The sequence below is a fragment of the Nicotiana tabacum genome, chromosome 16 (genome assembly GCF_000715075.1).
Source record: "Nicotiana tabacum cultivar K326 chromosome 16, ASM71507v2, whole genome shotgun sequence".
NCBI classification, from domain to species: Eukaryota; Viridiplantae; Streptophyta; class Magnoliopsida; order Solanales; family Solanaceae; genus Nicotiana; species Nicotiana tabacum.
Window position 1 is genome coordinate 115,906,124 of NC_134095.1, and position 72,089 is coordinate 115,978,212.

A 72,089-nucleotide genomic window follows, 5' to 3' on the forward strand; every position below is an offset into this window, starting at 1 on the left:
CGGTAATAGCTCTGAAGAGGAGGTACTTTGATAGGAGTCGGCGATGCACTATGAGTTGGTTGTCCGGAAGGAGGTACATAAGGACCACGACCCCCTGAAGCTCCATGAAATGCCTGAAGTGCTAAGTGAAATGGCTTGGGATGATGGACCCTACCAAAATAATCTGTGCCTCCAGACGAGGCACCACTAAACCTACCCGAATGACGAGGCCTCTTGTCAAACCCCTGACCACTCCTCTAAGATAGAACTGCCTCAACTCCCCGGGCCACATTGGCCACATCCTGGAATGAATTCTCGCTCCCTATCTCCTTATCCATCTGCAATCTGATAGGCTGAGCGAGTCCCTCAATAAACCTCCTCACCCTATCTCTCTCGTTGGGAAGTACAAGAAGAGCATAACGGGCCAAGTCAATAAATCTTGTCTCATACTGAGTGACGGACATAGAACCCTACTGAAAGCGCTCAAACTGCCTCTGATAGTCCTCTCTCCGAGTGATAGGGAGAAACTTCTCCAGAAATAGATGAGAAAATTGATCCTAAGTCAAAGCAGGCGACCCAGCTGGTCTAGCCAAACAGAAATCCCTCCACCATTTCTTGGCGGAACCTGAAAAGCAAAAAGTATCAAAGTCGACCTCATTGGTCTCTACTATCCCCATGTTCCGAAGAACCTCATGGCAACTGTCCAAATAGTCTTGGGGATCCTCTGAAGATGTACCGCCATAGGTAGTAGTAAAGAGCTTGGTGAACCTGTTCAACCTCTATAAAGCATCAGAAAACATAGCTGACATATCACGTGTCTAAGCCACAACACTCGACTGAACTATCCCAACTAGCTGAGCTGTTGGAGTTTGAAACTGGGGAGCCATCTGCTCCGGAGTGCGAGTAGCAGGAGTTTGGGCTCCTCCTCCAGCCTGAGAGACAGCTGGTGCTACAGGAAGTATGTCTGCCTGAGTGACACTCTCCATAAGGCTCACTAGACGGACCAGAGCATCCTGGAGTATTGGGGTAGCTATGAACCCCTATGGGACCTAAGCTGGTCCCGCTGGAACGGTCTGGGCCAGAACCTCATCATCAAACTCAACCTGAGCTCCGCTGTTGGTGCTGCTGCTCTAGGTTGTGCTCTTCCCCTGCCTCGTCCTCTAGCACGGCCTCGACCTCATCCTCTGCCCCTCATAGGAGCTGTCGCTGGGGGATCGGGCTGATGGTCAGCTGATAAAGCGGTACGCGTTCTCACCAATTGCGAAAGAACAGAGTAGAGTGTTCAATTAACATTGATGGATCAAACCGCACGATAGAGATGAATAGAAGTGAAACTGTTCCTAACTCTGTAGCCTCTAGGGACAAACACAAACGTCTCTGTACCAATCCCTCAGACTCTACCAAGTTTGTCCGTGAATTGTAAGACCTAAGCAACCTAGAGCTCTGATACTAACTTGTCACAACCCGAATTTTCCACCGTCGGGACCGTGATGGAACCTAACATTGTACCCACTAGGCAAACCAACGTTTCAGGATATTCTTCCTTTTTCTTTTATCTTTCAAATGTTTATTACTTAACAATATAAAAATAGTGGATATAATTGCAGAAGAAAGCAGTTTAAAGGTTTAACTTTATATAATAACAAAAACCAAAGTAACATCCACCCATAATTGGTGTCACAACTCACGAAATTTCTAAGAGTACTACAAATAAAGGTCTGAACAAAAAGTTTACATCTGCCTGAAGTAGATAGAACAGAAAATAAAATGAGATAGAAGGGGACGCCAGGGCCTGCAGACGCCTGCAGGACTACCTTGGGTCTCCGGTGCGCAGTGATAGCAACCAACCTCACGATCAGCCACTAGCTCCAAAATCCGCATTGAAAGTGCAGAATGCAATATCAGTACAACCGACCCTATGTACTGGTAAGTGCCGAGCCTAACCTCGACAAAGTAGTGATGAGAATACAGCGGGTCATACAAAATATACAACATGTAACAGTCTATACTAAACAAAAGGAAATACAAAGTGTATTAAAGCAATAACTGGCAGTAAGTAAATCCGAAACCCAATTGTTCCACTAAATTTCAGCTATAACCAATCCTTAAGGGTGTTCCAGCATCACAATATCAGACCTCAATAGATAATGAACACATAACAACAACTGATTCTACGCGCATCCCCATCCCATCATATACACAACAACAGAATCAATATTCACTTTTATTCCTTCTTGTTGCGGCATGCAACCCGATCCCACTTGTCCACCCTTATTACTCCTCAACACATATCACCCTTATTCCTCCTATTGCGGCATGCAACCCGATCCCACCTGTCCACGGTGTACCACGAGGTATCCATAAACCAATAATGACCAACATAATAATAAAATGAAACCAGGAAACAATTGAATACTTTAATAAGGAGAGCAATAGTTCATATGAAGCAATTAGACATGGAAGCATTTATGAGCAAGTAACAATTAAGGCATGGAAGCATTTATGAGCAAATAGCAATTAAGGCATGGGAACAGTTTAAGTAGGTGGCAATTAAGACAAGGAATGATATAATAGGAAAAGGGGAAGGGAACGAATTAAAAATGGAAATTTGGTGGCGCATAGGTACTCGCCACCACACCTATACACCACACACATGAGATTTCACATAGCACATAAGTCGGGGATTCCTATTCCCTCAAGTCAAGGTTAAACCAAACATTTACCTCAAGCCAACGGGTAATTCAACACTCAACTACCGCTTTACCTCTCGATTCCACCATTAATTCACTCGTATCTAGCCATAATTAATTCTATAACATCAATAAGTGCTAAATAAACCAATTCTAATGCATGAATATGAATTCCCAAATGTTTTCCCCAAAAAGTCAAAATCGACCCCAGGCTCACTTGGTCAAAACTCGAAGTTTGAACCAAAACCCGAGTAGTCATTCGTCCACGAGACCAAATATGCAATTAGTTTTGAAATCTGACCTCAAATTGAGGTCCAAATTCCCAAATTTTGAAAATCCTAATTTCTACCCAAAAACACCCAATTTCCCATGAAAAAACCCTAGATTTTGAGATGAAATCATGTAAAAAGAAGAAGTAGATAGAAAGAAATGAGTTATAAGTTGTTTAGCTACGATTTGGGGAAGAAATTTTCTTTGGAAAATCGCCTATGGGAACTTAGGGTTTGAAAATTTGAAAGAATGAGTTGAAATCCCATCAAAATCCCACTTAACATGTCACAGATGTCGCAATTGCGAAGCTCGCAAATGTGAAACAGGCTTCGCATTTGCAAACCTATTGCATTGTCTGCTCCCCTCGCAATTGCGAGCAATTTGTCGCAATTGCGATAACTGGCCCTCCGTCATGACTTCGCAGTTGCGAAGGGGGGGATCGCAAATGCGATCAAGTGCTGGCCTGACTTCTTCGCAATTGCGATGAAGTCCTCGCAAATTCCAGGCCTCGTAGGCTCGTAATTGTGATACATGACCTCGCAATTGAGAGATCAGAGCCTGCAATAAAAACACCAGCTGCAACAGAAATCTTCTAAGTCCAAACTCACTCTATGGCCTATCCAAAACTCACCAGAGCCCTCGGGGCTCCAAACCAAACATGCACGCAAGTCTATAAAAATCATACGGACTTGTTCGTGCGATTAAATCATCAAAATAGCATCAACAACTACGAATTTAACCTCAAATTCATGAGATTCTTTAAGAACATTAAAATTTCTATTTTCTCAACTAAGGGTCCGATTATCAAATCAACTCCGATTCTTACCAAATTTCACAAGTTTGACTTAAATATTATATTGAGCATATACCGGGATCTAGAACCAAAATACGGACCTGATACCAGCAAAATTTTACATCATTTCATATCAAAAAATCTTTATATTTTCAGGCAAACAATTTTCTTTAAAAATTCTTTTCTTGGGCTAAGGACCTCAAAATTCGATTCCAGACATACGCCCAAGTCCCATATTTTACTGCGGATCCTACGGGACCATCAAGTCATGGGTCCAGGTCCGTTTACCAAAATGTTGACCGAAGTCAACTTTAATCCATTTTAAAGGCCAAATTATTTTCTCAAATTATTCACACAAAAGCTTTCCGGTATCGCGCCCGGACTCCGCATGCAAATCGAGGAGAGATAAAAGGAGGTTTTCAAGGCCTCAAAACACAGATTGGATTCTAAAAAAATGACCTTTTGGGTCATCGCACCATGGGCCTCGGGTGAGTTTCGGATGTTTAACGGAAGTTGAATTGAACTTAGGCATTTTCTGATGTTGCTAAACCTGTCATAACCGCATCTGCATATATGGGACCACAGGTGCAGTGCCACAGAAGTGGCATGGTGATCGCAGAAGTGGGAATTAGCTAAGGCTCCAAGAACCGCAGGTGTGGCTGGGTGATCGTAAATGCGGAACCGGAGATGCAGCCAAGTGACCGCAGATGCGGACCCAGTCCGGTTAAGTGAATTTCGCACCTACGATGCCTTTTTTGCAGGTGCGGGACTGCAGGTGCGTCCCAATGACCGCAGATGCAGAAATTGCTTGGCAGAAAAAGAGAAAATCGAGGATTTGAGTTCATAAGTTGGAAAATCAAATTGGAGCTCGGGAGAGGGCGATTTCTAGAGAGATTTTGAAGGAGGAAGATTGGGTAATGAATCCTAACTCTAATTTGGTTCTCATACATTAATCTATTGTTAGTTTTATCATTTAATTCGGGATTTGGATGAAAAATTGGAGAAAATTTCTTAGGCCTAATTTTGGGATTTTGATCGAGGTTTTGAGATCGGATTTGAGTGAATTTGGTATGGTTAGACTCATGAGTGATTGAGTGTTCATAATTTGTGATTTTTACCCGATTCCGAGATGTGGTCCTGGAGAGGATTTTTGAGCATTTTTCTATTTTCTTATCTTAGGTTCGATTGCTTTAGCTAAATTCGTTGTTCGTAGTTATATTTACATTATGAAATTGATTTGATTATATTTGGGCCACTCGGAGTTGGATACTCGTGGCAAGAGCGTGATTTCAAATTGAGTTTGAGCTAGTTCGAGGTAAGTGGCTTGCCTAACCTTGTGGGGGGAACTACCCTTAGGATTTTGGTTTTTATTGTTATATGAGTTCCATGTACGTGAGGTGACGAGTGCGTACACATGCTAATTATTGAAAAACCCCGTTTTCATTAAGCAAATATTTGCGCTTCCTTTTTGTTGAACACTATTTGCATTTAAAGCTTACTGTTTAGCTTAGGAAACCATGCTTATGCAACTTAACTGTGCTATCTGCTTAAACTGTCTATTTAAATTCTGTGCAGCATGCTTAGAATAGAAATCTCTACTTTTCTTGGTATGAACTTGAATAGAACTGTAGTCTCTTTCTTGAGACTGTTGTATGTTTACTTTGGGACTACGGATCGGCATTCCGATAGATCCCCCTGCACATTTATATTTGGGACTACGGGACAGCACCCGGTAGATTCCCCTGTACTGGATATTTACTTTGGGACTACGGATTGGTATTCTGGTAGATCCCCCTACACATTTACGTTTGGGATTACGGGACGATATCCCGGTGGATCCCCTTATTGCTATCTATGTGTGTGGAGTTATATTCTTTCTGTGCTTTTATTCTTTATCGACTGTTAGTACTTCAATCATACTGCTTCATTTCATAATGCTTACCTTGTTATATATTTATAACCACTAGGGCCCTGACCTTCCTCGTCACTACTCGACCGAGGTTAGGCTTGGCACTTATTGGGCACCACTGTAGTGTACTTATGCCCTTTCCTGCACATGTTTTTTGTGTGCAAATCCAGGTTCTGCTGCTCAACTATTTTACTAGTAAGGCAGTCTATATCAGAGACTTCAAGGTATATCTGCCATGTCCGCAGATCCAGGAGTCCCTCTCTATTCTTCCCTTTAGCTTTAGACTTCCTGTATTTACTTTTGATTAGACATTCTAGAGTTAGAACACTTTGTAGTTTCTATAGCTTGTGATTTCATGAGATTACGAGTTTTGGGAGTGACTTTTGTTCAGTTGAGAGAGTGAGGTTTTATATGCCAAGCTTCAATTTGAACTTCTATATTATATTACTCGTATTTTGCTAGTTTCGTATTTTATTTTTCCTTTTTCCGCAAATTGTTAGGCTTACCTAGTCGTAGAGACTAGGTGCCATCACGACAGTTCACGGAGGGAGAACTTGGGTCGTGAAAAGTTGGTATTAAAGCTGTAGGTTCATAGGAGTCATGAATCACAAGTTGGTTTATTAGAGTCTCGCGGATCGGTACGGAGACGTCTGTACCTATCTACGAGAGGCTATGTAAATGTTAGGAAAATTTCACTTCATTTGATTCCTTGTCGTGTGAAATTATTGACTTCAAAATTCTAAACTTTTGTCTTCTATTCTCTCAAGATGGTGAGGACACGTGCTACCGAAGATGACCCGGCACTCGAGCGAGCTGCCACAAAGGAGCCACCAGTAGCTCCAGTCGGAATGCAGACACCTGAGATGCCTACTACTACTACTCCAGCACTTCAAGAGACCTTAGCACAATTCCTGAGCATGTTTGGTATATTGGTTTAGGCGGGGTTTATTCTGGTTGACCAACTACTTCACAGATCGGGAGAGGGACCCAAACTCCCACCGCCCCCACTCCAGAGAAGAGAGTTCACATTGGTCAGGTTCCAGGTGTCATGGCGACATGACCTGTGGTCCCATTCTAGCAGGTGGTAAGGATCGCTCGTCGAGTAGAGGACAGGTGGGTCCAGGAAAGAGAGGACAGATGAGGTCAGGAGAGAGTATAAGGAGGTAAGGAGACCTCGTAGACTGGAGAGATCCACTGGTACTTATTTTGGAGGCAGGGTACGACATGGTAGAGGTTATGTGGGTTAGCTAGTTCAGTTTGCGTTTCAGGCTTCACAAAGTGTTTCAGGTGTTCGGGGGTCTCAAAGTACTCATACCGCACAGTTCCCATAGCCACGTCAGTAGCGAGGTTGTTTTGAGTGTGGCGACACATCCCATATGGTGAGGGATTTCCCTAGACTAGGGAGGGGTGCACATCCACAGCCTTCTCAGCCACAATGTGCTCCACCATGTCCTCAGGTTATGTTATCTTGGGCATGGATTGGTTGTCGCCCCATTATGCTATTCTTGATTGTCACACCAAAACCGTGATGATGGCTATGCCAGGTGTACCGCGAGTAGAGTGGAGGGGTATTTTAGATCACACTCCCAGTAGAGTTATTTTATTTCCTTAAGGCTCAGCCTATGGTTGAGAAGGGGTGTGACGCGTATCTAGCTTATGTGAGAGATGTTAGTATTGATACCCCTACAGTTGATTCAGTCCTAGTAGTACGGTATTTTCCTGATGTGTTTCCGGCTGATCTTCCGGGCATGCCGCCTGATAAATATATTGATTTCGGCATTGATTTGTCGTTAGGTCTATTCCTCCATATCGTATGGCCCCTCCTAAGTTGAAGGAGCTGAAGGATTAGTTACATAAATTGCTTGATAAGGGTTTATTCGGCCCAGTGTATCACCTTGGGGTACTCATGTCTTGTTTGTGAAGAACAATTATGGTTATATGCATATGCGCATTGATTATCGCTAGTTGAACAAAGTTATAGTGAAGAACCGATATCCTTTGCCTTGTATTGATGATTTGGTTGACCTGTTATAGGGTGCAGAAGTGTTTTCTAAGATTGACTTGCGTTCAGATAAGATTCGGGATATCTCGAAGACTGCTTTTAGGACTTGGTATGGTCGTTATGAGTTCCTTGTTATGTCATTTAGTCTAACCAACACACCAGCAACCTTCATGCATTTGATGCACCATGTGTTCCGGCCGTATCTTGACTCGTTCGGCATTGTCCTTATTGATGATATTTTGGTATACTCCCGCAGTCGGGAAGATCATGAGCAGCAATTGAGGACATTGCTTCAAACTTTGAGAGAAAGGAAATTATATGCAAAGTTCTCGAAATGTGAGTTTGGCTGGATTCAGTGGCATTCTTGGGTCACGTGGTATCGAGTGAAGGGATAAAGGTGGATACGAAGAAAGTGGAGCAGTGTAGAGTTGTCCCAGACCATCCTCAGCTAGAGAGATCCGTAGTTTTCTTGGCTTGGCGGGTTATTACCGTCGATTTGTTGAGGTATTTTCATCTATGGCAGCACCTATGAGCTTACCCAGAAGGGTGCTCCGTTCCAGTGGACAGAAGAGTGTAAGGAGAGCTTCCAGAAGCTCAAGGCAGCTTTGATTACAGCCCTAGTATTGATATTTCCTACAAGTTCGGGATCTTATATAATCTATTGTGACGCCTCAAGGATTGGCCTTGGAGCGGTGTTGATACAAGACGGTAGGGTAATTGCCTACCCATCCAGACAGTTGAAGGTACATGAGAAGAATTATCCTGTCCATGATCTCAAGTTAGCTACTATTGTTCACGCCTTAAAGATCTGGCATCATTATTTGTATGGTGTTCTTTGTGAGATCTATACTGATCACCGGAGTTTGCAGCATCTATTCAAGCAGAAGGATCTTAATTTGCGCCAGAGGAGGTGGTTAGAGCTACTAAAGGACTATGATATCACTATCTTGTATCACCCGGGCAAGGCCAATATGGTAGCCGATGCTTTGAGTCACCGGGCAGAGAGTTTGGGGAGTTTGGCCTATTTACCAGCAGCAGAAAGGCCCATGGCAATGGATGTTCAGGCCTTAGCCAACCAATTTGTGAGATTGGATCTTTCGTAGTCTAGTCGAGTTCTAGCTTGTGTGATTTCTCGGTCTTCCTTGTTGGATCGTATCAGAGAGCGTCAATTTGATGATCCTCATTTGCTTGTCTGCAAGGACAAGGTTCTGCATGGTGATGCCAGAGATGTGACTATTGGATGACGGGGTATTGAGGATGTAGGGTTAGGTATGTATACCCAATGTTGATGGGCTTCGGGAGTTGATTTTAGAGGAGGCCCATAGTTCGCAGTATTCCATCCATCCGGGTGCCGCGAAGATGTACCAGGATTTGAGACAGCACTATTAGTGGAGGTGGATGAAGAAAGATATAGTTGGGTTTTTATCTCGGAGCCTCAACTGTCAGCAAGTGAGGTATAAGCACCAGAGACCAGCTGGTTTGCTTCACCAGATAGAGATTCCGGAGTGGAAGTGGGAGCGGATCACCATGGACTTCATAGTTGGACTCCCACAAACTTTGAGGAAGTTCGATTCCATTTGAGTGATTGTGGATCGGCAGACCAAGTCCGCGCACTTCATTCCTATTTGTACTACCTATTCCTCAGAGCGGTTGGCGGAGATTTATATCCGAGAGATTGTTCATCTGTACGGTATTCCAGTTTCCATCATTTCAGATAGAGGTACTTAGTTCACATCACGGTTCTGAAGAGTTGTACTGCATGAGGTGGGTACTCGGGTGGAGTTGAGCAAAGCATTTCACCCCCAGACGGACGGACAATCCAAGCGCACTATTCAGATTCTTGAGAATATGATCTGTGCGTGTATGACTGAGTTTGGAGGTTCTTGGGGTCAGTTCTTGCCATTGGCGGAGTTTGCCTACAACAACAATTATTAGTCCAGCATTCAGACAGTACCATATGAGGCCTTGTATGGTAGGCGATGTAGACCCCCGGTGGGTTGGTTCGAGCCAGGCGAGGCTAGATTGTTGGGCACAGACTTGGTTCAAGACGCCTTGGAGAAGGTTAAGGTTATTCAGAATAGACTCCGTACAGCCCAGTTGAGACAGAACATTTATGCGGGCCAAAAAGTTAGTGATGTTTCCTTTATGGTTGGAGAGCGGGTCTTTCTTCGGGTTTCGCCTATGAAGGGTATTATGAGATTTGGAAAGGAGGAGAAATTGAGTTCGAGGTTTATTGGTCCTTTTGAGGTATTGAGATGTGTTGGGAAGGTTGCTTATGAGCTTGCCTTACCTCCCAGCTTGGCAGGAATTCATACGGTATTTTATATTTCGATGCTCCGGAAGTATCACTGTGATCTGTCACACGTGTTGGATTTCAGTTCAGTCCAGTTAGACAAGGATCTATCTTATGTTAAGGACCCAGTGGCGATATTGGACAGACAGGTTCTAAAGTTGAGGTCAAAGAACATTGCGTCAGTGAAGGTTTAGTGGCGGGGTCAGCCGATCAAGGAGGCAACTTGGAAAACCGAGCAGGATATAAGCAGTCGTTACCTTCATCTTGTCACCACTGCAGGTATGTCTCCATGCTCATTCGAGGACGAACAAAAGTTTTAAGAGGGGGAGGATGTAACGACCCGTCGGGTCATTTTAAGAATTGCCCTGATCCCCTATTAATTACCTTTCCCGTGTTGGTTTCTGTTATTGTAAGTTGCCGAGAGAATCTGTTTTCAGTTTCGGAGTGTTTTGGGACACTTAGTCCCTAAATGAGAGTTTACGCTTTAGAATTTGAACTGTAGTCAGAGCAGTGTGAAGATGGCCTCGGAATGGAATTTCGTCGGTTTCGTTAGCTTCATTGGGTAATTTCGGGCTTAGGGGTGTGTTTGGATTGTGTTTTAGAGGTCCGTAGCTTATTTAGGCTTGAAATGCCAAAAGTTAAATTTTTGAAGTTTCCGGATCGATAGTGATATTTTGATATCGGGGATGGAATCCGATTCCGAAAGTTGGAATAGCTCTGTAGTGTTGAACGTGACTTGTGTGCAAAATTTGGGGTCATTCAGACTTGGTTTGGTTGGTTTTGGCATCGGTTGTAGAATTCTTGAAATTTCAAGTTCGTTAGGGTTGGATTGGAGGATGATTCGTGGTTTTAGTTTTGATTGATGTGATTTGAGAGTTGGACTGACTTCGTATGATGTTTTAGGATTGGTTGGCATGTTTGGTTGAGGTCCTGGGGGCCTTGGGTGAATTTTGGATGCTTAACAGAAGTTGAATTGGACTTAGGCATTTTCTGATGTTGCTGACCTGTCATAATTGCACCTGCGTATATGGGACCGCAGAAGTAGCTTGGTGATCGCAGAAGCGGAAATAAGCCAAGGCTCCAAGAACCACAAGTGTGGCTAGGTCACCACAGATGCAGACCCAGCTTGGTTAAGTGAATTTTGCACCTGCAATGCCTTTTCCGCAGGTGCTGGACCGTAGGTGCATCCCAATGACCGCAGATACGGAAATCGCTGGGCAGAAAAAGGGAAAATCGAGGGTTTGAGTTCATAAGTTGGAAAATCGAATTGGAGCTCGGTAGAGGGAGATTTCTAGAGAGATGTCGAAAGAGGAATATTAGGTAATGAATCCTAACTCTAATTTGGTTATAATACATTAATCTATTGTTAGTTTTATCATTTAATTCCGGGATTTGGATGAAAAATTGGGGAAAAGTTGAGAAAAGTTCTTAGACCTAATTTTGGAATTTTGATCGAGGTTTTGATATCGAATTTGAGTTAATTTGGTATGGTTAGACTCGTGAGTGATTGGGTGTTCATAATTTGTGATTTTTACCCGATTCTGAGACGTGGGCCGGGAGAGGATTTTTAGGCATTTTTCTATTTCCTTATCTTAGCTTCTATTCCTTTAGCTAAATTCGTTGTTCGTAGTTATATTTACATTATGAAATTGATTTGATTAGATTTGGGCCACTTGGAGTTGGATACTCGTTACAAAAGCGTGATTTCGGATTGAGTTTGAGATGGTTCGAGGTAAGTGGCTTGCCTAACCTTGTGTGGGGGAACTCCCCTTAGGATTTTGGTTTTTGTTGTTATATGAGTGTCGTGTACGTGAGGTGACGAGTGCGTACACGTGCTAATTTTTGAAAAACCCTATTTTCATTAAGTAAATATCTGCGCTTCCTTTTTGTTGAACACTATTTGCATTTAAAGCCTACTGTTTAGCTTAAGAAAGCATGCTTAAGTGACTTAATTGTGCTATCTGCTTAAACTGTCTATTTGAATTCTGTGCAGCATGCTTAGAATAGAAATCTCTGCTTTTCTTGGTATGAACTTGAATAGAACTGTAGATTCTTTCCTGAGACTATTCTGTGTTTACTTTGGGACTATGGATCGGTATTCCAGTAGATCCCCCTACACATTTATATTTAGGACTACGGGACAACACCCGGTAGATCCCCCTGCACATTTATATTTGGGACTACGGGACAACACCCGGTAGATTCCCATGAACTGGATATTTACTTTGGGATTACGGATCGATATTCCGGTAGATCCCCTACACATTTACGTTTGGGACTACAGGACGATATCCCGGTAGATCCCCCTGTTGCTATCTCTATGTACTAAGTTATATTCTTTTTGTGCTTTTATTCTTTATCAACTGTTAGTACTTTAATCATACTTCTTCATTTCATAATGCTTACCTTGTTATATATTTATAACCAATAGGGCCATGACCTTCATCGTCACTACTCGGCTGAGGTTAGGCTTGTCACTTACTAGGTACCGCTGTGGTGTACTCATGCCCTTTCCTGCACGTGTTTTTTGTGTGCAGATCTAGGTTCTGCTACTCAGCAGTTTTACTAGTGAGGCAGTCTATATCAGAGACTTCGAGGTATATCTACCGCGTCCGCAGATCTAGGAGTCCCTCTCTATTCTCCCCTTTAGCTTTAAACTTCCTGTATTTACTTTTGATTAGATATTATGGAGTTAGAACACTTTGTAGTTTCTGTAGCTTGTGATTTCATAAGATTATGGGTTTTGGGAGTGCCTTGTGTTCAGTTGAGAGAGTGAGGTTGTATATGCCAAGCGGAAAATTTAACTTCTCTATTATATTACTCGTATTTTTCTAGTTTCGTATTCTATCTTTCTTTTTTCTGCAAATTGTTAGGCTTACCTAGTCGTAGGAACTAGGTGTCATCACGACAGTTCACGGAGGGAGAACTTGGGTAGTGATATATTTGTTTCCCGTAGTTAAGATTAGAGTCGTTGTAGGCTCAGGCAATTTAGAACTCAAAAGCTTTTTTTTTATGACCAAATCGAATTGGGATTGGGATTGAAAATGTAATAATACAATATATTAGATAACGTAATAGCAAAAGTAACAAAAATAATTAAAAATTCAAAAAGTTTTAATATTAGAAATGGAAGAAAAAGACTATCAAAACTTGAGATTTGTTATGAAACAATAAAAGAAGAAGAAGAGTATTGCAGAGAAAAGTAGGGAGAGAGAACTCTTATTGATTTTGGTATGAATTACACCGGAATAAAACCCTCTATTTATCCAGAGGGTGACTTAGACACCAAGTAATGAACCCTAGAATCTCTCTAAATATAGAAATTCACCATAAATATAATTCTATTTATAACACTCCCCCTTGAATGTCTATTCAACAGATAATGTGCCTCGTTAAAACCTTAACTAAATAAAACCCAGTGGGAAAAATATTCTAGAGAAGGAAAAAGAGTACACATATCTAATAATATGCCTTTTGGTTGCCTCGTTAAAAACCTTGCAAGGAAAACCCATTGGGACAAAACCTTGTAAGGAAAAAAGAGTACAACGCACATTAACTCCCCCTGATGAGAGCATCAATTCACATCTTTAAGCCTTCACATACCAATCTTGTGCACTAGCTTCTTGAAGGTTGACGTCAACAGAGATTTAGTGAATAAAATAGCCATATAAGTCCAATGAATATGTTGCACCTTGAAAATCGTCGCTATCACATTATCATGCTTATAGCTTATATGCGTAAATAGTACTTAGGATATGGTACTTCAGGACCAAGAATTGTATATGCTTTAAGAGATTTAAATTCTTCAAGAATTGTCATATAAGTATAGTCATATAAGTCTTATAATAGACTTTAATTAGATGCATATCAAGTTTTCATGTCATGCTAGATAGATAAGATATCGAAAATTGATTGCACATTCCATTGACTTTATACTTTCAACTGTTTGAACTACATGTCCAAAACTACATGTATTTCATATGAAACCAATTCTATTCGAATTGTTTCTTCAGACTTAAGATCCTCATACATATTTAGTGCTATCATAAATGTCGTCGACGAACATTTTATATCGGCTCCAACCTCCTTATTTTTCATAAAGACATAACATAGAGATCTCTTCATTCATATTTTCAGGTACCTGAATCTCTCATGAGATTTTATGAAGTGTTATGTCATGTGATCTTCTAGATCACTTGCCTCCTTATTATGATCACTTTGATCATTTGCTCATCTTCTTTATCAAGAAGTTCTATTTGAAACCGATTTGTCTATACGCTTTAAGCGTACCATAGACTTTGTCCTTCTAGGACTTAATATGAGCATTTCCAATAAGAATATAGTTACTTTCTTTGGGTCAGCAAATGCAACTAGCATACTTTGCAATATATTGCAGATGAATTATCTTTATATGAACTTCAAGTTCATATTATCGTATTTGAGGATCTAGATATACAAATGATAATTCATTCCACGTAACTTTTTCTCAATTGTTTATCATGTCTCTCCCTCATGTTAGAAAAACTAACTTGCTTCCTCAACTTTGAAAGACCATCTTTGTGTTTCATGGTGTTAATCAAAATATACACCGCACATCAATAATAATAAGATAGAATTATTTAGTTCCTGACCCTGAACCACTTGTGAGGGGAGAATGTAATATACTTTCGTATATAACCTATATCAAACTGATATAGATAACGTTGTTCTCATAAGCAATTATTTAGCTATTAAGCGGACGCACTCAATAAATCATTTTGCTCAACCAACTGTGATGTAAACCAACTTATCAAGATGAACTATCTTGAATAAAAAAAATCTGGAATATGCTCTAAATTAAATTATTGAGCAGTTACCTCGCAAACACCAGGTTGCAGGTTAATAATAATCACACATGTAACCATCTCATAGATGCATCTTGCGTGGTATATATGGCAGGTGAATGAGCTCATATTCACCTTTGATATTTCCAGCATTCATGGGATTCAATCCCAATTTTAATTGGTATATTAATTAATGAGAACAGTCAACATAAGAGAATTCATAAAGAACTTTCTAGTTCTTTAATATTTACCCATGTGAATTCTCTATTATTTTTACACATCATACTTAAATTGATATGGTTAAACCAATTATGCCAATTGAATAAATTATCAATATTGATAAACTCCAGGTTTACACCATGACGTGTGCAATTATCAATAAACTCCAAGTTCATTATGATATGGGTTTTTATATCAATAAACATCCATTTTAGTGTGGTATTCTTTTATTTGTATAGTACAAACTAGAGAATAAAGCGGGTAATTTTTCACATACATATTACCCCGCTACAAGTTGTAGTAATAGAAGATATCAAATCTTTCCTTTATTTATAGTCTCAATATAACCAACCGCTTTCGCGTATAATTTGGAAACTGAATAAGCTTCTTTGAGACTTACTACAACATAATACCTTATTGGTAATCAATTGTGTTTCTCCAAAATAGTATAATTGGCTCTTGCAGAGTTCCCAATTAATTTTGTAGTACCACATATTCATCAACATCCATATGGTGAATATCTCTTTTAAGAAGAAAGTTATACCATTATATTTATGGTCAAAATTATATGAAAGATTTGTTTCTTGCATTATCGTTGTCTTTAAATAATCACATTGCCAAAATATTTTGGCGTGATCGTGACTATTTATGCCATAATAATGACATTATTTTCTTATTTCCTCTCAAACCTCCTTCTAGAGGTGAGTGTGATATATACCACTAGCACACTCATATTCTTCCAAGAATGAATATATATTCATAAATCACATGTTGTCACATTCACATCATGAATGGACTATAATCATATATATGTGCTTTACAAAATCTCATGTCAAATCGATGACAAATATTACTTTCACATAGTGAAGGATTATTTTGAGAATCCTTATTGTTCTCATTGTCACAATAATGACGATTATAATTTCGTCTATTGCCACATCCATATTCATTGATACATTCATAGCAATAATTTTGTCTTCTTTCAGACTTATTACATACTACTATCACATTCTCTTAAGGGAATGAGAATGGAGCAAATTCAATTGGACGGGTTTTTAATTCTTTGCCCACAATCATACATGAATTTGATCATGGCAAGGCATAGAAATTTTACCATTTTGGGTGGTTATAATTTCTTTCAAACTCCATTAGAGTTACAATCACAATTTATCGTCTTTGCTTGTATTTAAAATCAAATTATAGAATGTCAAGAATTTGAAAGAGAAAAGTAAAATACTTACCTTAAATCCAAAATTTAATTATAAAGGAAGTTCATGGAACAATTGATAATCATTATGCTCAATCCCAAAGCTTCTACTCAATTGATTAGAATCTTGTGCTGATAACGTGTTATGAAACAATAAAAGAAAAAGAAGAGTATTACAGAGAAACGTAGGGAGAGAGAACTCTTATTGATTTTGGGATGAATTATAATGGAAGAAAACCCTCTATTTATAGGGAGAGGGACTTAGCCACAAAGTAATGAACCCTAGAATCTCTCTAAATATAGACATTCACCATAAATATAATTCTATTTATAACAAGATTAGAAATTTCTTATAATTATGATGAGAACTCTCAAACTATAGATAGGACCACGAAATTGAAGTTTTACTAGATTAAAAAAATATTTGATAACAAATTAAAAAATATAAAATAAATATCTCATGTAGGTAATTTTACTATTGAAAATCAAAAATCAAATTTTTATCTTGAATCTAAAGAGAAAGAAGTTTAATTACACGTAATATAAAAATAATTATAAGAAAACTCAAAGATTTGAAATAAATAATTAAAGAACTATGTATTAATATTTTATACTAATTCAAAATTACATTTAAAATTAAAAGTGATATTATTATAGGTATAACATTACCGTAAAACTAATTAGAATTTATAATAAAAGTTTTAGGAACTTACATTATCACCTTTAATTTTAAGTTACATAAATTTTCACATAATTTTAAATGCTTACTTGGTCTCAATTTATTTGTTTCCGTAGTTAAGGTTAGATCCATACAAACTCCTTCAGTTTGTGTGGATCATGTGTTATGCCTTCTTCTATTTGACACAAAAGTTTGTAAATCAAATGGCCAAGCAAAAATAGAAGACACCTAATGTTGAACTCTTCAGAGATCATAGGAGACACAATGACTCTACTTCCATTATCATGTCTGAAATAGTTTAAATTTTGATACTTTAAATTCTTGATGCTCCCTTCTTCTTCTTTTTCTTCTTATACGACTACAAAAGCTTAATTTTTTTTGAGATTGTGGTATTACTTCAGGGTTTTAATATTAAATTTTTTATCTTAAGATTTATTTATTTTTTACTACAATAACTAAGTTTTTTTCGGATTTGAGAGTGCTTCACTATTTGAAATAGTTAAAAGTTTTGAAGTTAGATATTCTTGATGCTCCTTTCTTCTTATGTGACTACAAATTAAAGCAAAGGTTTTTGGTTAGTTTTGAGTGTTTCAGAATCGTAGAAATAATTAAAAGTCTTGAACTTTAGAATCTTGATACTTGAAAGTAGGGTGTACAAATTGAACTGGAAAATCGCACCTGTCACGACCCCAAACCAGACCCGGTCATGATGGCACCTTTAGTGAAGACAAGGCCAGCCAATACAATTCCCAAAATTCATTTTTAAAAATTTTAATAAGTCAATCTAAGTCATTGATAAGAATAAATCCCAAAATTTAACGAAATAGAACAAGTGCGGAAATAAATACAGCCCGACATCGGGGTGTCTCAAGTCACGAGCATCTACTAAGGTCTAAATACGTGGAAAGTCTGCAAAATGCACTAAATACAGTCTAATGAAATCAGGATGGAGAAAAGCAATGCTGCGAACGCCGGGCAGCTACCTTGCTAAACTCCGATGACTCTGCCTCTGAGCAACCATCACCCGCTACCGGGTTCAGAAATACCTGAATCTGCACACAAGATGCAGGGAGTAATGTGAGTACTCTGACTCAGTGAGTAATAATAATAAATGAAGACTGAGCGATAAGAAATTACGTAAAGGCACGTCAATAGGCTATAAAGAAGCAGTAAAAGTTAGTAAAAAAAATAATGAAACAGTGGAAATATGTAAAGTCACTTTAGTTCAGTTTAAGCTTCTTTAGAAATGCCTTTTTTAACAGTTAAGCAATTAAATACAAAGTAGCTAGAACAGATAAACACATAAGAATCCGCCCCTCGGGCACAATGTTAATAGAATCCGCCCCTCGGGCAATATCATGGAACAATCACCAGCCCCTCAGGCTATATCTCATATCACCATGGGTACCCGCGCTCACTGGAGTGTGCAGACTCCTGGAGGGGCCCCTTACGGCCCAAGCACAATATCAAGCCATCTCGTGGCATCATCACTTGGCTCTCGGACTCATATCAACAAGTCACCTCATGGCATACAAAATCTCAGGCCCTCGGCCTCATAATCATAATTAGTGTATCATTGATGCGGCATGCAGCCCGACCCAAAAGTATCCTCACAACACAGGCCCTCGGCCTTACTCAGTCAAAATCTCATAAGCAACTCGGGCAACAGTAAAACATGATGCTCAGCCCAAAATATTATTTGAAATATCATTTAATATGTTAAAAAGAGTAAACATGGTTGAGTTATGAAAACAATAGAACATAGCATGACTGAGTACAATTTTAAAGTCAAAATAGTGAGGAAATATCAGTAAAATCCCATAAGGGTTCAAATAGTTGGCACTAGGCCCAAATATGGCATTCAGCCCAAAACATGATGATAGTAAACAGTTTTCAATCAAATACGCGGTAAAACAATCATTCGGGATGGACTAAATCACAATCCCCAACAGTGCACGGCCACACACTCGTCATCTAGCGTATGTGTAACATCAATATAGCACAACGATGTGCAATTCGGGGTTTCATACCCTCAGGACAACATTTACAATCATTACTCACCTTGATCCAGCCCAAACTCTAGCCCGCGATGCCTTTGCCTCACGAATCGACCTCCGGATTCTCCAAATCTAGCCACGATCAATACATAACTATAAAGATATGCTAAGGGAACAAAGCCACTCCAAAATATTCAATTTACATTAAAAATCTCGAAATTGCTCAAACCCGGCTCTCGGGCCCACGTCTCGGAATCCGATAAAAATTACATTAATAGAATACTAATCCTATCACAAGTCTACCCATATCAAATTCATCAAAATCCGACCTCAATTGCCCATTCAAATCCCCAAAAGAATCTCAAACTTTTCTTCCATTTTTCCCCAATTTCCACTCTAATTTCTCAAATTAAATGATGAAATTCAAGACTAAATCATGGAATTAAACCAAATATGAGGGAAGAATACTTACCACAATAGCTCCATTGAAACTTTCCTCAAATTTCACCTTCTCCCGAGCTCTCCAATGGCTTTTATGATATTGGACTTAAACCCTCAATTTTAAAATATAAATTGTCCGCCCAGACATTCCTTCATCGCGAACGCGGCATATCCCTCGCGTTCGCGAAGCACACTGCTTCACTGACCGGAATTTCTTCTATGTGATCGCGAGAAACCTCTCACGAACGCGATGCACAACATACTCAACACTTCGCGATCGCGACCCCTACTACGCGAACGCGTAGAACAAATGCATTGGGGACCACCTAGTTATCCTTCTTCCTCTATGCGAACACGACCTGAGCCTCGCGAATGCGATGACCATAGACCTCACACCTTCACGATCGCGGAACTATCTTCACAAACGTGAAGGCCAACTCCATAGCCTCGCACCTTAACCCTTCGCGAACGCGGGACATACATCGCGAACGCGAAGGTCAGAAACCTGCTACACCAACAGCAGTAATTCTGCAATTTTTCACAACATGAAATGGTTTGATTGACCACCCGAAACTTACCCTAGACCCTCGGGACCTCAACGAAACATGCCAACATATCCCATAACATTATTCAAACTTTTCCCAACCTTCGGAACGCTCAAAACAACATCAAAACATCAAAATCACATCGGCTTCAAGCCTAAAAATCCCAAGAACTTCCAAATTCTGCATTTGATCAAAAAGCCTACAAAACCTCGTCCGAATGACCTGTAATTTTTCACACATGTCACAAATGACGCAATGGACCTACTCCTACTTCCGGAATTCCATTCCAACCCTTATATCAAAATCTCTCATGTCGGCCGGAAAACGCCAAAATCTCAATTTCGTCAATTCAAGCCTAAACCTTCCGCGGATCTCCAAAACACATTCTGACCAAGCTCCTAAGTCCCAAATCATCTAACGGAGCGAAACAAATCATAAAAATTCCATTCCGATGTCATCTATTAACAAGTCAAATCTTGGTCAAACCTTTCAAATTTCAAGCTTCAAACTGAGAAATGTTCTTCCAAATTCACTCTGATTACCCTGAAAACCAAAACTGACGATTTACATAAGTCATAATACATCACACGGGGCTAGTCATTCCTGAGAACTGGCAAGCAAAGTGCAAAAGCTCAAAACGACCGGTCGGGTCATTACATCCTCCCCCACTTAAACATACGTTCGTCCTCGAACGTGCCTAGAGTTGTTCCAAAAGCCAACCAAATGCTGAATAACCTTACCATGCACCTACCCGGGGGTGATCCCACGTCACCCTATCTCATATAGGTCTGATAACACAATGTAATTGAAATTTCACAATCCAACCTAGCCCATAAACCTTAGAACCACATTTCCACTTCCGAAATCATCCACAAGATTAGAATCTCACATCTATACTCTGAATAAGCTCGAACAAGCTGTAATAACTCATACCTGCAGCCTCGGGTGCAATTACATGATATAACACATAACTCTAACACTTAGCTGAATACAACAACCGAATACAGATAGAAAACCTCTTATCAACTAAAGTCTCATTCTAACACTTTCATATACTACCAATTATAAATGAAACACGCAGTAACCATGCCATTTCTCAAATCAACCATTCACGAAGCCACTTCACCTTTGGCAAAGACCATAGCAAATTTCTGAGACGAACCTCGATATTATCATTCCGACATGCTGAAATCGAATAAGTTTGTATTCATTAAAGATCCCAACGATCTCATCTAACCCAACACAACCACTCTGGCGACATGACACCTCAATACATACTAAAGCCACAACTTGCGCAACCCGCACACCAATAAGCAATAATCTGAACATACTCAAATCATGAAAATGACTTAAATGAAAGAGTTGTACCACCAGCTCACCAGTACCATCACACACAATGCTGAGAACCCGTCACACATCATAGAAACAGAAAAAATGAATCTAACCCAAAGGGTCATACCTCCACATAACCTCGCTTCAATGCGCGACCCTATCCAAAAACTGGTCCACATGAAACACCTTAGGTCACTATACTCAAAATCGACAATCACGCGCAATTTGCTGTCCAGAACCAAAGCAAATCATCATAATCATGGTGAAGCAATTGACATAACATCATACCAACCCGAATGGTTATAACCGATACGCCATCCACCGAGCAATACCCAGTACTCTTCCTGCTCGACTTCCACTATGAAACCCAAACGGAACCGCACCATGTGTGCCTATAACCAACAATTCATAATGCCTAGCAACACAGAAAAGTAACCCACAGATCAACTCAGAACACTAATAGCTCGATAACAACCGAATCAACACGTCTCTCACCCATAGAAACTCAAAGTCAACAAAGCTGTCTTGATGCAGAACACACATCCATATAGGTCTACTAATGAACCCCTTATCAAGGAGTTCTTGAAGATTCTCTTTTAACTCCTCTAACTCCGCCGGTGCCACACGGTGAGGTGCCCATCACCAAATCAATACTGAAATCAACAACCATGTATAGCAACATGCCTGGCAGAAGGAAACACATCCGAAAAAGTCCCTCATGTCTTACAGTTTTTGTAATGTAGAATAGATCTTGTTATGCCGAGTCTGCCCGCTAGGGGTCTTACAGTGTCGGGTTTTCCAGGGTATGGTGATTGGCGATGACTGACAGTCTCCGAGTCATCGAAATTGTTTAAGCATAAAGAACACTTTTCGTGAGCTCGGAGTTGCCTTGTAGAGGCTTTATGAGCCCAGAGTAACGACCTTGTAGTCGCACGAATGTTGAATTGCTGGTGCTAACTCTCCGAGTACCTAGGGACGTGTTTGGTGGAGAGGCCCCTGTCGGGGATACACTTAAGATTTCCTTGCTTGGAGAATAAGATGTTGAAAAGATATCCTTTTATTGCTTGGTGTAGACATACATCGTTTCATCATCGTGAGTTCAGCCCGCACGAGCGCGTCTTCTCGGACTGTTTGATACGGTACATAGTTCCCGACTGGGGTTTAGTCTACTGTTTCCCGGTCCTCCCGAGGGGACGCTGCCCTTAGAAGCAGATCATTGCTTTGTCGTTGGATTGTAGAAGAAGGCCTGCGACCTTATCGGATCCTCCTCTGGGGGTACGTTCCTCCGCTAATAATCTTACTGACAAGGCCCTCTTTGGGGTGGAAGCCCGACTGAGGAGAAAGAGCGCGGCCCCTCCATTTTTAAGGCCTAGGGGTCTTCGGGTAGAGTTAGAACCTCCGAATATCCTAGCCAGCTGTCTGCATAAAGGTTAGCGAAAAAATAACAAGGGAGTAAAGCAGTTCTTCCTCACTGCGAGATGTATAGGAGACATTTTGAGATTTGGTATGTTCCTATTCTTTTGGGGCACCGAAGATGCGGTTTTCTTACCCTTTCTCACCGAAGATGCGGTTTTCTTACCCTTTGATCCTCCCGAGGGTGGAGGCATTGATGCCCGCGACGCATCATATGGTGAAGAATTTCCTCTTGTCGTGTATTACTCTTTGTCAACATATTTTAGTTCTGCCCTTTGCAAGGGATTTAATTCTTTTGGCAAGACGGGGTCGATGCTGTCCTCGGGTAGTGTGCTGGCAGTCGTCTGAATAAGGCGCCCATGCTTTGCACCTCCTCCGGTGGTACCGAGCTCGACCTCCCGGCTCGAGCCCAGACGGGCTATATCAAGAGAATGGTCTTTTTGGCGATTTGTCGTCTTTGTGGCGATTTGTCATTTTTGTGGCGATTTGTCGTCTTTGTGGTGATTTGTCATTTGGAATCTACCAAGGATTCGGGATGCGAGAGCGATTCGGTTTGTTAGTTCGGTCCACCCCACTGACTTTGGTCCGACATCGTTGTTGTGCGTGACTGAACCATCTGAATTCATGAACACATATTTTATTTAAGATAAATCAAATGAGGGAGAGGGTTACCAATGCGTTAGTATGACGCCGGGGTGGAGTCTCGATTCCCCTTTTCCCTTTTTGTAAGGGTATCCTCCAAAATATTTCCCTGGGCCCGTTTTTCTCTAACGGTGAACATTTTCACTTCCCATGTTATGAGTCCTCGGAGGGTGTCGCCGCTCCTTCACTATCTGGTAATACGGCGTGGCTTGTTCATTTCATCCTTCCCGGTTGCCTCCCTTCCTTGGGGTTGGACCCGAACCTGACCGCTCGATGGTATTTGGTGGTGATTTTCATTGAGTAACATAGTTGTCATATTGCCGAGATGGAGGTCATTTTTGACCCCGTGGCCACGCGCGCCCTGCAGTTCCCGCATTAGGTTATGGTTCTTTTGAAAGGGTTTTGGTCAAATAGGCCTGAGTCACTGGACGTCCCTATTTTTGCTTATGGAGATCATGATATTTGGTATAGCAATGTTGAAACCGTACTCTACTAGGCGGGGTTCCTCTGCTGGTTGTGTCTCGTCAGATCCGGTTCCAGGGAAAGTTCCTTGAGGATGTCGCCCTCGAAATATTTCCCTACCGTTGTGAGGTAGGTTGCATCTTGTGGCATTCCTCCAATCCGCGGCACATGGATGGTATCTCTATATGTCCGGCATTAATTTCTTCGCTGGGGCCTGCTTGGGTATATCGGGCCCGTAGAGGCTCCTGAACGGTCGTCCATGGCCCTGATTCTAGGTAGGAATGTAGCTTGATTTTGGTCTTTGGTTAGTTGTCTGAATGTGTGCAATAGTAAAAAAAATACAAATTTTTGACTTGTCCCGACGACGGATATCACTTGACGAGTTTCTTGAGGGTCTAAGTCGATAAAAAAAATTCTCTTTTGTTGGTAGTGTATCAATTACCCTTTGGTTTTTCTTTGGACCGTGGTTCTTTTCCAAGGGTTTTGTTTGAACCGAGTATAGTTAGTTTTTAAATTTTAGTTAGGTACTTGTGGGTTATAGGTTGATATGGAAGGAGGATCTTTTAACGTCGTTATGCCTTGAATACAGTGGTACTTTAGTGTGACGCTTAGGCTCAATTGTTGATTCTTATTAGAGTGCCTTAAATTGTATGTTCTTCATTTCGCTTAAGTACCCTGACTAGAGTGTTTAGATGCTCCAATCTGGAGTGAGTCATGTGCCATGTGTGTGGGAGGATTGTTGTATTCTGTGTACTGCATTTGATACCTAGAACTTGCCCCGTGTACTTGCAAAGCGAAATAGTAATTTTGTTCAGTCGTGGAAATGATATAGACGTTTCTTTGTTGAGCCATATATGTATATTTTACCCGTCTAATTGTTATATATCGTAGTTAACCCCTTTGAGCCTGTAATCCTGTTTTTTTGGCAATCACATTACAAGCCTTACTCATTTGTTTGAATTAACCATCTATTTTAACCTTTTAATCTCTCATGAGCATTTGAATTGTTATGAACCTTGTAAAAGTTAAAGTATGGGGTGGTTGGTTTGGCTTTTGAGTGGAACTAATGAGATAAAGAGAAAGGTGCATTGGTTTGAATAAGTAAGAGCCACTTGAAAAAAGAAAGAATAGAAAAGAAAGGAAAGAATAGTTGCATTGTTGAGGGAAAAATATATAGATAAGTGGTGGTTCTTGATGTAAGTGTGCTTAAAGAAGTATGGGGCAATACACATTGATGAAAAGGTGGAGTTTGGTTTGACCTAAGTAGGGTATTAAAGTGCTTAGGGATGTGTAGTCACTCTTATATCTAAATGTATCCTACCTACCCCGCAGCCTACATTACAACCAAATAAAGTCCTACTTGATCCTAGACTGAATGAGCTTGATTAGTAGAGTAGTACACTACGGGCAAGACTATGGTACATTTTTTGTGGCATATGAATGTTCTTTCTGAGAGTGAGTGAATTCTTTCTATCTTGATTTCCTAATTGTTCTTACTTTTATTGTGTGGAGAACTACTCTCGTTTGTTATGTGAGGGCACTTGATTCATGAAGGAAAGGTGAGTCTTAACCTCCGCGTTAGAGTAAGTGAGTAAGTTAGGAATATTGTGTGGCATGTGAGAGTCAACTCTTGAAGCAAAGATGTTACACTACTGGGCTCAATCTTTGTGAAATGTTCTTGGTGTGACGAGTTAGGGAAGTCGGCCAGTGAAGTTAAGCCTCTGTAGAGTGTGGTTGATTTCTCGGGGAAGAGCAATGGTTTAAGTGTGGGTGTTGATAGTAGGCGAGAATTATGTAGTTTAGCGACCATTGATGCTCTAAATTAGCTGCACTCTATTGATAATTAAATGTTAAATGATAACAAATTGCTCTAATCAAGAACTTTATGCTTTGTAGGAGCAATCCCGGGCTTTGAGGACATTAAGGAGTATTTTGGAGTTAATATGGAGCAATGAAGGCCAATTAGAGGTGAGCGCAGAAAAGAAGAAGGAAAAAAATGAAAGACAGAACTAAACTCCAGGTGCACGGGCCATCCGCGGCCACGCATAGGCCGCGCTCGTCAAGCAAAAAGAGAGTCAATATGCACGGTTCATCCGCGGTCTATCTGCGGCCGCGCACGGCTCTCCGAAGATTTTATTTCATGGGCAAATTTGTAATTCCAGAGGTGACCTCCTTGACCTATAAGAAACCCAGCTCGCCCAAAAAGATGGTATGATTTTGAAGGTAAGAGCATCCAAGAAGCAAGGCAGAAGATTCGGCATAGAGTTTTTACCTTTCTTCCTCTTGTTTCTATCATTGATGATGAATTCTATTGTTATGATTGTGAAAACGATTATGCATATCTAAACTCCTAATCTAGGGTTTTGATGGAACCTCTAGGAGGATGAATTTCTTGTTATATTAATATAGATTTGTCATAGTATTTTCTCTATTTGTTCAACTATATTGTGATTGTTGTTGATTGAAGGACCCTCAATCGACTATCCCTATTTAGTATGTATTACTCAAGAGAGAGTGCATATTTAGGTAGTTGTTGAACAACACAACTCCTAACGTATATGAAGGATCAATACGAAGGGTTTAAAAGTGGGATTAGGGATAACGAAATCTTGGGTGCGATCTAAGTGAGCTGTAATTAAGGATAGCTAGCATAGTTCGGGAAAATATGTCTAGTATATTGTTGTAATTACGTGGGAGAGAGTTACGATGGTCAGAGTGCTCATGATCGATAGAGAAGACTTAGGCAAATTTATAGCAAACATAGCGGAATGGATTCCGACAAGAGGGGAAATCAGAACCTTTGATCATTCCAATTCTTGTTTACAACCCCTTCATAGTTAACTCTTAATTATTGCATTGTTATTACGTAATATTTAGTTAGTAAACATCCAATCTATTACTTAAATATCTACAAAGATTGAATACGTGAATTTGTGTACGTCCAATAGTTGTGATTGATAGGTTAATTCCCTGTGGGATTCAACTCCGGACTTGTTAACCGGAATATATTTGCTGCGACCGCTTTGCCCTTTTTATAAGGCATAGTTGGGCGTGATCAAATTTTGGCATCGTTGCCGAGGAATTAACGGTGTTATTAATTACAGTTAAAAAGAAGTGCAAAAATTCTTACTTAAGTTAATTTTCTTCAATTTAAACTTATCATTAAAATTCTAACGTTTGTAGTCTTGGTTGTTACAGGTGCATGCCTAGAAACTCCTCAAGAACTGATGAATTGTTTGAAGCATTATTAGATCCTAAGAAAGTTATCAAGGCATTGAATTGTGCAAACAAGAAAGGTAAACCACAACAAAACTCACTAGAACAAAGCGAACCGGACATGGAAGACGACTATCTAAACAACAGAAACAACGTAAATGACCCAAACAATCAGGGTGTGGTACCTCTTGTGCCAGAAGCAGCACTGTATGATTGGTCGCAACCCACTGCTGACAACTTAGCAACTGCAATTGTAGTCCCTCAGATACAAGTAAAATAATTCCAAATCACAAATAACATGCTATACTTGTTGCAGAACAAGGGACTATTCTCTGGGTCATACGTTGAAGATCCTCAACAGCATCTAAAGAATTTCCTGTCAATCTGTGCCACACAGAGGCAACATAACGTGACACCGGAAGCAATACAACTGTTGTTTTTTCCCATTCTCAGTGACGGGAGCGGCTCAGACTTGGTTTAATTCACTCCCCATAAACTCCATCACTACTTGGGAGGAATTAGTCAAGCAATTTGTGAACAAATTTTACCCACCCAACAAGACTGCTCAACAAATTGATGAGATATTGAGCTTCAGACAGAAACCAACAGAGACATTACAAGAAACGTGAGAGAGGTTCAAGGGTATGCTGGTTACATGTCCATATCATGGTATTTCAGAGCAAATATTGGGGTAGAGGTTTTACATAGGTTTAGCAGATAGCTTTAAAGCTAATGTTGATGCTTCAGCAGGTGGAGCATTTTTTAGCAAAATATTCAGAGAAAGCAAGATCCTACTGGACAAGATGGAACAGAACTCAGGAAGGATGACAAAAAATGCTCCAATCACTCATGTGGTTCACTCAGTGGCTTTAGACCCGACTAACTCCATAGCTGAAAATATGGCCACTCTACTGACACAAATGAGCATCCTCACCAAAAAGGTTGATGAATCAGGCTAGATGTAGTAGGTACACATAGTTGATGCAACTAATGGAGGTTTATGTACATCATGCATTAATCAACCATATGTCTACTGGTGGGGTGCTAAAGGTGATAACCAACAATATTAGGAGAACATGATTTATGTGGCCAACTATGGGGGACAGAGACCAGGTGGTCAGAATTAGGGTCAGGAGTCAACAATATAGACCAGCTTAGCATCAGTACAACAACAACAATAACCTTGGGGCTATGCGACCACAGGGTCAAGTGGTGCCTTACCAAAGGCAACAGGGTTACAACCAGCAAAATCAATAACAGGCTTATTAACAACCTCAACAGCAACAAACTGTGAGACACGAAGATGGGTTTGCTAAACTTGAGGGAATGATGCAACAAGTGATTGGGTCCACTGGAAAACTAACAGATAGAGTAGACTCACACGAATCAGCGATAAAGAATATTGAGATTCAATTAGGACAGATTTCTATGGCCCTAAATAATCGTCCCCACTGGATGTTACCTGCAGACACCCAAATTAATCCAAAAGAGCAGGGTCTGAAGCAGCTGATGGCAGTGAGTCTCCGAAATGGTAGATACTTAGATCTGGAGCAAGAAATTGCTTACAAAAGTAGACAGACTGAGACATTGGTGACAGTACCCATTGAGATAGATGATTCAACAGGGTTAAAAGGTGACGGCACAACATGCGCAAGAGAACACCAACAAAGAAGAAGAGGTTATGAAAGAGACTGAGGTTGCACTGGAACCAACAGTGGAAGCAGTACCTGAACAAGAAAAAAATCAAATCACAGGGAAGAAATAACCTCCAGCACCATTCCCACAGAGATTGGCCAAGTATCAGAAAGATGAGCAGTACAAGAAATTCTCAGAGATGTTGAAGCAAATTCAGGTAAACATTCCATTAATTGATGCTTTAAAGGAAATGCCTGGTTATGCAAAGATGATGAAGGACTTGATGTCCTGCAAGTTTGACTTTCAAGACTTGACCACGGTTACACTGACTCAGACCTGCAGTGTTGTTGTGACGAGACCCATAGCTGAGAAGCTGTCTGACCCTAGGAGTTTCACAATCCCTTGCACAATAGGCAACTATGCATTTGCTAAGGCACTGTGTGATCTGGGAGCAAGCATAAATCTTATGCCCCTGGCTATCTACAAAAAGCTAGGCATTAGAAGAGCTAGACCCACGTCTATGTTACGACACATGGTTGACCGGACAGTAAAAAGGCCCTCTGGGATTCTAGATGATGTATTGGTACAGGTTGGGAAGTTTGTGTTCCCAGCAGATTTTGTCATCCTTGACTGTCGGATTGACAAGGAAATTCTCATAATTTTGGGAAGACCATTCTTTCCCACTAGGAGATCTTTGATTGATTGTGAAACTGGAGAGCTCAAATGAGGTTAAATGATGAAGAGATAACATTCAACGTGCAGAAATCTATGCGGAGACCAAGTGAATTTGCTAATTGCTCTCTAATAGATGTCGTGGATGTAATTTTGGAGGAAGAAGATGAGACATTGAACACTAAAGACCCTCTAGTAGCCTGTCTTATGAACTTGGATGAATCCAATGGAGAAGACTTGGTAGAGTGGGTACTTTCTCTTAAAGAACAAGGTTTTTGGAGAAGGGAGCTCGAATTTGAGCCTTTGCACTTAGAGGAAAGAAAAATGCCTCCAGCTAAGCCATCAATAAAAGAGCCACCAAAGTTGGAACTAAAACCACTGTCATCTCATCTCAGGTATGCATTCTTAGGACCTAACTCAACTTTACCTGTTATTTTCTCATCTAGTTTGCTAGATGTGCAGGCAGAACAGCTTTTGTAAGTACTAACTGAGTGCAAGACTGCAATTGGATGGACCATAGCAGACATTAAGGGGATCATCCTGGCCTTCTGCATGCATAAGATTTTACCGGAAGATGGGGCACAAACCTTCCAGAGAACATCAAAGAAGTCTAAACCCCAATATGAAAGAAATGGTGAAGAAAGAAGTGATTAAGTGGTTAGATGCGGGAATCATATTCCCCATCTCTGACAGCAACTGGGTTAGCCTAGTGCAGTGTGTACCCAAAAAGGGGAGGTATGATGGTAGTGAAAAATGAGAAGAACGAATTGATCTCTACACAAACAGTCACATGTTGGCGAATATGTATGAATTACAAGAAGTTGAACTTGGCTACAATGGAAGGACCATTTCCCATTGCCATTCATTGATCAGATGCTAGATAGATTGGCAAGGAGGTCTCACCTTTGCTTTCTGGATGGGTACTCGGGGTATAATCAGATTTCTATTGCCCCGAAGGATAGAGAGAAAATGTCGTTCACCTGCCCTTATGGTATCTATGCCTTTCGGAGAATTCCGTTTAGCCTATGCAACGCAGTGCCATTTGGCCTATGCAACGTACCCGCCACATTCCAAAGGTGCATGATGGCCATCTTCACAGATATGGTAGAGGAAATAATGGAGGTTTTCATGGATGACTTCTCAGTGGTAGGGAACTCATTCGATTATTGCCTTGTGAACTTGAAAAGAGTTTTGAAAAGGTGCATCGAGACTAATCTGGTACTCAAATTGGAAAAGTGCCATTTCATGGTACATGAAGGTATAGTCTTGGGCTCCTAGTGTCAAGTAAAGGTATTGAGGTGGATCGTGCAAAGGTTGATGTGATATAAAAGCTTCCACCACCCACTTCCGTGAAAGCAATCAAAAGTTTCCTTGGGCACGCCGGTATCTATAAGAGATTTATAAGAGATTTTTCCAAAATTGCTAACCCCTTGTGTAAATTGCTTGAAAAAGATCATCCTTTTGTGTTTTTTGATGACTGCAGGGTAGCTTTTGAGGAATTAAAGAAGAGATTGGTAACATCACCTATCATAGTTGTCCCCAACTGAGAGCAACCATTTGAGCTGATGTGTGATGCGAGTGACCATGTTGTGGGAGCAGTTCTTGGGCAGCGAAAAGATAAAATCATACATCCAATATACTACGCAAGTAGAATGTTGAGTAGAGCCCAGCTAAATTACACTGTGACCGAGAAGGAGATGCTGGCAGTAATGTTCACATTTGACAAATTCAGGTTATACCTGATAGACTCGAAGGTAATTGTTTACACTGACCATGCTGCTCTAAGGTACTTAATCGAGAAGAAGGAGTTAAAACCGCGCCTAATTCGATGGGTGCTACTGTTGCAAGAATTTGATTTGGAGATCCGTGACCGAAAGGGAACGGAGAACCAGGTAGCTGATCATTTGTCTAGGCTGGAAGGAGCTGAAAAGAAGGTTGAGGTAGAAGAGATTCTGGAAACTTTCCTAGATGAACAACTACTAGCCACGAGTCTCGAGGAAGCGCCATAGTATGCAGACATTGCAAACTACCTGGCGAGTGGTGTTATTCCTTATGACCTTTCCTCTATTCAAAAGAAAAAGTTCTTTCGTGATTGTCACATGTATTATTGGGATAAGACTTCTTTCGTGATTGTCACATGTATTATTGGGATAAGACTTATCTGTTCAGGATTTGTATTGATAACATAATCCAGAGATGTATCCCCGAGATAGACTAGTCTTCTATTTTGCAGGCATGTCACACGTCACCATAAGGTGGGCACTTCAAGGGAGTGAGGACAGCTGCGAAAGTCTTGGAGTCGGGCTTCTACTAGCCAACATTGTTCAAAGATGCACATTTATGGATAAAGGGCTATGATGAATGCCAACGAACCGGGAATATTTCCCGCAGACATGAGATGCCCATGAACCCAATTCAGGAGGTAGAAGTGTTTGATGTATGGGGCATCGATTTCATAGGGCCTTTCGTCATCTCATATGATAAAAAATACATACTCACCGCGGTAGACTACATGTCCAAATGGGTGGAAGCTGCAACACTCCCTGCAAATGATGCAAAGGAGGTAATTGGTTTTTTGAGAAAGAACAAATTCACCCGATTTGGCACTCCAAGGGAAATAATCAGTGACGGAGGCACCCACTTTTGTAATCGAGACTTCGCAAAGTTGTTAGAGAAGTATGATGTACACCACAAGGTGGCCACTCCATATCATCCACAAACAAGCGGGCAAGTGGAAGTCTCGAACAGAGAAATAAAGAGTGTGTTGACTAAGACTGTGAATGCTACTAGAATAGATCGGGCGAGAAAGTTAGATAATGCACTTTGGGCTTATCAAACAACTTTCAAAACTCTATCGGCATGTCTCCATACAAGTTGGTGTTTGGGAAAGCATGTCATTTATCTATGGAGTTGGAGCATAGAGCTTGGTGGGCGTTGAATGAGACATTGAAGCTATGGGAACAAGTAGAGTAACGGAGTTGCACGAGCTTGATGAGTTCCGGTATCACGCTTTTGAGAGCACAAGATTATACAAGGAGAAAATGAAGATGATACATGATAGAAATATTATTGAGCAGAGTTTTAAACTCGGAGATACGGTATTGCTATACTGAGGTTATTTCCGGGCAAATTAAAATCACGATGGTCATGTCCTTTTTCGTGTGGTTGAAATTCACCCCACAGGTGTCGTAGAGATTGTTGCGGATAATGACTCTCGCACATTTAGAGTCAATGGACACAGATTAAAACATTATGTGGGCATGGATGAAATGAAGGTATTGTCAGTGATTCATTTGATTGAGCCTCCGATGTTGAGCGCACCTTAAATGCGTTTACCTGCGTTGTGTCGCGACGTAATCAGGCACTTCATTGGAGGAAACCCATTGAACTGTTGTATTCGTCGTGCCACGACATTAACTAAGGTGTGTTGGGAGGCAACCCAATTAGTAGTTGATTTTAGTGCAGTTAAGATTTTTCTTTTATTTTTAGGTACTAATAAGTTGCAGGTGAGTTTGGGCGTGTGATAAGTACACCAGGCGCTGAAGGGATCAACCCGGAGATAGGTAAAAGTGGTGAGAGAGGAAAAATTCCGGAGGTCAGGTCCGCGGCCCCGCTCAGACCACGCATAATGCATCTCACACTACCTCGCGTACATTGCAACGTCCGTAGCCACTGATCGACCGCGCTTGGATCACGTATATTGGGTTTCACATTGCCTCATATGCTTGGCTGTGCTTGGACCGCGGACCGACCGTGCACTGAGTGCCGTCTGCAAGCTTAGTTAGCATTAATTTTTATTTTATTTATTCTTTCTCTTTTATTCTTAATATTCTAATTACTAATATCCCCCCCCCCCCCACACACACACACACACGCCTGATATCCCCTACCCTTTTTTTCTCTCTCTTAACTCATATAACTGATCCCCCACCCCAAACCATCCCTTACAAATCAAAACACATAATCTTTTTCTCTCTTCCAAAAGAACCCCAACCCTTCAACCCCCACAGCATTGATTCCCCCTCCCTCACTCTACCCTCTTCTCTCTTCTAACATCTTCCCCTCACATAACATACTTACAACTCCACCAGGTAAGGGCACTTGTTTACATTCTTGTTGGGTTATTTGAGTTCTTAGTTATATAGTAATTTTATTCTTATTTTGTAGTAGATTTCTTCTAGTATTGTTCTCTAGTTACCCTGGTAGGTATGTCGAGGCTGTAGTAGATGTGTCTCTTGACATGTGCGGTTGACATTGGGTTATTTGTGGTTGAGTTGGGATTATCAAATTGTTATTTGGGGGTTCCGGTGAATTGTACACATCAAGTGTTTGTTTAAATGCCATGGTGAGTCATGACTATAATGTGTGACCAATTGTGTGGATCAAGTCTGAGTAACCGCCTTTGGTTTACATCTCTTGTGTTTTGCTGCTAATGATCTTTATTTCAGGTAGTATGACGCCCTCCAAGAAATGCCGAACCACCGGTGCTTCCTGCAGTGGCCAAGCTGGATCCTACATGCCACGAGCTTCAACTCCTTCTCGTAAGTATGATAGTACCAAGTTCGTCTCCAGCGGGGCTCAGGACCGTTTTGGTTACAAGGCATCCAAGAAGCCCATACCGGAGAGGGGTATTGATATAGGGTCTCTCCAATATGATTGTCCCAACATGTACAATGAATTGGTCCAGTGCGGGATGGATATTTTCTTTGAAGAACCGGATGAAGCTAATTTGATGGTTGTGCGGGAGCTTTACACGAACCTTCCAGAACATGTGAACGATGTTTGCACGGTGCAAAAGAAAAATATAGACGCATCAGTTAAGGCTATTTGGAGAGCTTACCAGCTGCCCATATTCGGGCAAGACCTTGGGGCGGAGGACTATTATGAAGCCCATGGCAGACGATTCACCACGCGGGAATTGTTCTTTGAAACAATATGTGTGCCCAACGAGGAAGTTGTGTGGATTATACCTGGGAAGAAGTTTCATTCGGCGGCACTCACCTTTGAAGGGAAGTGTTGGTTGTATGTCATCAATAGTCACCTGCTCCCTTATTCCAACACCACTAAAGTGAATGGTCCCAGAGCTGCATTGATCTGGTGCTTCATGAATGGCCATGATTTTGACATGGCCAAGATTATTCATGAAGAGATGTTCATCTGTTGTCCAGTGCGGCGGTATGGGTTCTTATTCCCTTCTCTAGTCACTAGATTATGTCGGGTAGCACGAGTGCCGGAGAACTTGAGCGTAGATGGAAAAGTCAAGAATGAAACAAAGTTTCGGGCGGATAAAGTGACCATTGGGAAGGACCCTGAGGTACCTGGAGATGCAAATAGTGATGATTCCGATGCAGCAGATGAGGGTGATGAAAGGTAGGAGGAAGTTGAGGGAGCGTCTCCCACACATGAGCAAGTTGCAGAGGCAGAGGGAACATCTGTGGTCAGACGGGACACACAGATGACAGCCTTAGAGCATGAAATGGCAGGGTTGCACACTTCTGTCACAAACTTGGGGGCTCGGGTGGATGCACTAGTCGCCCAAAATGCTAAATCGAACAAGAAGATCATGGCTTGGCTGCGTGCGCTAGGGAGAGCCTGCCATCTCGACCTCGGTACTATCGCCGATATGGACTGATGTACTAGGGAAGTTTCCTTTACCTCGCATTATTTTATTTTTTATGACATGAGGACATGACATCTTTTTAAGTGTGGGGTGCCGGATACTTCGTTTGTATGTTGTATATATAGGAATGTAGCTTGATTTTGGTCTTCGATTAGTTGTCTGAATGTGTGCAATAGTAAAATAAAAAAATAAAAATAAAAAATTCAAATTTTCGACTTGTCGCGACGACGGATATCACTCGACGGGTTTCTTGAGGGTCTAAGTCGATAAAAAAATTCTCTTTTGTAGGTAGTGTATCAATTACCCCTTGGTTTTTTTTTGGATCGCGGTTCTTTTTCAAGGGTTTTGTTTGAACCGGATGTAATTAGTTTTTAATTTTTAGTTAGGTACTTGTGGGTTATGGGATGATATGGAAGGAGGATCTCTTAACGTCGTTATGCCTTGAATACAGTGGGTACTTTAGTGTGACGCTTAGGCTCAAATTGTTGATTCTTGTTAGAGTGCCTTAAATTGTATGTTCTTAATTTGCTTAAGTACCCCCGACTAGAGTGTTTTGATGATCCAATCTGGAGTGAGTCATGTGCCATGTGTGTGGGAGGATTGTTGTATTCTGTGCACTGCATTTGATGCCTAGAACTTGTCCCATGTGTTTGCAAAGCGAAATAATAGTTTTGTTCAGTCGTGGAAATGATATAGGCATTTCTTTGTTGAGCCAGATATGTATATTTTACCCGCCTAATTGTTATATATCGTAGTTAACCCCTTTAAGCCTGTAATCATATTTCTTTGGCAACCACATTACAAGTCTTACCCATTTATTTGAATTAACCATCTATTTGAACCTTTTAACCTCTCATGAGCATTTGAATTGTTATGAACCTTGTAAAAGTTAAATGTGGGGTGGTTGGTTTGGCTTTTGAGTGGAACTAATGAGATAAGGAGAAATGTGCACTGATTTGAAAAAGTAAGAGACACTTGAAAAAAAAAAGTGAAAAGAAAGGAAAGAATAGTTGCATTGTTGAGAAATATATATAGTGGTTCTTGATGTAAGTGTGCTTAAAGAAGTATGGGGCAATACACATTGATGAAAAGGTGGACTTTGGTTTGACATAAGTAGGGTCTTAAATGTTAAAATGTATGGATTAAAGTGCTTAGGGAGGTGTAGTCACTTTTATATCTAAATGTATCCTACCCGTCCCCCAGCCTACATTACAACCAAATGAAGTCCTACTTGATCCTAGACTGAATGAGCTCGATTAGTGGAGTAATACACTACGGGCAAGCCTATGGTGCATTTTATGTGGCATATGAATGTTCTTTCTACGAGTGAGTGAATTCTTTCTATCTTGAGTTCCTAATTTTTCTTAACTTTTATTGTGTGTGGAACTACTCTGGTTTGTTATGTGAGGGCACTTGATTCATGAAGGAAAGGTGAGTCTTAACCTCTACGTAAGAGTAAGTGAGTAAGTTAGGAATATTGTGTGGCATGTGAGAGGCAACTCTTGAGGCGAAGATGTTACACTACTGGGCTCAATCTTTGTGAAATGTTCTTTGTGTGACGAGTTAGGGAAGTCGGCCAGTGAAGTTAAGCCTCTGTAAAGTGTGGTTGATTGCTCGGGGACGAGTAATAGCTTAAGTGTGGAGTGTTGATAGTAGGCGAGAATTATGTAGTTTAACGACCATTGACGCTTTAAATTAGCTGCACTTTGTTGATAATTAAATGTTAAATGATAACAAATTGCTCTAATCAAGAACTTTATGCTTTGTAGGAGCAATCCCGGGCTATGAGGAATTAAGGAGTATTTTGGAGTTAATATGGAGCAATGAAGGGCAATTGGAGGTGAGCACGCAAAAGAAGAAGGAAAAAATGAAAGGCAGAACTAAACTTCAGGTGCGCGGGCCATCCGCGGCCGCGCATAGGCCGCGCTCGTCAAGCAAAAAGAGAGTCAATATGCACGGTTCATCCGCGGCTGCGCACGGCTCTCCGAAGATTTTATTTCAGGGGCAAATTTGTAATTCCAGAGGCGACCCTCCTTGAATTATAAGAAGCCCAGCTCGCCCAAAAAGAGGGTATCGAGGTTTTTGAAGGGATTTTGAAGGCAAGAACAGGCAAGAAGAAAGGCGGAAGATTCGGCATAGAGTTTTTACCTTTCTTCCTCTTGTTTCTATAATTGATGATGAATTCTATTATTATGATTGTGAAAACGATTATACATAGCTAAACTCCTAATCTAGGGTTTTGATGGAACCTTTTGGAGTATGAATTTCTTGCTATGTTAATATTGATTTGCCATAGTATTTTCTCTATTTGTTCAACTATATTGTGATTGTTGCTGATTGAAGGGCCCTCAATCGACTGTGTCTATCTAGTATGTATTACTCGGGAGAGAGTGCATATTTAGGTAGTTGTTGAACAACACCACTCGTAACGTATATGAGGGATCAATACGAAGGGTGTAAAGGTGGGATTAGGGATAACGAAACATTGGGTGCGATCTAGCTATAATTAAGGCTAGCTAGCGTAGTTCGGGAGAACATGTCTAATATATTGTTGTAATTACTCGGGAGAGAGTTACGATAGTCAGAGTGCTCATGATCGATAGAGAACACTTAGGCAAATTTATAGCAAACATAGCGGAAAGGATTCCGACAAGAGGGAAATCAAAACATTAGATCATTCCAATTCTTGTTTACAACCCCTCCATAGTTAGCTCTTAATTATTGCATTGTTATTACGTAATATTTAGTTAGTAAACATCCAATCTATTACTTAAATATCTTCGAAGATTGAATACGTGAATTTGTGTACGTCCAATAGCTGTGATTTATAAGTTAATTCCCTGTGGGATTCGACTCCGGACTTGTTAACCGGAATATATTTACACCGACCGTTTTGTCCTTTCTATAAGGCATAATTGAGCGTGATCAGTAAGTATGATTAATGGCTAGAGGTTCGTAAGTTGGAACTTTTTTGGGACATTTCTGTAAGATTCTTATAATACTTCCTAGTCTCCCACATTGAATAGAATTCTTAAATTTTGCCCGTACCCACGCAATTTAAGTCAGAAACAAAATTAAAAAAATTATGTAATCCTGAGCACAGAACACCTAATTATAGGCTACTCATCTGCCTTACACCATAAAATGCAATCAAAACCAATCTATCTACACAGATGATCATACTCCTGCAATACTTTTCAACCAGATAGAATCGCCTCTGTCAGAATCTTACTGGCTGCTTGTCTCAAGCACAAAGATAATATACACTCTTGGAATGCAAAAAATTGCTCCTTTACAATTTGTATGTAAAGGCAACAAACAATTGTTACTAGTACATAATACACCATCCTTCCATAAATGGTTTCTTCTTTGTCCCAAAAATCATCAGAAACAAGCACTACACTTTCTTAGGAATAACAGAACATCCTCCAAGTATGAAAAGATTGTACAATAGCAATCTGGTGGTTGACAGCATAATAGAAGGACAATCGGTTTCTTGGTGATTTCAGATGCAACTCAATTCTGGAGAACAAGATGTGTACCATCTCTGTGACTGAAAAATATTAGTAGTCAAACTATCAAAACCACTTACGACTTGAAAGCTCTCAGTTGGGATTTTTCTTCCAACAAGAGAAGGAGACCTTGGCAGATGATCTGAGAAGTGAAGTCACATGTGAGAGTCGCTTGCTTAGCCAGGCATTAAGGGCACGTTTGATTACATGTACAAGCAAAAATAATCATGGTATAACAATCGGTATAATTTTATACAACGTTGAGTGTGCAGTATAATCCTGCATTACTAGTTAATCTCCGTATAACTTTACATGACGTTTGATTTCAAGTCAAGTATTAAACTCCGCCTAAATTATGTGGATTTTAATATCAGTAACCAAACATTGGATAACTAATATGGGTATAAATTATATGGGAATCTATGTATTATTTTATCTGCGATAGAAGGTGAGATAAGAATTATGTGTATTAGCAATACGTGGATTAGACCATATAAAGACAAGAATGCCCTTACAATAACAATACATGCACAATTTATTCATAACAATCTCGGTACTATTTATTCCCATATAATAATCCCTGTATTATTTATTCTACATAACAATCCCCGTATTATTTATTCTCCGTGTGACAATCCATGCATTTCAATCCCTCTATAACTAAACAATCAACCAAATGATTCTTAAGAGTGCCTCAACTTATGCAGAGGAAGAGATTAGTTTACCAGTACATCCCTGAATAGGGAGCTGAGGATTCTAACCCTAGTGACCAATCCTTAAACCTGCCTCCTCAGCATGTTACTACAGAGTTTACCCTGCTCAGTCTCTTTAAAAAAATGTGGAATGCTCACCACTTCCAAGTCAATGCAATGTTTTCTAAATCTAGTATACCAACTGCACCACTATTTACTGCAAAACCTTGTGCTACAGTGGTGTCATGGTATGCAGAAAATTGTACAGATCCTAAAATTCCTCTTTTAGAGGAATATGGCTAGCCAAACATCGCGCCAAAATCCTCTTTTTCTTCCTGAATAACTAATATTTTTCTTTAATCATGTCACTCCAGAGAGCTCCATTCTCATGACTAAACTCTAGAGCATTTGAATAAGAAACTTAGCATAGTCATAGTTCTCTCACCTAGTTTATCCTCCTCGTCTGCAATCACTTTTTCAACAAAGTTTTTTGCTGCGCTTTTTGACATAACTCTGACTAGGCAATACTAGAAGAGAATAATCCTCCTTTTTTTATTTTTCTTGATCAGTTAGAAAGAATAATCCGGCTTTCTCATACTCCTCATCAACCACTGCGACTTTTGAAGCTCATCAATTTATCATGAAAAATGCAAAATAAGGAGATTTCAACCCTTGAACCTCATTATGAAACACATTATTGTAGATGCACCATATCTCTCCATTTGCTCAATTATAATTTCCGAGGAGAGATACGAAGCATCCTTTGACGTGCATTTTCTGAATAGTTAGCTCGCGTAAGAGCAAGCCATTTAGGTGCATGTCTTACCCGATATGCACATAAGCAAAAGAAGCATTTAAAGTCAATGTAATGCACTTTAATTTGCCTCCATTCTAATTGAACTACTAAAGCAAGATAAATTCATCGTGGATCTTCTAAAACTGAAAAAATATTATGCCTATTCAAGGTAAAGATACCAATTTTAGGTGTACTATTATGGATGTCTTTTCAGGGAACATCCTATAAAATGAGTACTATCATGGAGCAATAACTGAAGCTAGGCCACCTGGATATACTATTCAAACTAACTTAACTTTTCATTAAGGAAATGATAGTTTTTACAGTACATACACAAATTGGAGAAGCTACAAGAAAGCTCTAAATCACTATCCAGCTTCGACGGAACTTATTACATATAGAGATGCATAATCCATATCGATTACACATCTTCACATGATTTCCTAACTACTATGAGACCACATACATGCCTGCGTAAAATTAAAACAAAATTTCTACAAACTATAAAGTAAATGCTGCATCTTGAAAAACCCACTGACCTTAGGCAATTTCAACCTTGAACAACACAAACAACATGAGGAACCTTCTCATTGTCAAAGGGCAAGTAGACATACTCACTAGCAAACTCCTCCGCAATATCCAACGGTAACTCCCCGTGCAATGCCTTGCAATACATATACAACACCACGCTCGCAGCAAGGCTCTGAAGCATTAGCAGAGTTGCAAAACCTGAGCTCACCACCATCTGCAGTATCACCCCGAAGCTCGTCCACCCTCCGCTCGCAGCCCCTACAGTCACCAAAAAACTAGAACACCCACCCACTAACAATCCAATCAGAACCCCGAAAAACAACAACACTGATAGCGCAACCCGTCTCATCCCCTTCACCAAATACGCGCTTCTCCTTAACGGTTCGTAACCCCATTTCGATTCCACCACTACAATCACATAAGCCAATGACCAGTTAACCTGCAACCATATAAAAACTAATACAAGCGCTACCCCTAATAAAACAACCAAACCCGTAAAGTAATTCGACTCATAATTCACTTCAAACCCTAGAAATTGCACGCAGTGGACCACGATCGCCCCGAATAGGGCGAATAATAGAACGATGACAGCGTGGATTACACGCGAAACGATAAGGGTAGCAACTAAGGGCAAGAAGGAGTAAAGAACGGACTGCATAGAGGAAACAAGCTTGACGGGTCTACCGTAAAATCCATGGAACGTGCTGTATGTGATCGTAGCAACAGCAAAGATTGCCAGAAGAACAGCGAATAGGGTGTAAGCAAAGAGAACGAGGAAGAGCTGGGGGTCGGGTCGGGTTAGGTTTCGGGTCGGATCAAACGGGTTAGGGAGGGTTAAGAAGGAGGAGGAGAGGTGAGCTTGCGGGTGGAAGATGATGGAATTGGACTGAGAGAGGGCGGTTTGGAGGGTAGGGTAAACGATGAGGGAGAAAGAGAGAGGTAAGAGGAAGGAAACAGAAAGGGCTAAGAAATGGCGGGAGTGAGCATTGATTATGCGCTTTGATTGGGAAAGTACTCCCCACAGGTTAAGGGTATGTGGATAAGCGGACATTGAATAAGAATGGTGATGATTGATGATCGAGAGATGAATCCAGAAGGAAACCAGACGGAGGATAAGAGAGTGTTTTGGGATGGTTTCTAAATTGGGAGAGAAATGCAATTTGGGGTCTTTTCTTTTTTCCGCTTTCTCTTTAGCTTTGCTGCTTTGCAGATAATTATTAGGGAGAGAAGAGGGAGACAAGTGGCATTCTTAATACATAGATTTGATTGAAATTTAAAAATAAAAATAAAAAAGAGAGAATTTTTAAAATTGTGTTGAATAATAATTTTTAAAATAAAATTGTATCTAGACAAAAAAAATTCATCCGCAAAATTTGAATAACTTTTGGTCAAAATTTTATGAATAAATAATATTTTTAATTTTTTTAGCAAAAAGTAAATAAAAAAAATTATATAAAAAAGGGAGCTTAGTGATGATAGGCTATAATTACGTATTTTAATCGCTTATTACACTCAAATTTACTGCACTTTAATTGAGTTTGAGCTTTAATCGCTAGTGTCTTGCACTAATTGTGTGTTGTATGCCTTGTAGGGGTGATTCCGAGCTATGTAGATATTATGGAATGAATTCAAGTGATTTGGAGCTTTGAAGTCGGAGTAAAAGCCCAAGGAATTAAGCCGGGATTGTATTCGGGAATCAACGGATAATAGAGCAACAAAACGAAGAATCGAGTAGGCATATTGTGCACTATTTAGTAAAATGCATATAACTTTTAGCTCAGAACTCCATTTGGGCTCCAAAATATGTAATTGGAAAGCTAACTCAAAGGGCTACAACTTTCATGTTTTACGTTTTTCCAAATTCCAAACATAACAGGGTAAAAAACTCGATCGAAACCGCGACCGCGGACCTGATGCGGACTAAGGCAGTGGGAAAGTACCGCGCCCGAACCGCGGCCGCGAACGTCCAGGCCTGGAAACTTGTCCTTTTTCGCGTAGAAGAAGGTATAATTGTTTTTTCCCCACCCTACTTGGTATATATACATGGAAAAACGGTATTTTGAGGGGAGGAGACCAATTTTTGACACAAATTCGACCTAAGGAGGCAGAGACACAATAGGAGCAAGGCGGGGAATTCTTCTACGAGTTTTTCCTTCCTCTTCCTATTTTTCATCGTTGGTTATGACTTTTAGTATTGTAGTTTTACATACTATTATGAATAGCTAATTTGTTATCTAGGGTTTTGATGGAACCTTGTGTAGGATAAATTCTTGTTATGTTTTTATATAATTGAGCCGTAGTATTTTCTCTATTTGTTCAACTATATTATTCTTGTGGTTGATTGAAGGGCCCTCAATTAGCTGTGCCTATTTAGTATGTATTATTCGGGAGAGAGTGCATATTTAGGTAGTTGTTGAACAACATTACTCCCGATGTATGTGAGGAATCAATAACCAAGGGTTTAAAGGTGGGATTGGGGATAACGAAACCTTGGGTGCGATCTAAGTGAGCTGTAATTAAAGTCAACTAGCGTAAATTGGGAGAGTATGTCTAGTAAATTGTCGTAATTACTCGGAAGAGAATTACAACACGCAGAGCGTTCATGATCGATAGAGAATACTTAGACGAAATTATAGAAGACATAGCGGGAAGGATTTCGACAATTGAAAAAATCATAACTCTAGACCTCCTCAATCTTTTCTCCAACTTGTAGTATCTTTAGTGTTAATTTATTATTTTAATTAGTTAGTTAGTTAGTTAAACACAAGAATCTTAATATCTATAAGTTAGGAATTGTTCAAGCTTGTATTCTTGGTGATAGTGAACAACTGTAGCTAAGCCTTAGTTATCTGTGGGATTCGACTCCGGACTTGTAAACCGGATTATATTTGCAGCGACCGCTTAGACTTTTTTGTAAGGCATAGTTGGGCGTGATCACTTAGTGTCACGTCCTTAGTATTTAACTAAGTACACGTGCGACACTTGAAAACCCGCTGACGATCTTGCACAACTTGCTCACGTTCTTGCTATGCTAAGTCAGCTTTACCATACTTAAGATCGCTAAGGGAATGTTAGAACACAAGAGGATTTCCAAATGAAGCTTTTTTATTCTAGAGAACTTGATTGTTTTTTTGGTAATTTTACAAATAAATGGCCCCTTTATATACTAGTCTCATGGGGGCTAGTGTGTAAATATTAATTATTACACAAAGCCCTTATTATTTATAAGTCCCTTCTCTAGAATTTTCTACATAGCTAGAGTCTTCTAAGGACTTTTCTAGCAATTTTATAGGGTTCTAAAGTCTTCCATGAGAATTCTCCATATTTATCTAGAACCTTCCCACATGTGCTAGTCTATTTGATATGTAATTTTTCCATATCGCAAAAATATATGCCAAATGACGCCTACGTGGCATGATGATATGGCGAGCCCTGACACTCTCTCCCACCCAATTTTGTGCCACCCTCGACATAAAGCATCAACACGTACGAGCGCACCTCGCCCTGGCGTCGCCGAAGTTATTTGTCCATTAGCCACGAATGTCCTATGAAGCGGTTTGTCTTCCCATGTCACGAGGTACTAGTCAAATTTCTTCTTGCCCTGTTTGTACTTTGGACGACTAGCAACGATGGCCTCGATCCTCCACTCATCGTATGCCTCTCCTTGCTCTTGGCCTGAATCTCCCCATGACTCGACCAAGTCTAGCATCTTCTCAAGCATCGGGTCTATGCTTCCACTCTCTTGGCTTCCCTCCGTGGTCCCAGCCTTATTGGCAAACTTGACCCATTTTGCTTGGTGCATCATCTAAGTTTGATAGTGTGCCATCACTTTATAACTCGCCATCCACTTTAACTATGTCCGCCAAACTTTTGTTGCCACCATGCGCTATTTGTATGGCGCCAAGATAGGCTCTGGAATCCCCTACGTTCGGCTTGGATTCCAAGCACATCCCTCCAATGCAGGCGGTTTCTCCTGTGTCACCCTTATGTGCCTGAGCAAAGTTTTCGATCATTGCTGCAAGCTTTCCAAACTCTGGGCATTCACTTGACCGATGTGATTCTTTACAGAAGTAGCGCCCTCTCTTAGGCACGTGCTTGCTACCATTTTTCGGTCCCTTGTCGTTTCTCTTGGACCCCTGTCCGTCATGGGATGGCCCCTTGCCACTGCCCTTGTATACCTTGGCTATGCATTTCCCATTGTTCTTGTCATGATCTCCCCCACCTCTCTCGGTGTTGCCTTCTTTGGACTTGGCAGGATCCATCTTGAAGTCAACGAGCGACTTGGCTACTGCTATGGCTTCTTCCACGTTGGCTACTTGATGTCTTCTTAACTCCGTCTTTGCCCAAATTTGCAACACATCCATGAAGTAGAAGAGAGAATCTTCCTTGGACAACGACGAGATTTGTAGCATTAAGGTAGTGAACTCACACTCATTATCCCGAATTGTGGTCGTATGTCGGAGCTCCCTTAGCTTCCGCCTAGCCTCTTACACCACATTCATCGGGTAGAATTGCTTCTTCAACTCCTTCTTGAAGTGCTCCCATGTCTCAATCTTGCATAGTCCCTTCTCCATGTCAGCATACTTTCGACGCCACTATAACGCGGCAACCTCGGTCAAATACATTGAGGTGTTGTGCACCTTAACAATTTCGCATCCTCCTTGACTACCTCAAAGTACTTGTCCATCCTCCAAAATAAGTTTGCCACCCCGCGTGTGTCCCGTATCCCGCATACTACTTTCTCTTAGGGACCTTCACATTGGTTCCTTTTGCAAGTACCATGCCGTTGGTAATTCCGACCATGGTTCCCTACAAAGCTTTCTTCTAGCAATATCTCTTTTATTCGTTCTTACATTCCTTTAGTCATAACCTTTGCTCTAATATCATGTTATCACGTCCTTAGTATTTAACTAAGTACACGTGCGTCACTTGACAACTCGCTCACGATCTTGCACAACTTGCTCACGTTCTTGCTATGCCAAGTCAATCTTATCACGCTCAAGATCGCTAAGGGGATGTTAGAACACAAGAGAATTGCCAAATGAAGCTTTTTTATTCTAGAGAACTTGATTGTTTTTTTTGGTGATTTTACAAATGAATGGCCCCTTCATATACTAGTTTCGTTGGGGCTTGTATGTAAATATTAATTATTACACAATTCCCTTATTATTTATAAGTAAGTCCCTTCTCTAGAATTTTCTATACAGCTATAGCCTTCTAAGGACTTTCCTAGCAATTTTATACGGTTCTAAGGTCTTCCACGAGTTCTCCATGTTTCTCAAGAACCTTCTCATATGTGCTAGTCTATTTCATATATGATCTTTCCATATGACAAAAATATATGTCAATGACACCTACTGTCATGAACCAATTCCCGAACCTAGTCGTGATGGCGCCTCTCATGAAGACAAGGTCAACCATTCAACCAATTCATCTTTTTAAGACAATTAATTAACACAATTATAGTATAAACATGGTTTAATAATATCCAATAGCGGAAAGTATAGATAATATACGGAAATCCAACCCAACTCAGCCTTAACCGAGGTGTCACAAGTCATGAGCTACTACAGAGTTTACTAAAATTCTACAAAGTATGGAATTAGGAACAAAGTCTGAAGATATCATAAATAACAGAAGATAAGGGAGAAAACGGGTCTGCGAACGCCATGCAGCTACCTCGATAACTCCGATGAAAACTGAACAGCAGAAAACTCGCTCTATGCCTCAGGAATACATGTACCTGCACACATGGTGCAGGGAGTAATGTGAGTACTCCGACCCAGTGATTAATAAATATAAATAATGACCTGAAGGTAAGAAAACACGTTAAGGCACACAACATTCTATACAGAAGCAGTGAAATCATTTAAAATAACAATTCAGTGAAATATCATGTGAAATTTCTTTTAAACCAGTAAAACAGGTAATTTGGCAGTAAAATGACAATTAGAAATCTGCCCCTCGGGCTCAGTATCAAAATAATAATTAGAAATCTGCCCCTCGGGCTCAGTATCAAAATAATAAGTAGAAATCTGCCCCTCGGGCTCAGTATCAAAATAATAAGTAGAAATCTGCCCCTCGGACTCAGTATCAAAATAATAAGTAGAAATCTACCCCTCGGGCTCAGTATCTCAGAATAGTATCAGCCCCTCAGGCTCAAAACAGTATGAAACAACCAGTCAATGAAATAAGAGCACATAATTATTATGGCAGATAATGCAGGATAAGGAATAAATGCATGAGTGCAATGCAATGCATATGACGGTACCCTCTGGTACCCACTATGGCGTGCAGCCCGAGCCATCCATATTTATTTATCGTCGACAGCGCTCACTGGGGGTGTGTACAGACTCCGGAAGGGCTCCTACAGCCCAAGCACAATATCAAGCCATCTCGTGGCATCAAATCTAGGCCCTCGGCCTCATATCAATATCAGTATAATCACCAAGGCTCTCTGCCTCAATATCAATATAATCAACCAGGCTCTCGGCCTCAATATCAATGTAATCAACCAGGCTCTCGGCCTCAATATCAATGTAACACTGTTGCGGCGCGCAGCCCGATCCATGCTCAGTCCAGAAATCATCATAAGCCCCTTGGGCATTCGTAAAATAATAGTTCTCAACCCGAAATATCATTTAGAAATATTATTTAAGTTTTCAAATCTTAGAAAGATGGCTGAGTTTGCAAAACAGTATTTAAAACCTTGGACTGAGATCAAATGATATGCAAAATATGCAAAAACAGTGATATCAATCCCTGAAGGATTCAAATAATTGGCAAGAAGCCCAAATGTAACAATCAAATCAAAGTAAGGATGATTCTCAATTTAGTTCAAGTAGAAAACACGGTAAAAACATCTCTCGGGGCGGACCAAGTCACAATCCCCAATGGTGCTCTACCCCACGCCCATTATCCGGCATGCAAGTCACCTCAATATAGCGTTACGATGTGAAATTCCAGGGTTTCAAACCCTCAGGACATCATTTACATCAATTACTCACCTCAAGACGGCCAAGAGTCTAGCTCGCTATGCCCTTGCCTCTCGAATTGGCCTCTTCATGCGTCGAATCTATCCAAAATCAAAACGAATATGTCACATTATGTTGTAGGAACAATACCCAATCGAAAATAACTGAAAAACATCAAAATCCCGAAATTTGGCAAAACCCGAGCCCCAGGCCCACTTCTCGAAATTCAGAAAATTAACATCAACGGATTCCTTATCTCGCCACGAGTCTATACATACCAAGAACTCCCAAATCTGAGTTCAAATGACCCATCAAATCCTAATTGTTTGGTTTCAAAATTCAAGCCCTAGTTCTTGATTTGTAGGCTTATATTTCATGAATCTCTAGGTGGAATTCACAATAAAAACGAGTTCTAAGTCCAAGAAACTTACCTCAAGTCATTCCCCCTTGAATCCCTCTTTAATCTCCACCAAGAAGCTATCAAAATGATCAACCATGGAGGAAAAATGACCCAAAATCGCGGATGAAGTGTTTTATAAACTCACTGCCCAGAGTTTTTCGGAAGTACTGTTCACGCTGCTAAAAAAATATAGCAGCAGCCAAAGAAATTGCAGCACTTTTCTTTTCACTAAAATGGCTCTAACTCCATCATACGAACTCGGAATTCGATGATTCTTGTTCCTATGAGTCACAAATAATGATACGAACATAGTCCTTCAATCGAAACTCAATTAGGAGCTCGTTTGCTCAGTATGATATCCATTTCGCTCGTTAAACAATTAACTCATGTTTCGCGTCAAAAACCCAATCGCGACTTGATGAAATTAGACCAAACTTTCCAGATCACTCCTATAATTCATTATTTAAATTCTGGAAATCTCGAAATAAAATTTCGATCTCTAGAACTAAAAATGGACCTTTGGATCATTACATGCTTATGCTCAACCGGCAAAAATCTTCCAAAAATTCTTCCAAAACTTATCCGAGCCTCATGGGACCCCGACCAAACATGCCAACATAATTCATAACATTATTCAAACCTCTTCCAATCATCAAAACACCTCAAACAACATCAAATTACCCAAAACTCATCGAATTCAAGCCTAATTTTCTAAAAACTTCCGAAATACACTTTCGATCAAAAACCCGACCAAACCACGTCCGAATGACCTGAAATTTTGCACACATATCCCAAATCACCTAACGAAGCTACAGCAACTCTCGTAATTCCATTCCGACTCTCGGATCAAAATCTCACCTATCAACTAGAATTCGCCAAAATACTAACTTCGCCAATTCAAGCCTAATTCTACACCGAACCTCCAAAATTACTTCTGGTCACACTCCTAAGTCACAAATCATCCCTCGAAGCTAACCGAATCATCGGGATTCAATCCGAGCCCTCTAACACATTGTCACACCTCCTTTTTCGCCCCCGCGAGAGGTGAATGAGTTTTTTCCAATTAAAGGACAATCGAAAAGGGATTTGTTTATTTATTCAGAGTCGCCACTTGGGAGATTTAGGGTATCCCAAGTCACCAATTTTAATCCCGAATCGAGGAAAAGAATGACTCTGTATTACAGTCCGCGAACCAGAAATCCGGATAAGGAATTCTGTTAACCCGGGAGAAGGTGTTAGGCATTCCCGAGTTCCGTGGTTCTAGCACGGTCGCTCAACTGTCATATTCGGCTTGTTTATCTGATTTTATACAATTATGAGCTCATGTGCAAATTTTAACTCTTTACCGCTTTTATTATTATATTTTAAAAGAATGTGAACATCGTTTAAAAACATGTCTTTGGATTGCGTCACATGAAATGCACCCGCACTCTGGAACATATTTTTATTCAATGTTTTAGGATTTGAATTTGGGTCGCATGAAATGCACACCCGAATTTAAAAAGGTAAGATTATTAAAATGCGTGTCTAAAGCGATTAGCGTATTATTATTATTTCTGGGTAAGGCCGTGAAATTTTGCTAAACTGACCATCCCGAAGTCAAAGCAATTTTAAAACAAATATTTATCGAGGGCCCGACAATTTTGTATTTTTTATTCGGCGAGGCTCATATCATTCTTTTTTTTTAAGGACAATCCTAAAATGCCTACATTTTTTCTATTAAATTTGTCTCTACAAAATGAAAGAGAAAAGGTCTTAATTTATTTACATACTTGAGTTAATATAGTTGGGTTTCGAATATGATTCATAAAATCTGAAAATGATGCAAGCAAGGCAGTCCGTTGCCAATGCGGGCCCAGGCTCAACGTGTATGGCATAAACTAGACCTGGGCCATCTTATTCACATGTTACTACCTAATTACATTATACTAGGTATGTTCACAGTTTGTCAAATTAAAAAAAAAACTTGGCAATCTAATTTTAATCCTAGACCATTTACATGCTGAAATTAACCAATAGTATTTAGCTAAACAATATTCCTACAAGTTCCGAAACGGTCTATTCGTTTAATGAACTAAGTGTTGAATATTTAAGAATAGTCTAAATCAGTTAACATGCTTTTGAGACATGATAATCATCCAACAATAATGAATTAATTAGACAGAGTTACTACACCATTTATTTATTTATTATGCAATACCTAGATAGTTCGTCTGCTAAGATATCGTCAGATGTTCCACTATATATATTAAGCAGCGACATGATTTTGATTAGAGTAAGCTAGATAATTTATATATACAAATAAAATTCAGAACATAATCAAAATAAATTCAGAACTTCAACTTTTCATTTCGTATTCATGTTTCATGTTTCAGTTTACAATAATCAACGTGTCAGTTGTGTACCTGATATTGGAAGCAAAAGAAAAGTGAGATCAGCAGAAATTCAGTAGCATACAACAACAACAACACCCAGCAACCAGCAATGAGAAACCAGTGACGGATTTTAAAACTCAAGATAAAAATCCAGAAAACACCAACAACAATCAACGGACAGAAGCCAAGGGAATCTTTTCAGATTTGAAAGACTAATTAATGTTCAACCCTTAATTTCTGAATCCGTTTATCAGAATATTTAGATTGTATATCAGGTGTATACTATTATTCTTTTGAATTTCCTGAATGTTTTTCTTTTTATTTTCTGAAGTCTTAATATTTTCGGATTTTTTTTCTCTCTCTTTATTATCCAGCTCTCTTTTTTCTCTATCTTTCCTTCTTCTCTATCTTTCTTTCTTCTCTCTCTGTTTTTTTTTCTTTCAAAAATCTGATCAAGTCTCTCTATTTATCCCCATCTTTCAGCATTTTTTAAACATAAAACCCACTATCTTCTCACTCAACCCCCTTTTAATCTCACTACTTAATGTTTTGTCCCCCACTACATTAAACAAATACATCAACCCCACCCCATTACATCTTGTCCTCCATGCTTAACATAAAAAATTACATTATTCCCCCACTAATTTATGTCTTGTCCCCCATTATATTAAACAATTGTTCAAATGTTTAATTCCAAAAATACCCCTCCGACCTTACTGAAATTACCAATTTACCCCTGAACGTACTGCAAATTACCAAACTACCCCCATAATCTGATCGCCTATTCACCTAATCAATTTCAACCAAAATACAGCAAATATGACCAATTTCTAAACAATTTTCAACAACAAATTCAAACTAAATGATGAACAACAAAGAAACCACTGGAATTATTTTGATTGAACAATATTTTTTTAACAACAAACCTATTTTCAGATTCAACACAATAACAAACAAATATATTCAAATCATTGAGCTCAAATTCAACTTAAACTTAAACAAAATAAATGAACAGATTCAAATTACTAAACTCAAATAATCAATTGATCTTCAAATTAAATCCAACAATGTTACAACAAATATGTATGATTCAAACTAAATCAAAATTTACAAACCAAAACATAAACTCACATTAAATCACTAAATTAAAACGAACTTCAAACAAACAATAAACACGAATTAAATCTAAATTAAACAACAAAAATGGACGATTTAAGTGATTAAACTAACATATTTCTATATTACAACTAAATTCTTTTAAACAAATAAAAATAAACCGAAGAAGAAATAATTGATTGAATTTCAACTTGAATCTAACCACATTAAAATTAAACTAACAGATTCTTTTTGAATCTAACAACATTAAAATTAAACTAGCAATTTTCTTTTTGAATCTAACAACATTAAAATTAAACTAACAATTTATTTTACAAAAAATAAATAAAAACACATGAAACAAACTGAAAAATAATTAATTCAATCAACAAAATACGTGAACAAACACATGAATTAATTCAACAAAACATATGAACAAACTAGAAAGTTAATTCAACGATATACATGAACAAAACAAGAATCGAACATTTACCGATTTTAAATTCGAAAATATCAAAACAAAATATGGAAAACATGAAACTCAAACCTACTAACCAGATCGAAGCGACGATGAACTTGAATGAAAACAAATCTGTCCGGAAACGATTATCGCACCAAAATCACTCGAATCTGCCCGAAAACTTAAACAATGGACGAAGCTTCGCTGGAGGGGTGTTTGGCGACGACGAGAGCTGAAGCAGCAGCAGCATGCTGCTGCCACGCTGCTGAAACAGTAGCAGCACAGGAGCAGCAGCTTATGGAGAAGAAGAACGCAGCAGCAGCAACACTGCTGGAGCAGCCATGGCTGCTCGTCGTAGCTGGACGCGGCCATGGGAGAAATGACGAGGCTGGAAGAAGCAGAAGCATCAGACTAGAGCTTCAGTGACGCAGCTATGGCAGCAGCAACACGACGAAGAAGAAGCAACCATGGCAGCGATAGTGAAGCAGCAGCTAGCGACGAACGACGAAGAAGAAACAACCATTAGTTCGACGGGGAAGAAAGAAGCAGAAATAGCCAACAGCGCTACAGTGAGCTGGAAGAAACAATAGCTATCAACGTGACGGAGAAGAAGAAGTAGCGAGGGGGCAGCCATGGATTCTTGAGCTCGAGCTAGAAAAAGATGGCGATGATGAAGACGGAAAAAGCGAAAAACGAAGGAGATGGTGGTCGGTTGCTGCGTGTGTGCGTGTGTATGTTGTTGTGTGTGTGATGTATATGTGTGTGTGTGTATGTGTTGGATAAGGAGAATGAGGCGGGGCAGCCATGGGAGGGGTTCTTGGTGAAGCTTGGAGAAGAAGAAGAAAAAGAGAGGTGGGGGCGGGTAGTTTAGGTCTTGTTCTTTTAGGGTTTTGCAAAAAAAAAATTCAAGAATGAAAATAGAAAGGGTGGGGTGAGGTTTTGGGTTATGGACTGGGTCGACCCGGTTTGAAATGGACCGGGTCATAGGGGAATATTGGGTATCCTTGGGCTTGTGGTTTAAAATTGAAGAAGAGGCCCTTAACCGATTTTCGTCTATTTTTTTTCTTTTCTTTCACTTATTAATAAAACAAAAATGTATTAAATTATAAAAAACCAAAATTATCTAAAAATACTAATTAACTTTTAATAATGATTATCACCCAGAATTAAACATCAAATAAAATCAAATCACACAATTTGGACATTAAATGCTAAAAATGCAAAAAAAATGCCTATTTTTGTAATTTTTCATTTGTAAAACAAACTTAATTACTCCTAATTGTAGAATTACACATTAAATACAAATGTGACATATTTTTTATATTTTTATTAATTTAAACAAATAAACATGCACAGACAAAAATACAAATAATTATACAAAAATACAAAAATTGCACACAAAAGGAAAATTATTTTTTTTTGAATTTTTTGGGAGTAATTCTTTCATAGGGCAAAAATCACGTGCTTACAACTGCCCCTCTTTGCCCGAAGACATGAAGGGTTTTCGTGTAAAGATAAAGTGAGCGATTTTTGCCCATCTGAGTACTCCGTGTGAAGCATTTTTTGAAAAAATTTAACCGAACCTTTGCTTCAAAGGTTTCCTACATATCCCTGGCTAAAAGGGAATCAGGTTAATGTAGTTCGGGAAGTTTTGGTAGCTGAGATTACCATGGGACTGCAATGTTACTGCTGTTGTATGCTACTTTTACTTGTTTGCTGACCTCCTTATTACACCATGCTTAAAATAAAAATCAATAAGTTAGGCTAGACTACGGATTACAAGATCTCATCTATCTTCCATTTGTTCTTGATGTCTTGCTTTCTTGTCGGCTTGCATCGATTCCGGTGCTTCATTCTTCCGAGAACTGACGGGGGTGACACCGACCTTTTGCTACTCTGAATACCAATTCTCACTGTCTGGTTCGGTCCGCTGAAGATATGGCTTTCTTCATTTAAGCTTTGTTATGCTGGGCATAATTCAATGTTCATAGGCCGCTTCTTTCAAGATGCGTCTTTTCTCCCTTTTGACTCATGCGCTTGATTTTACGCTGGGATCTCTTGTTGCAACCTTCCGCTTTCCGGTGCTGGGGATTTTTATTGTTTCCCGCTGGGGATTCCTGTTGGATTCTTCTGCTTTACTTACTTGCAATGTATTCCTCTATTATATGGGTGGGTTCCCCACTTTAACCAACAACTTTGAAAATAAATTCGTCATTCCTCTCTTCAGGCGGGCTCCTGACTTCATCAACAACTTTGAAAATAAAATGTCATTCCTTTCTTTAGGCTGGCGAGATTTCAAAAATAACTTTGAAAATAAAGCGCCATTCATTTCTTCAGGCGGGCTCCTGACCTCAACAACAACTTTGAAAATAAAATGACATTCCTTTCTTTAGGCTGGCGTGATTTCAACAACTTTTAAAAAAATAAAACGCCTTTCCTCTCTTTAGGCGGGCTCCTGACCTCAACAACAACTTTGAAAATGAAATGCCATTCCTTTCTTTAGGCTGGCGAGATTTCAACAACTTTTTAAAAATAAAACGTTTTTCCTTTCTTCAGGCGGGCTCCTGACCTCAACAACAACTTTGAAAATAAAATGTCATTCCTCTCTTTAGGCGGGCTCCTGACCTCAACAACAACTTTGAAAATAAAATGTCATTCCTTTCTTTAGGCTGGCGAGATTTCAACAACTTTTAAAAATAAAACGCCTTTCCTTTCTTCAGGCGGGCTCCTGACCTCAACAACAACTTTGAAAATAAAATGTCATTCCTTTCTTTAGGCTGGCGAGATTTCAAAAAAAATAAAACGCCTTTCCTCTCTTCAGGCGGGCTCCTGACCTCAACAACAACTTTGAAAAATAAAATGTCTTTCCTCTCTTCAGGCGGGCTCCTGACTTCAACAACTTTGAAAATAAAACGCCTTTCCTCTCTTCAGGTGGGCTCCTGACTTCAACAACAACTTTGAAAATCAAATGTCATTCCTTTCTTTAGGTTGGCGAGATTTCAACAACTTTAAAAAATAAAACGACATTCTGTTCTTCAGGGGGGCTCCTGACCTCGACAACATTTTTTTTTTGAAAAATAAATCGTCATTCCTCTCTTCAGGCAGGCTCCTGACTTCAACAACAATTTTGAAAATAAAATGTCATTCCTTTCTTTAGGCTGGCGATATTTCAACAACTTTTAAAAATAAAACGTCTTTCCTGTCTTCAGGCGGGCTCCTGATTTCAACAACAACTTTGAAAATAAAATCCTATTTGAGGGCGGATGAACCCAAAATATCCTATTCGAGGGCGGATGAACCCAAAATATCCTATTCGAGGGCGTATGAACCCAAAATATCCTATTCGAGGGCGGATGAACCCAATTTCTTCAACTTAAATGTATTCCAAATTCAAAACTTGAAATTTAAATTGCCATTCTACAAGTGGGCTCCTGACTTCTTCAACTTAAAATTCAACAACCTCCGTTCTACAGGCGGGCTCCTGACTTTAACAATTTCTTAAATTTTAACACCTCCATTCTCCAGGCGGGCTCCTGACTTCAACTCTAATACTTTAAAACTAAATCAAGCTCCTTTCGAGCTTTGGAGAAAGATTCATCGGACTAAGATTTGATATCTCAGGAGAAAATTTCATCAGACTAGGACTTTTATCCTAGGAGGAAAATGTAAAGATCAAAGGTTTGAGAAATTTACCTTTGCAATTCCTTTTTTTTTCTTTTCTTTTTCCCTTGCGCTGCTTTGTTCCTGTTTCAACTCTCAAGCAAAGAAAAATTTTATCAGTGTTTTTTTTTTTAAATGGTGGCCGATTTGTGGCCTTGCTGGGGGATGATTATCTCCTTTAAAAGCTCGTGTTGTCTTTCCCCGAGACTGCTAGGGATAACACTGTTGGGGAATTATTTACTTACCTGTTGGGGAATAATATTATTGGGGAGTCTCCTTTCATCCCCTTTTCTCCGAAGCTACTTCCTTCAAAACTTTTCTCTCTCAACATTGCTGGGATAAAATGTTATCAGCCGGGGATAACGTTGTTGAGGATAACACTGCTGGGGGATTTTGATTCCTTCAAAACTAGTGCTTTACTCTTCTGAAGGCTGCTGGGAATGATACTGGCCTTTTGCTTTGTCCGAGCACAAGTTTCATCCTTTTGTTCTGTCCGCTGGGGAACAACTTCCTTTATTAAAACTTGTTATGCTGGGGGTAAAACTGGTTCAAAGACCACTTCCCTTGAGACTGGTGCTATCTTTATTCTTCCCCGAATGGGTATCTGACTTCCAGAAAATTTTCTAAATGAAAGGAAAATTTTCTGCCCCAGTTTGACAATCTCCCTTGTGGCATGCCTTTCCGCCATCAATGCCATTTCCTTTTAAGATTTAACTGTGGTGGTTGGTTGTGATACTCCTACTGGGGATGGCTTTTCCCTTCTCCTTCCCTGCTCTGCGTTCCAAAAAACTTGCTGGGGATGATATTATTTGCTGGGGATGATCCCTTTCTGCTGGGGATATCCCTCTTCTTTTGTGGCATAGTTCGGAAACTGTCATTTTCCCGACCTTTTAGTCTCGCATGAATTTCCCAAATCATGCTCATTGCTCTTCTTGATTTGTCCACGGGCCCTGGCCTTGAAGTTTAATAACCTTTGATTTCTGCAAGGATATCCCTCTTGACACTCGTCAATCCTTTTGTCAATCTCCTTTTGCTGAGGATATCTTTCTTGACATTGGCCTCGCGCTTGTTCCTTGCTGACTATACCACTTGGATGTATTAGTCAGATCTCATCTTGCATAACTGGAAAGCTGATGGCAGATTTTGAAGTCATTTCTCACTGGTTCTGACCAAACAGACTCTACTAGGGAATTTTTCTATGAAAGGAGAAAGATAAACAAAAAGGGAACCGAATAAAAGACAAAGGAAAAAATGACTTTTTAACAAGAGAAGCTATGAATAAAAACTTATCAAACACAGATACCGACTCTAATGGTCATGACAAGCGCATGTGGCCTATCCTCTGTCGTCAATCGTCTTTCAAGATCTTCGCTTGGCGATTCCCCATCTGATTCTCAATCTTATTCGACTTGTAGTGCTCGAAGGGTTTTCACTATCAAGCCTCTCTCATTTTGGTTTTCTCTCAGCTTTCATCGCCTTATGGTGTCCGTGAAGATTTTCACCGATAAGACTCTCTCATTTGTATCACTTTGGAGTGTTGCCGATATGAGTCTCTCTGCTGGGGATTAGAGTCCTTTTTGCTGTGGATCAGAGTGTTATGTTCATTGGTAAGACTCTCATTTGTCTGACTTGGCATCTTTTGAAGACTGATTAGAAGGTCTTTCTTTGGACCGTAATGTGGGTTTTTGGACAGGCTAGAAAGAAAGGGTTTTAAAGGCTCAAAAACAAATCAATTTGGGGTTCAAAATTACAACCTTCGGAACCATATTTGTTTACAACAAGCGCAACCTTTGCCCCAGTTTCTTGCTTGGGGATTATTTATTTTTATTTTTTTAATTTTTTAACACCATGACCGAGCCGTGAGGCGCCTACGTATCCTCTTTGAGGAATCAGGTCGAACGTAGTTCCCAATTCCTCTCTTTTCTTCTGACTTTCTTTTGTTTTCGTTATCATTTTTCTTTTCTCTTTTTTTTTCCAGTTCTCCTTTCTCTTTTATCGTTTTGTTATTTTCTTTTCTTTCCTTTTTTTCTTTTTCTTTACCTTCCATGCTCGTATTTTCTAGTCGTTGCTACTGATTCCGAATGAGGGGTACGAAACAAAAACAAATAAGGCTCTAAAGGGGTAACGAAGGATAAAGTGTTTAGGTAGCAGAACAAAATGCCTTCGTCATTCCAGTCTTCAAAACATGCCAAGTGTAAACAACACAAAGATTTGTAGCCTCTTCTGAGGGTGCTGGACTTGACAATTATATTCACACATTTCCTTTTTCATTTGTCATTTCTAAAGCACCGTCGGGCGACACTCTCACCCTCATTATCATGAACGACCCTCATGCCAATTTGGCGAATCTTGCTTTTAACGGTTTTCTTTGTGTTTTACTTGCCCTAGTTCCACATGACTCGAGCTCCGAATAATCTCAAACCGTTCTTATTTCCTTTAAACGTTCTGATCACCTTTCCGGGGTTTTATGATTAACTTTTAAGATTAGGCCCAAATTGTGTGCGCATGTCATGTCACGAGAATCGGCGCTGAACAAAAATGATAAAAGGACTAAACAAAAAGATGACTGGAAATAATAAAAGACCGGATTTTGCATTAGACTACCGGTGAAATGGTAAAAACAAACCAGAATAAAATCCTAAAACAACTTGGACAAAACTTAAACAAACCGCTATGACAAAATGGAAAGATAAGAAAGTTTGACACAAGACAACATCCGAATTACAACCCTAACAATCCGGACAACAGAAATGACAACAAAATAAACCATCAAAAGCTTCTCTCTTGCTAACCAAGGAACGAAGCGCCCTCCCAATTATCAAACCTGGCATCTTAGCCACTAAGCTTTGCATCAATACTGCCAAGACCATTACCAGCTTCAACATCATCAACCTCCGTCAACAAATTCTCGATAGGATTCGAGTGCTCCACGTCACTGTTATTGATCACAATCCGCCCTTTTTGGATCATTTTTTCTACTTCTCTTTTCAGATTACGACAGCTCTCAATGTTGTGCCCTCTGACATTGGAGTGGTATACGCATCGTGCTGCCGGATCAAAGTTTCTTGCACGTGGATCTGGAGTATATGCCGGGAGTGGCTCAATCAAGCCAGCATACCTTAGCCTTTCAAACAGACTTGCATAAGATACTCCGATAGGGGTGAGAGCCTTTCCTCGTTTCAGCAACCTCTCGTTCCTAAATATTTGATTGGGCCGGAAACCTGATCCAGGGGGCTTCCGGTAGGCTTGTGAGGGTGGATAGGCCTTCTGTGGAGCTGGGTATTTGGGAAGTGAAGCATGTCTTTGGGAGTCTCGTGGAGAGAAGTAGTGTCGAGGAGGGGAGTAGCGTTGACGAGTGATGGAGCTACTCGGGTAGCTGGGAAAGCTGCCATAAGTGGGTTGGGATGGAGAGTATGGGGGATCTTCCGTTATGGTATTGGGTGCTTAGGTAATGACAGAGTTCAAGAAGCTTGGCGGTGGAGGGGGTGGTGCTTTCCCAGTCATCCATGCCTGATACATGTCTGCCACATGCTGTCTCAGCATTTCACTTCTTCTACCAACCCGTTGTTCCGTTCGACCAGTTGTTGTCGGTCATCAGTACCGACCCACTTGGTTCTGAGGTTCTGAGTCATTGTCTTTTGACTTTGTTTTGCAGGGAGGAGTTACCACAACCAACCTCTTTTCTATATATGAACAACAACAAAGTGAAGCCATCATGTTAGTGTTAGGGCATTTGACAGATAATCATATATCAGAGATACAGTGCACCTAAGCAGTTAGACCGTTCTATCACGCATTCATGTGTGTCGTTCCGACTTCTTGTAATTGTGCCCCTTTGAAAATCTCCCACACTTTACTTTATTTTTCTTTCTTTTTTTTTCTTTTTCTTTTTTTTTCCAGTGGTGGTCGAATCTTATGGAGATTGCCTACGTATCATGACCCCGCATGAATCAGACCTTGTGTAGTTCGGACCAATAAAAGATAAATATTAATAAAACATTTTTTTTTGGAATTTTCATATTAAAACAAAAAAGTTTAAAAACTGACCATACTAACAGACTTTGACAAAAGACAACAAACGGCCTCGAAAATCAAATAACTCGCATACTCTAATCAAAGAATTACAAACTCAAACGGCCAGTTCCTTTCCCCGTTTGACAAATGCAACCAAACAGTTATTTTTTACAAATGTGGCCCTTCCAAATTTCATATGAATTTTGAGGCCGGGAAGGATTATTTTACAATCTTTCACAAACTTGTTCGTTCTTTTACGAAAATAGCCCTTCGACAACTGAAAGATACTCTAAGGCTATCTCGGCAAGAACGGTTTAGGACATCACCGAAACCGGGCTGACTTATTTTAACTAAAAACCAAACGGTATTCACTTGACCACTGACTATTTTCTTGTTTTTTTTCAAATAATAAAAGACCTGGTTTTGCAAACACGACCTTTCAGCACTTCGGAGACAAAGATTTTAAGGTTGTGCGGGATAACTGGTCGCAACCCAAAAGAATGACCAAAGATGGTCGTTTATGCAAAATCAGCCTTCCGGCGTCCCTTTCGAGAACATTCAGCTATTTTTGACAAAACGGCGTCACCTGACTTCTTTATGATGAAATTAAAATTTGACATTTTTTTTGGCTATTTCAGCAAAAGGGGAGGTTGGACCCGATTAGGGCTGCCTACGTATCTCACATCCGGTGAGAATCAAACCAGCGTAGTTCGCCCCTCAGAAATAAAGCAAATAAGCTAACTCCTTTTTTTTTGCGAAAAAATACTTACAAATGAGAGAGAAAATATTTCTGGATTTTGATTTTTGTTGTTGTTTTTATTTTTATTTTTTTATATATATTTTTTTGTTTTTGAAAAGAAACGACGGCTAAAATATATATATATATATATATATATATATATATATATATATATATATATATATATATATATATATATATATATATTTAACTTCTTTTCCCTTTTTTTTTGGAAAGTTCAAAAAATCTTCTAAAGAAAAAAGGAAATATTTTTGGACTATTACTGTGGTTTTCTGAAAGAAATACTACTAAAGAAAAGAAAAATATTTTTGAATTTTGAATTTTCTTTTGAACTTTTAAACAAATATTTGAATTTTGAGAGAGATTAAAAAGAAATATTTTTGTATTATTTTTTTATTTGAGGTGTAAAAGACTGAGTAATCAATTTTTTTTTTTTTGGAATATGATGGGCCGGAACCGAAGAGGTTTGCCTACGTATCTCACATCCGGTGAGAATCAGACCCGCGTAGTTTGGGAAATTAACTGAACTATTTTAAAACTTTTTTTTTCATTCATTTTTGGCAGCAAATATCAAAACCACTTTTAAAGCACGATTCTTTCCTTTTCGATTTTGGGCATTTTCATAAAAATAAAAAAATAAAAACTATTTTAAAAAATAAGACCCTTTTTTTTTCATTTTCATTTTCCATGGCAAGACAAACTATTTTCCTTTTCTATTTTTTGAAACAAGACAGATTCTTTTTTTTTCTTTCTATTTTTCCTTTGCTTTTAGTAAAATAAATTAATACAACATTTTTTTTATTTTCTCAAAATTTCGGCAGAGTTCGACGGTATTTGGGCATTGGGTTTTTCAAAAATAAACAATTAACTCCCTAACCGCTATTTCTTTTTTTTTTTCAATTTCACAATATTCTTAATATTCAAAAACCGGTCAGCATGCGGGCGCGAGACAAATAAATGCACGGAAAACAAATAGGATGCATCAGGATGGTCTTTTCATATCAGATTGCTAGTCCTAGACGGACCCAACCCCTGTGTTGTGTCCCCTAAGTCAAATGCAACGTGATGCAAATAAGCGTTCCTACTAGGGATCCGGCATGAAGTCACGTTATTCTATGTTCAAAACCTGGGTCAGTGTTCTAGATAGTGTACCCGAGCGGACAACTTGAGTTGAGGAAGGAGCTCCTTTCCGGGAACCAAAAGGCCAGCCGGCTTAGAAACTTTCCGAGCCTCTTTTATTTCAGGGTATGACACTAACAGAATAGGGAGTCTTAACCAGTAAGCACATCCCCGGAGGTAAGAAGAGAAGATTTCGGCACAGTTTATATGTACAGTTCAAATAATATCAAAGCAGTAAAAAACATCATTTTGCATATTAAGCACAGATCATATGAGAATATCAGATAATAAAGTCAAAATACAACAATTTATCAAGCTCGAATTTCTAACCCTGAACTGGTGGTTCAGGGTAAAGAAAAATTCCTCAGCGGAGTCGCCAGAGCTGTCACACCTCCTTTTTCGCCCCCACGAGGGGTGAAGGAGTTTTTTCCAATTAAAGGATAATCGAAAAGGGATTTGTTTATTTATTTCAGAGTCGCCACTTGGGAGATTTAGGGTGTCCCAAGTCACCAATTTTAATCCCGAATCGAGGAAAAGAATGACTCTGTATTACAGTCCGCGAACCAGAGATCCGGATAAGGAATTTTGTTAACCCGGGAGAAGGTGTTAGGCATTCCCGAGTTCCGTGGTTCTAGCAAGGTCGTTCAACTGTCATATTCGGCTTGTTTATCTGATTTTATACAATTATGAGCTCATGTGCAAATTTTAACTCTTTACCGCTTTTATTATTATATTTTAAAAGAATGTGAACATCGTTTAAAAACATGTCTTTGGATTGCGTCACATGAAATGCACCCGCACTCTGGAACATATTTTTATTCAATGTTTTAGGATTTGAATTTGGGTCGCATGAAATGCACACCCGAATTTAAGAAGGTAAGATTATTAAAATGTGTGCCTAAAGCGATTAGCGTATTATTATTATTTCTGGGTAAGGCCGTGAAATTTTGCTAAACTGACCATCCCGAAGTCTAAGCAATTTTAAAACAAATATATACCGAGGGCCCGACAATTTTGTATTTTTTATTCGGCGAGGCTCATCTCATTCTTATTTTTTAAGGACAATCCTAAAATGCCTACATTTTTTCTATTAAATTTGTCTCTACAAAATGAAAGAGAAAAGGTCTTAATTTATTTACATACTTGAGTTAATATGTTGGGTTTCGAATATGATTCATAAAATCTGAAAATGATGCAAGCAAGGCAGTCTGTTGCCAATGCGGGCCCAGGCTCAACGTGTATGGCATAAACTAGACCTGGGCCATCTTATTCACATGTTACTACCTAATTACATTATACTAGGTATGTTCACAGTTTGTCAAATTAAAAAAAAACTTGGCAATCTAATTTTAATCCTAGACCATTTACATGCTGAAATTAACCAATAGTATTTAGCTAAACAATATTCCTACAAGTTCCGAAACGGTCTATTCGTTTAATGAACTAAGTGTTGAATATTTAAGAATAGTCTAAATCAGTTAACATGCTTTTGAGACATGATAATCATCCAACAATAATGAATTAATTAGACAGAGTTACTACACTATTTATTTATTTATTATGCAATACCTAGATAGTTCGTCTGCTAAGATATCGTCAGATGTTCCACTATATATATTAAGCAGCGACATGATTTTGATTAGAGTAAGCTAGATAATTTATATATACAAATAAAATTCAGAACATAATCAAAATAAATTCAGAACTTCAACTTTTCATTTCGTATTCATGTTTCATGTTTCAGTTTACAATAATCAACGTGTCAGTTGTGTACCTGATATTGGAAGCAAAAGAAAAGTGAGATCAGCAGAAATTCAGTAGCATACAACAACAACAACACCCAGCAACCAGCAATGAGAAACCAATGACAGATTTTAAAACTCAAGATAAAAATCCAGAAAACACCAACAACAATCAACGGACAGAAGCCAAGGGAATCTTTTCAGATTTGAAAGACTAATTAATGTTCAACCCTTAATTTCTGAATCCGTTTATAAGAATATTTAGATTGTATATCAGGTGTATACTATTATTCTTTTGAATTTCCAGAATGTTTTTCTTTTTATTTTCTGAAGTCTTAATATTTTCAGAATTTTTTTCTCTCTCTTTATTATCCAGCTCTCTTTTTTCTCTATCTTTCCTTCTTCTCTATCTTTCTTTCTTCTCTCTCTCTGTTTTTTTTTTCTTTCAAAAATCTGATCAAGTCTCTCTATTTATCCCCATCTTTCAGCATTTTTTAAACATAAAACTCACTATCTTCCCACTCAACCCCCTTTTAATCTCACTACTTAATGTTTTGTCCCTCACTACATTAAACAAATACATCAACCTCACCCCATTACATCTTGTCCCCCATGTTTAACATAAAAAATTACATTATTCCCCCACTAATTTATGTCTTGTCCCCCATTATATTAAACAATTGTTCAAATGTTTAATTCCAAAAATACCCCTCCGACCTTACTGAAATTACCAATTTACCCCTGAACGTACTGCAAATTACCAAACTACCCCCATCAGCTATAACCAATTCACCTAATCAATTTCAACCAAAATACAGCAAATATGACCAATTTCTAAATAATTTTCAACAACAAAGAAACCACTGGAATTATTTTGATTGAACAATATTTTTTTAACAACAAACCTATTTTCAGATTCAACACAATAACAAACAAATATATTCAAATCATTGAGCTCAAATTCAACTTAAACTTAAACAAAATAAATGAACAGATTCAAATTACTAAACTCAAATAATCAATTGATCTTCAAATTAAATCCAACAATGTTACAACAAATATGTATGATTCAAACTAAATCAAAATTTACAAACCAAAACATAAACTCACATTAAATCACTAAATTAAAATGAACTTCAAACAAATAATAAACACGAATTAAATCTAAATTAAACAACAAAAATGGACGATTTAAGTGAGTAAACTAACATATTTCTATATTACAACTAAATTCTTTTAAACAAATAAAAATTAAACCGAAGAAGAAATAATTGATTGAATTTCAACTTGAATCTAACCACATTAAAATTAAACTAACAATTTCTTTTTGAATCTAACAACATTAAAATTAAACTAGCAATTTTCTTTTTGAATCTAATAACATTAAAATTAAACTAACAATTTTTTTTACAAAAATAAATAAAAACACATGAAACAAACTGAAAAACAATTAATTCAATCAACAAAATACGTGAACAAACACATGAATTAATTCAACAAAACATATGAACAAACTAGAAAGTTAATTCAACGATATACATGAACAAAACAAGAATCGAACATTTACCGATTTTAAATTCGAAAATATCAAAACAAAATACGGAAAACATGAAACTCAAACCTACTAACCAGATCGAACCGACGATGAACTTGAATGAAAACAAATATGTCCGGAAACAATTATCGCACCAAAATCACTCGAATCTGCCCGAAAACTTAAACAATGGACGAAGCTTCGCTGGAGGGGTGTTTGGCGACGACAAGAGCTGAAGCAGCAGCAGCATGCTGCTGCCACTCTGCTGAAACAGTAGCAGCACATGAGCAGCAGCTTATGGAGAAGAAGAACGCAACAGCAGCAACACTGCTGGAGCAGCCATGGCTGCTCGTCGTAGCTGGACGCGGCCATGGGAGAAATGACGAGGCTGGAAGAAGCAGAAGCATCGGGCTAGAGCTTCAGTGATGCAGCTATGGCAGCAACAACACGACGAAGAAGAAGCAACCATGGCAGTGACAGTGAAGCAGCAGCCAGCGACGAACGACGAAGAAGAAACAACTATTAGTTCGACGGGGAAGAAAGAAGCAGAAACAGCCAATAGCGCTACAGTGAGCTGGAAGAAACAACAGCTATCAAAGTGACTGAGAAGAAGAAGCAGCGAGGGGGCAGCCATGGATGCTTGAGCTCGAGCTAGAAAAAGATGGCGACGATGAAGACTGAAAAAGCAAAAAACGAAGGAGATGGTGGTCGGTTGCTGCGTGTGTGCGTGTGTATGTTGCTGTGTGTGTGCTGTATATGTGTGTGTGTGTGTGTGTGTTGGAGAAGGAGAATGAGGCGGGGCAGCCATGGATGGCTTGCTTGGTGAAGCTTGGAGAAGAAGAAGAAAAAGAGAGGTGGGGGGCGGGTAGTTTAGGTCTTGTTCTTTTAGGGTTTTGCAAAAAAAAATTTCAAGAATGAAAATAGAAAGGGTGGGGTGAGGTTTTGGGTTATGGACTGGGTCGACCCGGTTTGAAATGGACCGGGTTGTAGGGGAAGATTGGGTATCCTTGGGCTTGTGGTTTAAAATTGAAGAAGAGGCCCTTAACCGATTTTCGTCTATTTTTTTTCTTTTCTTTCACTTATTAATAAAACTAAAATGTATTAAATTATAAAAAACCAAAATTATCTAAAAATACTAATTAACTTTTAATAATGATTATCACCCAAAATTAAACATCAAATAAAATCAAATCACACAATTTGGACATTAAATGCTAAAAATGCAAAAAAATGCCTATTTTTGTAATTTTTTATTTTTGTAAAACAAACTTAATTACTCCTAATTGTAGAATTACACATTAAATACAAATGCGACATATTTTTTTATATTTTTATTAATTTAAACAAATAAGCATGCACAGACAAAAATACAAATAATTATACAAAAATACCACAAAAATACAAAAATTGCACACAAAAGGTAAATTATTTTATTTTGAATTTTTTGGGAGTAATTCTTTCATAGGGCAAAAATCACGTGCTTACACACATAAGTCAACGTCCGGTTGACTTTTCCAAAACAAATCTTCCTTAAAGAAACTAAGTGTCTCATTTCCTACTAAAACCAATTCAAATCAACTCGTTCACACCCAACACTGATAATGACGCATAAAGAAATAGGAAATGGGAAAAACGAAGCGGTAACTCACGAGACGACGGGTCGGATCGTCACACCTACGTGGCATGATGATGTGGCGGACCATGACATTAGTTTCAAGATTTCCTGAAATTGGCTGGAAAAGTAGTTTGGTCTAATCCCGTGATTCAAGATTCAACCAAGATGATTTCAAACTTCTTTTTGGGACATTCTGTCGACTTTCACCAACATTCTGATTTTTCTTTATGGAAATTTCATAAGACATCCCCGTACTTTGACACAAATGCATACATTCCTTGTGTTATCATAACCTTTGGCAAAATATATGTGTTTCCCTTTAAACTTGTCCGGATAATTCGGTTGAATATTAAATTTTTATGAGCATTCATGTACCACTTTATTCTTATTCAACTTAATATTAATATTTCCTTGTGTATACCAGGGGCGGATCTATGTGTATGGAATGAAGTGGTATGCCACCTGCAAGCTTTGGTAGAGATTATGCAATAGTATGTATACATGTATGTATATATAGAAGTAATGCGTACAAATAATATAAGTGGCACCCCCATTAATAAAATGGTTCAAGGTGCCACTAGCAAAACACTACCATTACAACCATGGTGGTTGGGATCGATTCCACCCTAGCACAATTGTTTTAAAAGTTTTTGTTTTATGCATTTAAGACCACATACTACAGGGAGGTTTACTCCTTTACTTCTTCTTTCTCTTTCCTTAATTACTCTTTTTTGTTTGTTAGTAGTTCCTTTTTTTTTTTAATTTTTTTTATTAGTTTATTTTAAAATTTCTTTTCTCCTTTTTAACATAAAATATAAAAATCTTTTCCTTTCACAAATATATTTTTCCTTGTCAAAAAAAAACTCCACATTGTGCTTTCCCAATTCCTTCATAATTTATGAATAGATGATAAAAAATTAATTTTTTCTTCGGTAGCACAACCCCGGTAAATCTATTTACAAAAGTAGTAGTAGTAGTAGTAATAATAATAATAATAATAATAATAATAATAATAATAATAATAATAATAATAATAATAATAATAATAATAATAATAATCCTTGAAGATTTATAATAATAATAATTTTAAAAGTTTTTGTTTTATGCATTTAAGACCGCATACTACAGGGAGGTTTACTCCTTTACTTCTTCTTTCTCTTTCCTTAATTACTCTTATTTGTTTGTTAGTAGTTCCTATTGATTTTTTTTTTTAATTTTATTAGTTTATTTTAAAATTTCTTTTCTCCTTTTTAACATAAAATATAAAAATCTTTTCCTTTCACAAATATATTTTTCCTTGTCAAAAAAAAAACTCCACATTGTGCTTTCCCAACTCCTTCATAATTTATGAATAGATGATAAAAAATTAATTTTTTCTTCGGTAGCACAACCCCGGTAAATCTATTTAAAAAATAATAATAATAATAATAATAATAATAATAATAATAATCCTTGAAGATTTATAATAATAATAATTTTAAAAGTTTTTGTTTTATGCATTTAAGACTGTATACTACAGGGAGGTTTACTCCTTTACTTCTTCTTTCTCTTTCCTTAATTACTCTTTTTTCTTTGTTAATAGTTCCTATTGAATTTTTTTAAAATTTTATTAGTTTATTTAAAATTTCTTTTCTCCTTTTTAACATAAAATATAAAAATCTTTTCCTTTCACAAATATATTTTTCCTTGTCAAAAAAAAATCTCCACATTGTGTTTTCCCAACTCCTTCATAATTTATGAATAGATGATAAAAAATTAATTTTTTCTTCGGTAGCACAACCCCGGTAAATCTATTTGCAAAAGTAATAATAATAATAATAATAATAATAATAATAATAATAATAATAATAATAATAATAATAATAATCCTTGAAGATTTATAATAATAATAATTTTAAAAGTTTTTGTTTTATGCATTTAAGACCGCATACTACAGGGAGGTTTACTCCTTTACTTCTTCTTTCTTTTTCCTTAATTACTCTTTTTTGTTTGTTAGTAGTTCCTATTGATTTTTTTAAAATTTTATTAGTTTATTTTAAAATTTCTTTCTCTTTTTTAACATAAAATATAAAAATCTTTTCCTTTCACAAATATATTTTTCCTTGTCAAAAAAATCTCCACATTGTGTTTTCCCAACTCCTTCATAATTTATGAATAGATGATAAAAAATTAATTTTTTCTTCGGTAGCACAACCCCGGTAAATCTATTTATAAAAGTAGTAATAATAATAATAATAATAATCCTTGAAGATTTATAATAATAATAATTTTAAAAGTTTTTGTTTTATGCATTTAAGACCGCATACTATAGGGAGGTTTACTCCTTTACTTCTTCTTTCTCTTTCCTTAATTACTCTTTTTTGTATGTTAGTAGTTCCTACTGAATTTTTTTTAATTTTATTAGTTTATTTTAAAATTTCTTTTCTCCTTTTTAACATAAAATATAAAAATCTTTTCCTTTCACAAATATATTTTTCCTTGTCAAAAAAATCTTCACATTGTGTTTTCCTAACTCCTTCATAATTTATGAATAGATGATAAAATAATTAATTTTTTCTTCGGTAGCATAATAATAATAATAATAATAATAATAATAATAAAAATAATAATAATAATAATAATAATAATAATAATAATAATAATAATAATAATAATAATAATAATAATAATAATAATAATAATAATAGAAATCCTTGAATAAGTTACTGTTCTAATCAAAGATGAAACTTTATTTTGTTGTCAAATTGCTCTAAAGTAGGACAATTTTATATTACATTGAGTGAGTGAATTTTTATAAAAAATAGTAAATTGAATAATGTTCGTAAACTTACTTTTTTTCTAATGTATAGAGTGCTTATTAGTATAAGTTTTGCTTTGAGTATCTAAATATAAATTGATAACGAGCTTTTTTCTTATACAAAATGTATACTCCAGTTGAATCTTATGCTTTTTTTTTTTCCATGTTATCATAATAATTTTATTTTTTTTGCTTGGTCAATTTGTCTATATTAACCTCAAAGACAAATAGCCCAAAGCGAAACTCAAATAAACAAACTGATTAAATTTATACCCTATTTAAATAATATAAATTATGACATAACTACGTTCAAAATTTATGACACTCAAGCTTCTAAATTCTGGATCCGCCTCTGATGTATACACAACCATTTGCGTGGTGGGAGGTAAATTACAATCCCCCTATAGTTTTGCCACATCATTGCCATGTCATCATTTAATTTACTTTTTGCTCTCTTATTTATTTTTATTTCACTCCTTTTTCATTCTTTTTTTGTATTTTTCATACAAAGTCACCTTTTCCAGCTCACTGTAGCACTTCATAGTTCACACCAAAATCTTTGAGTTTCATCTTGATGGAATAACGATAATGATTTTTGATAAAGTAATGCCAAGAGAAAGAAAGTCAGGTTGAGAGATAAATAAAAGAGGTTGAAAATTGACTTAGAAAAAAAGGAGAGCTTGCCGGAGAAGTTTTCCGGACAACTCTATCAATGTTGTCCCGTAGTTTTTGTCAGCCAACTATGCTCGTGAATTTTGAATGAAAGTTGTATTCTTTCGAAAACTAAATCTCGAGTGATTGGGAAAAACTAAAATTAATTATCTTTGAAATCTGGGTATTAAATAAAGAGACCATGGTAATGAAAATTGTAGATCTTAAGAGACATTGAAAGTATGAGTTTAAGAGTGTTCATTACCGATTTAGAAAGGGTAACTAAAGAGAGTGGTGACGGTGGAAAAAAACAGGAAGAAGAAAAAGTTGTTTGGGGGGTGGGGGGCATGAAGAAGAAAAGGATGAGGGGGTGAGGAAATAGGAGAAAGAGGGCGGGGGCACCCTTTTCTTTAATCTTTTGTTATTTACTCGCTTATAAATTTGTTATTTTTTGCTATATCAGCTATTTGCAGGTGTGTGTGGGGATAATCAGGGGCAGATACAGCCTTTCGGTGGGGTGGTATGGCACCCGCTAGATTGGTAAAATTATTATATATTTGTGTAGAAATTTTCTTAAATTTGGTTAAATATTTGATCTTGTCACCCCCAGTTGCAAACTAGATAAAGGTGCCATACCCATAACTGGTAGGCCTTTTTGAAAGCTTTTCTCGTATGTAAAATTCAAATTCAAATTTATCCTGAACCTTGTCTAACTTTCTCTTTTCGTTATGCCTTTAATTTTCTTTGTCCCGATCATTTTCTTTTAAGGCTACCTCCCAATTTCCTATATGTCTGTTTATTATTTTGTTATATTTTCTCCATCTATTCTATTATTTTATCTGTGATCTTCAACAAGAATACTCAAAAAAGAACCTCTAAAATTTAAAATTTCATAAAATAAGCATTTCTCTTTCAATTTTTTAATTTTTTTCCTTTTCAAAATAAAAAGAACTTGGGTCTTGATAGGAATTTTGGATTGAGATCAAATTTAATTTTTATAACTTTTATTTATTTATTATAACATAAAAATTTATGTTATTCTACAATTGTTAAACAATTTAAATCTCTTTACTTTTAAATTATGATGAATTATTCGCAAGCATTGCCAAGAAAAGTATGAGAATTAAGATTTTACTTTTTGGGATCTTGTAGTTTATATAATTCTGCATTTACTTATAGGGTATAATTTATCTATTGAAGATATTTTCTTTTTCTTATTCTGATTGGTGGAATTCTCTTATTGTAGATGTTATTTTACTTGTGCAGATTTATTTTTAACATACAAAAAAAAGATATAGTTCCCTAGTGAAAATATTGATCTTACTTGTATTGTTAATAATAAAAGTGTGATTCCTTCTTTAAAATGCTAATTACATTTACTTCTTGATGTCTCATATGTAATTTTCATACAACAACAACATGTCCAGTAAAGTTCCACAAGTAATCTTGAAAAGAGATGTAATTTCTTATTTGCAAATAAAAAAGTCTATTAAATTACCCGAATAAACCAAAATATTTGAACCGAACAAACGTTTCGAACAAACTCTATATTAGTTATTACAAGATGTATATTAAAGGAAATTGTGACACCTGTGAGCACGTGATTTTTGTTTTATGCGACAATCGCTCCAAAAGAAATAAAAATAATAACAAATGGTCCTGCTGTACAATTTTTGGATTTTACATGACACTTTGTTAATTATTTATGATTTTTGCCCATTTTATTTTATTAAAACAAAATACAAAAAATGTATGTGTCATGCGTAATTTGAACCGTAATCCGGTTGTTAAATAGAAAATCATAAATAGGCATCTTTGTCCGTGATTTTTGTTTTGTTTGATTTTACCTGCTTCAAATATTTTAATATGTGTGTGCAAATAATTGTATTAAGTGTTTATTTAATTTTAATTTGATTTACTTGGGTTTTGTTTCAAAAATAAAATAAAAAAAAATATAAAAAATATATAATAAAAAAGAGAGTGCAGAATTGGTTTAAAATCAGTTGGGCCTATTTTTATTTTAATTCGAGGCCCAAACCTAAACCCAAAACCCCATGTGTAACCCGATCCACACCAGCTGATACCCAGAACTTCCAAACGACACCGTTTTAACCTGGTCTGATCTGGGCCGTTGATCTCAGATTGATCAACGGCCAAGAACACTTCCCCATAACCCACTGATGAACCCGACCCATTCCACCCGGACCGACCCAAACCCCTTTAGGATGAAACGACACCGTCCCCCACCAGCCAAGAGATCCTGACCCTTCATCTCACCCCATCCAACGTCTAGGAATCAACCCCTCACTAACTATATAAACCTATAACCTTTACCCTGCCCCCCTATCCGAACCCCCAGGCCCTAGTCGTCCCCTCCACAGACTTCAGACCTTCAAACCCTAGCCGCCCCTGTATACTTTCACCATGAAAGCCGGCGGCATGGACGCCGGTGACCCCATCCTTAACACCATAGATGCTCCTCACTGTCCTGAACCCAAATCCACTAACTACACATTTCGAATC

The 72,089-nt window shown here is 38.4% G+C and overlaps 1 protein-coding gene and 1 non-coding gene across 2 annotated transcripts; one reads left to right on the forward strand and one right to left on the reverse strand.

The window, feature by feature from the left end:
• Positions 1–27,478: 27,478 nt before the first annotated feature.
• Positions 27,479–27,585, reverse strand: LOC142170824 (small nucleolar RNA R71). Its single transcript, XR_012700437.1, has one exon. It is a non-coding gene; the product is annotated as a small nucleolar RNA R71 (small nucleolar RNA).
• A 1,161-nt stretch (positions 27,586–28,746) lies between these two features.
• Positions 28,747–29,274, forward strand: LOC107818610 (uncharacterized). The gene has a single exon (XM_016644652.1). It carries the CDS (start codon positions 28,747–28,749, stop codon positions 29,272–29,274), a length of 528 nt encoding a protein of 175 aa, XP_016500138.1.
• The last annotated feature ends 42,815 nt before the right edge of the window (positions 29,275–72,089 follow it).

What these genes read in the sequence shown, in the direction of transcription:
- LOC107818610 (XM_016644652.1), top strand. Translation starts at nt 28,747, where the DNA reads ATGTTGAAGCAAATTCAGGTAAACATTCCATTAATTGATGCTTTAAAG.